At 39.1% G+C, this 67,953-nt stretch overlaps 1 protein-coding gene across 1 annotated transcript; it reads right to left on the bottom strand.

Annotated features, from left to right (window-relative positions):
* Positions 1-27,169: 27,169 nt before the first annotated feature.
* On the bottom strand, positions 27,170-48,142 carry LOC126237319 (uncharacterized). The gene is made up of 3 exons (XM_049947288.1): positions 48,000-48,142; positions 47,666-47,848; positions 27,170-29,079 (listed from the first exon to the last, which is right to left on the bottom strand). The coding sequence occupies exons 1-3, from the start codon at positions 48,064-48,066 to the stop codon at positions 28,859-28,861; spliced, it is 471 nt and encodes a 156-aa protein (XP_049803245.1). The 5' UTR covers positions 48,067-48,142; the 3' UTR covers positions 27,170-28,858.
* Positions 48,143-67,953: the final 19,811 nt, after the last annotated feature.

The raw sequence follows: 67,953 nt of genomic DNA on the forward strand, positions 1-67,953 counted from the left end.
ATTTACAATTTTTTAATTGCACAGTTAAAATTTTGTGTACTTGGTTTTGTTTGTTATCCTAAATAATTTTAGCTATACATAACATTATGTTATTCTTTTAGACTCAGGATATGTATGTTATTACTCCTTGAACATTTGAATACTATACTCGGAAGTGGTTTCTGAGATTTAGGGTAAAATGCAACAGAAAATGTAAAATTTCAGGAACAGCTTCTAAAGTTTCAAAAGACTGTAACTCACTTAAGCATATATTATTTTTTTATTTTTAGTTACTCAGAAGCACCCTGCACCATACTGTATATCATCCTCTTGATCTTTTTCCAAGCTTTTTCTTCCTTCTGGACTCCTTAGATGCTAACTGTGCTGTATACTCTGCTTTATCAATGCGAACCTTGTCCATCCGTTCAAGTTCTCTGATACAGTTTGCTCCATGATTAATTCCCATATGCTGTAGCACTTTCACCCTACCAATGTTGCCATCCTTAAAAGCAATAACAGCATCACTGCCCCCCCCCCCCCCCACTCTAGTGTCTCCATTCCAACGAAAACATTTTTTGGTAAACGAGTTCATATAAGAATTATTGAACGACTCATTGGGATTCTGCGTCTGACCATGCAGACACTTCTTCAGTAATTCAGAATTTGCCAGGTCTCTGTAAATAGGTTTTATGATATCCATGACGGCTGCTGGGATGGAATGTTTATGGCTGTATGAACTGTTTGAGTAATGGGTATTGTGGTTATTGCACCATGACTCGGGTCCAGGAGGGCAAAGGTGGTGTACTGGTTTTTCATCAGTTGACAGTCTGTGGAAGAAGGTAGCTCATACTGCCTTCTTCATTCAACAAATCCTAAATATTATTTTAATGGTCCTCTCATAATACTGCTGTAGTTCATCAATCATTTTGTCTATCAGCCTGCCTCTTAAGGTTTTACCATCAGAAAGTTTCTTGTCTCTCAAACTTTGTTTCAACTTCCTCAACCTGGTGCCCATCCTTTTCTGGATATGACATTTGTAACAAAGCAATCCACAGCCTTCTATGCAAAAAAATTACCGATTGTATTAGATCTTGAAGTAATGCATTTAGATTATATTTAAAAAATAAAATATATACCATGTGAGTTTATAAAACTCCCCTTAACAACATCTGGTTCTTTCAATTTATCCAGGTCTCATTTCATTTCTTTTCTACCGTTCTGCAATTTCTTCAGTTTTAATCTTCAGCTTACAAGTAATAAATTGTGAAGAGACTTAAACTACTTCTGGTGGAACAGTCAGGTGCACAGAATGCTCTTAGGGGCATTTGTGCATCGCTGTAATCTGTTCCCTGTAATTGTAAGTGTGCAATGCCCTGCTGGAAGTCTCTGAAATCACAACAGTTAAAAAAAATTGATTTAAGCGACACATAGGATCATCTATGTGTCAGTTAAAGTTAAGCTTACCGTAACTATCAATTCCTTTGAGAGGAGGGAGCCTAAGCTATATTAAAGCAGCCACACAGCAAAATAGGCTCATTTCATTTTATTGTAGACATGAATCCAGTTCACATGTCCGCTTTCTTATTGAAGTGATAATATTCCCCTAGTGTTCCATTGTCCAAGGTCGCTGATTGAACCAGTTGCAATTCTCAGCATAACTCGCAATATCAATTAAATTAACTACGTGATCCATTAATGTGGCCAATTCTCTGCTCAAGCTAGTGTTGAACAGGTGCTGGCTATCACACAAAACTCAATCACCACTTCCACCAAACCAAAACCACACGTTGCCACGAGGCTTCCGTGTTAATTGTCCAATGATCACAACTACTTGTGCAATGGGCTTTCTGAACTTTTTATGGAGTCACCTCCCTGGCTTCTGACATCGCAAATTGAAATCGGAAACGTGTGTTAAAAGTTCAGTGTAAATTACTCATAATTTATTAATGTATGGCATTGTGTGCATGCTAATGAAACAAGAAAATTAAGTCTTAAGTGCTGATTCTATGAAGATTGGTACCCAAAATATATGCTAAAAAATATTATCCATAAAATGCTTAAGTTATAGTGCAAAAGAAATGTGCATAAATAACGAGATATGTGTACAGTGTTGTTTCATGTCATGTATTCGTGTTTGTGTTATTCATCAAAATTTATTGTAATTTGCACCATTAATTGTATCATAGTTAAGTTATCAACTTATCTATGTACACCCATGTGGAAATAAACTAATTTTACTGTTCTGTTACCACGTGCTATTGCTCATGTCAGATATCACGTGTAAATTCTATGTAGCTTGATTGATTGCCCTTAACAGGAGCTGATCATCAGGATCTTGTTCGCAACAGTCAGATTAATATTAATGAAAACATGAAATTTATAAATGCCAGTGACACACATATAACTTAAGTTCTACAGTAACTGTTCCAGAATAAAGATTGTGTCATCAATAAATCTGTCCTTTCACTGTCTTTGTGTTGGTATACTTGTCTATTATTTGCTTTATCTGCCACCTATAGTTATGTAGTCCCGCAATATGAATATTCTGTCATCCACACAGTGCAGAACGGAAGCTGTTTCATGTTGAAGTGTGTCTTTGGGAGTAGTATATTTATTTATTTATTTATTTATATAATAGAGGGAAACATTCCACGTGGAAAAAATATATCTAAAAACAAAAATTATGTGACTTACCAAACGAAAGTGCTGGCAGGTCGATAGACACACAAACATACACACAAAATTCAAGCTTTCGCAACCAACGGTTGCTTCATCAGGAAAGAGGGAAGGAGAGGGAAAGACGAAAGGATGTGGGTTTTAAGCGAGAGGGTAAGGAGTCATTCCAAAACTTACCCTCTCCCTTAAAACCCACATCCTTTCGTCTTTCCCTCTCCTTCCCTCTTTCCTGATGAAGCAACCGTTGGTTGCGAAAGCTTGAATTTTGTGTGTATGTTTGTGTTTGTTTGTGTGTCTATCGACCTGCCAGCACTTTTGTTTGGTAAGTCACATCATCTTTGTTTTTAGATATATTTATTTATTTATGTTTTTCTCATTTGTTCGGTGTCTTCAAAAACACACATGAGTGTAATTCTGTGGTCCAATATGCAAAAATTGTTTAACAGTTTTTACTTGAAATCTTATCCTTCAAAGAGATTTAAATATATGCTTTGATTTTTGACTTTTGAGTTAGTTAATTTTAGATGATTATTTCAAAATTGGTTTTACTTTTACGTAACTCCCAACTGAGCAGTAAATCATCAAACGTAATGGACTGATTTATTTCCAAGAAAATTACTTGAAAATGAAAATATAACAGTATTATAATTAGCGTCGCCATATTTGTACTTTTCAGAGTATGGACTCAAATATTAAAATTATTGTAGACCCACACAACACTTGAAGAATGCTCGTCTTACCCCCATATTCAGGCTGTTGTAGTCGAATCCTGGCTCTTGGCATAGGCTGAAAAGTAAAATCTTAAAACTAATGTTGCTCTCCACTGCGGCTCAGTGCTGTAAAAAAATGTTGTTAAAATTGAACAACCTTTAATGTGATCTGCGCTTCCGCTATGATTTCGCTTTTTAGGTTGATGCATAATAGCATCCATTGAAGCAGCGACCGCTAAAATTGTGGAGTTGTGAACGTCTTAAGAAAAATTAATTTGGTGCAAGTAACAAGACAAGAGGGCTCACTGTACATCGAAGTAACTCACATACAGGGTGAAAAGTATTTGAACCGACAAACTCTGGGAGATTGTAGGGGACATCAAAACAAATATTTTTTCCTAATGTCATTTTTTCCTATCAGGAGTATTTAAATCGGTAGAGGAAGATTTCTCTGTCGGCAAATTGATTAAACCAACAAACACTTTTCCATTTTTTTTATGACCAAGAGACAACACTTTAACACAACCCAATTTCAATTACAGTAGATTTTCAAAAATGCCTCCATTGACACCTAAACAAAGGTTACACCATCGGATCGTGTTCTATGTGACACGGGCAAAAACCGCAGGAGTATCCTGAGTAGTTCCTGCGGCTGCTACTATCCGGGCAACCAGATCCTCTTCTGATGCAACAGGAGTTGCGTAAACAAGGTTGCGCATCTCTCCCCACAAAAAAAAGTCCAGAGGGGGGGACATATCTGTGGTTCGAGCAGGCCATGGTACAGGACCACCTCTGCCAATCCATGTTTCTGGGAACCGTCGGTCCAGGAATTGATGCACACGACAACTGAAATGTGCCGGCGTCCCTTCATGTTGGAACCTCATGCGTTGTCTTGTAGGGAGCGGGATGTCTTCCAGCAATTCTGGCAATGCTCTGGCGAGAAAATTGTAATAGTGCCTGCCATTTAATGGCCTAGGTAGCAGATACGGCCCAATTAAATAATCCCCAACAACACCGACTCACACATTAACGAAGAACGGCACTTGATGAGCGCTTGTAACTGTGGCATGTGGGTTATCCTCACCCTAAACATGCGAATTGTGCATGTTGAAGACTCCGTCACGCCCGAATGTTGCTTCATCGGTAAACAACACAGAGGATGGAAATGTAGGATGCATTTCATGCTGTTCCAGGTACCACTGCGAAAACTGTGCTCTGGGTGGATGATCAACTGGCTCCAGGTTGTGGACACGCTGTAAATGAAATGGTCGTAACAACTTCTCTCGAAGGACTGTTCTTACATTTGTCTGATTCGTCCCCATGTTACGTGTAATTGCACGAGTGCTGGTTGAAGGATCCCCCTCCACATGCTGCAAGACAGCTTCCTCAAATTGCAGCGTTCTTGCCGTGTGATGGCGTCCCTGTCCAGGTAATCTGCTAAATGACCCGGTCTCATGCAGATGTTTGTACACAACAGCAATGTTCATATGATGCGGGATACGGCGATTAGGATATTGTTGTTGATAAACCCGCTGTGCAGCTCGTCCGTTGTAGTGCGCTACGTAGTACGCACCAAGCATATCAGTGTACTCACTCCAGGTGTATCGCACCATTAGTAAACAGAGACAATGTACTACTACACTGGTGGAGAGCAGTTGCCTACAACTGAAGAGGATAATACGCCCTCTAACAACTGAAGATCGTAATACGGCCTCTAACAACTGAAGACCGTAATACGGCCTCCACCGGTTTAAATACTCATCATAGGAAAAAATGACATTAGGGAAAAATATTTGTTTTGATGTCCCCTACAACCTCCCAGAGTTTGTCGGTTTAAATACTTTTCACCCTTTATAAACTTTAACATACTATATTATCAAAGTTAACGGTACAAACGCTTATATTATATGTACTAGAAACAAGTGAAAAGAGAGGGGGAGAGTCAACAATCTAGGAGTGTTGTTCTCCCTTATTAATTGCATAGAAATTATTATGTTTAAGGAGTTCATTCGTTGATACTAAGATTAAATTTAATATTTGCTGTAAAACAGGAAAATTTTACACTGCCTATGCGGTTGGTGAAACACATAAGGTTCGTTTACATTCATTTCGTCGCGAGATAAACTTCTCAATGTTGCTGGAATGGCACAACGTCCCTGGAAATGTTCATGGCACCTAAATTTTATTTAATTGTTTGTCACTAATATTTCCTTCCGTGCATCCACAGCACTCACACACTTTGTAAAGCCGTTACTGTTCACACTTTAGCAACAGTTTCAACATCTTGTCAAGTTTACCATTTCTTTTGGATTTCACTTACATTTGTAGTCATTTAGACAAAACATGAAATGACACAGTATTTAAATAAGATAAACATTACATACACAGGTAGTGATATTACAGTGAATAAATCTTCTGTGGCTTGGTTTTGTGAAATAGTGTAACCATATTGCTGTACCTAGGTTGTAATCTTACTTTCGCTGTTGCAGCTCAAAATTGTGCTCACAGGCACTTATATATAGGATAGTCTTAAGATTTTGCAAATTCCCAGGGATTGTGGCTATTCACTCCCAATTTGGCAAGGCCTGAGGGAAACCCTGGGTGAAAACCTTGGCGGAGTGATAGACTAACCCATTTTCATTGTTATTGAACTGTTACATATTGCAAGATCTCGGTAATACAGTAGGGTGTGTTTGATTTTTGCAGTGATATTGGTGAATGGGAAGTAATGTATGACAAATTGTTCATTCATTATTAAGTGGTTCTTATCTTTCTTCGCCAAAAGTCAAGAGTTATGGTGTGTCTCAGTAAAACCAAGTCACCCAATTCATATGACATTACTTTCTTAATCTGTTTATTATGTTTTTTCCTTCTCCTTTCTGCGCACTTTGTTAAATTGCTGAAAACCTCAGCGATTATTTGGTCGTGCGTTTTATTTTGTGGCAGTAAAGTTGGCAATGATGACAGCCAACTATCAGTCCAATTTTTACCATATATGACTTCTGTTGTTGGCATCTATCCTGTCATAGTGTGTGGCAAGTTATTGTGTAGCTTCTCAAAAGCCGGAACATAGTCCACGCACTTTGCATGAAGATAAAGAATATAACTGTGCACAAACTGGTTTAATTCTTTAAATGCGTGCTCAGCCACACTACTCTCAAGATGAAAGTGAACTATCAAAGTATGCTTGATATTCTTCCATTTTACCCTCGTGAGTGAGACTATAGTGTGAGGTTTGCCACTTTTCACAAAGTAGTCTGTCTGTAGTTTTCGAATGAGGGGTGTAGCAGTTGAGGGTTTTACTGGATATAGTTTTAAGAATTTGGAAAAAGGATCATATACTGCAAAGATATATTTCACACCCCCTCTCGTGGTGGGCAACAGTCCTTGTATATCCTCTGAAATTAAACACAATGGTTTAGTAGGTACTGTTGGATGCAATTAACTTATAGTGGGCAGTTCGATTTGTTTCACCTTCTGACAAACTACACATGTTCTTACTATGCTCTGAACCACTTTCTTCACGTTACTAAAGTAACAGAGTCTTGCTAGAAGGGCTCTGCATGTTTCAATTCCTATGTGCCCCCATGACAGGTGTGTGTGCCATATTAAGTCTGTAATGCATATCCCTGGCACACATACACACCATAATTCATGATTAGTATCATTTCGGTAATATAATATTTCATTTTGCACACAATATTTGCTGCCTCCTCCACTTGTTTCAGAAGCCTGGAGTTCTTGTTTAACTTTTCCTAGCACAGGATCTTCATCCTGTAATCTTGGCAACTACATGCTTGCAGGAAGTATTGAAATCTTGTATTCAGACACCAGTTTTCCAGCATAGCTATTAATCTAAGCAACCCTTGTGGCAAACGTGGTAAAGGATCTGGGATTACATTGTCACTTCCCTTGACATACATTATTTGGAATTGGTACTCCTGGAGCACAAATACCCACCAAGTTAGTCTTATCAAGCATTAATTACACGTCAATAAAAAGCTTAGTGCTTTTAACAATCTTTCCATACACATAGTATCGAAACTTTTTCATTGCCACTGCGAGGGCTTCAGTTTCTGTAACAGTATAAGAGCATCCACAACTTGATAACACACAACTTGTAAACCCAATTATTTTTATCTCTTTTGCACCCTCCTTTTCATCAACCTGGATAGGAGAAGGTCCCAACCCTGCAGCGGATGAGTCTGTCACAAGGCAAAATTCCTGCGACATATCTGGATGTGCTAACAAATTAGCATTCAAAAGGGCTTGCGTAATATGTTCAAATGCAAGCTGACATTGGTCACTCAGGCCCATGGTGCATTTTTCTTCAGCAAACCAAGGAGTGCAGTGTCATTTAACAATTGATCTGGTATAAACCGCCAAAAAAAAGATACTAGGCCTAAAAATTCCTTCAATTGTTTTTTTGTTTTGGGACGATGAAAATTTTCTGTTGCCCCCATTTTCCCTGCATCCGACACGATACCTGTAGGTGAGATGACATGCACAAGAAATTTGATTCTTTCCCTACCAAATTTTGACTTGGTCAGGTTTGCTGTTATGCCTACTTTCGAAAATCGTTTTGAGTACTCAGGTTAGCGTATCAATGTGGCTTTCCCAATCGGGAGTAGCTATTAACAAGTAATCTACATATAGTGTTACACGGCCCAGTAGATTGGGTCTCAACACTGTGTCTAGTGCAGTTATAAAAACTCCTCTGCTGACAGTCAAGCCAAACGGCAAAACTTTGAATTGGTAGCTTCTCCCAGAAAATACAAAAGCAGCATATTTCTTTGATGACTCAGGAAGGGGGATCTGCCAGTAGGACCATCTCAAATCAGTAGATGTCAAATATTTGATCGCGAAAAATTTCTGTGTTTCTTCATCTAGGTTTTCTGGCCGTGTTCTCACAGGTACAATAATTTTATTGATGTCTTGTGCGTCAAGCACGGGACGTGTACTACCGTCTGCCTTTGCTACTGCAGCAAGCGGGCTGCTATACAGAGATAAGGATGGTTCAATTATCTCCCATTGCATCATTTTTCATATCTCTTCATTTCCGTCTCCTTTCTGGGGACCATGAGACAGTGTAGTTAGCATGGCAAAATATGCTATGAGACACTAGTTCTATGTTGTAGGTATATCCCATGTTAGTACCTGGCCTCTCTGAGAACACATTCTCATATTGTATTAGCAACTGAGTCAGTTCCTTTTGTTGTGCAGGAGACAAATATTCCAATTCCAACACTTGACTATTTATGAGTTCCCTTTTTTCTTCAGTTTCTCATTTATAAATTTGTTGTAATATTCTTTTGGTCCACATAAACCTGCACCTGAATGTATCAGCCCTTTGACTAATAGGAACGAGCTCTTTATGGTTTCATATACACCCTGAACTCAACTTGCACCTGGTGCCGTATCACTTGAGACTGTGCACCCATTGCGACTGTTGCTGGGTAACTTTTAACTGGTAAGACAGGTGTACTGTTATTTCGACTTAATGTGCTTGTGCAATTCTAGACTCAGGACGATCATCAATGCACCTGTGTCCACTGTCATCTGGATTTAAACGCCATAGATTTCTGCTTGTATTACGGCCTGCAAAACATCTTTATTGGTTTGTTGACACGCCTGAGGTACATTCATTAATTTGTCCTCAGTGCTAACTCCATTATAGTACCTCAGCAGTTTTAGACTTGTGTCTTGTGTGTGGAATGTGCCCTCACTATACCCTCTCACAGCCAACAATGGAGAGCAGATTGTGGATGCTTTTAGTTTGACTCGTCGGTTATAGGGGGTTGACAGTTGTCGGTCACTTCCACTATCCTCACGTTATGATTTGGATTATTATTATTATGATTGTTGGGCCAGCTGTTTTGCCTTTCCTGTGGTGTAGTTTAATAAGCCGTATTATTTGGATATTGTTGCTGGTTGCTCTAACCAGCTGCCATAATCGGAGGTTGGTTGGAATAGTGTACCCATTGTGGCACCATATTTGGTTGCCACTGTGCTGGTTATTCATTGTACTTGTGCCCTTGGTCACGGTTACTCTACCACTACGGGTTACCATGACCATTGTATCTTTTGTTCATGCGCCCATTGTGATGCCTTTTCCTACTTTGATTCATATACCAATTAATATCATTCAGCCCCCGATTTGGTTGTGCCTCCAGATTACTTGGCTCCAAAGGTCTTTCCCTGATGTCATTGCTGTTGTATTACAGTGTTAAAATGCCTTCCCACAGCTGTTTCTGTCTGTCTGGGCCTTTGTGCCAGTTTCCAGGTTACAAAAATTGACCACCTCAGTATGAAAATGGTACACACAAGAATTTGTTAACTTACATGGTTTGGACAAAAATCTGCCAGGTGGCTTTCCCTTTGATTCCTTTTCTGGAGAGCATATTCTCCTACTATTTTTCCGTGTCTCCCTTTTCCTATTGTCCAAATCTTTTATAGGCTAAGCGTTAAGACTGACTGTATCCGTGAATGTATGACCAGGTCTTTGAGCTGACAAGAGCAGATCCGATAAACTCAGCTAGAGGCCTTTCAAGCCAAGCAGAGGTTATAGATGTATGTTTGTCTCTAAAACGACAGCTATTTAGGATAAAACCTTTACAGAAATTATGGTAAGCTCACCTGAACTGCACAATGAATCCACAATCTTATTCTGCCTGAACCTATGCCTAAGAAAGAAACTTCTTCCCAATCATGTTACAGAAACAGACCTCCTGTGCCTTGTCTCTTTCAGTCACCTCCCACATACCCACCATCTGGCCACAAGAAGTACACTCCTAGTAATCAAGTACCACCTGAAGACTGTAGCAACTGAACCACATTCTCTTTGAGGGTTTCGACTACCTCTCGTCCTGCCCAGAAATGAGGAATGTCCTATATTCTATCCTTCCCACCCCACCCACAGTGCATTTCACTGTTCACCAATTCTATGCAATATCCTTGTCCATCCCTACTCCCAACCTATTTCTCATGGCTCATATCGCTGCAATGGGCCTAAATGCTATCTCCCACAACCACCACCTACTTCAGTCCTGCCACAGGCATTTTCTATTCCGTCAGAGGCAGGGCTGCCTGTGAAAGCAGTCCAGTGATCTACAATTCTATGTGGGCAGGACAACTAACAGGCTGTCTGTCTGCGAACTGCACAGGTGGGAACTCTCCCTGCAAAATATCCTATATTCCCACAAACCCCCTGGCCTTGTCCTTTACTAGTCCCTGTTGTTCACCTATCTATCTCCTGCTCTCACTCCAGCACTACTTAACCTTGTATTGCATCCACTAGTCTTTTTTTCCACTTCTGTATATGTACTTCTCTCCTTTTCTACTCCACTTGCTCCCCCTCTCCTCTAGCAGCCCTACCCTGTCCCCGTCATGTCCCTGCATGCTCCCACAGGCGGCACTACACCTACCTCCACCCCTGGCATGCTATCTGCCTCCCTGCCACATGCCTACACCTTACCCCACCACCCATGCCAGATTGTTTCTCCCATCATTTGCAGTCCACAGTCCAGCCACAGTGGCCAGAGATTGTGGTCGTGTGTATGTGAATGAGTGTGTGTTTTTTCTATTTCAGAAGAAGGCTTCTTAGCTGAAAGTGTACAGTTCAGCATTTCTTTAATTGTGCCCAGATGTGACTCGGCGTCTCCTGTATGTGGAGAGTAGCTATCTGTCCTTTTCATAATACTGTTGCAAATAAACTCCCATACTTGGATATATTCTGAGAAAAAGTATGGTGTGAAATATTGTCTCTGAATGGTTACTGGCTTAAGGGGCTCCGGAATGCCCTATACTTGCAATGTTAAAATAACGCTTATAAATTACATCTTTCCTCACAAAGTATTTGAGGTAGGAAGTTGAACTTTTTACAGATTAGTTATTGGAATATGGGCTACAACTTAACACAGGGATTTTACAAAATTTTAGTTCAGTTATTAAAGATGATTTTTTTTTAATTGTAATGAAAATTCACAACATTTTTTTGCAATTTTTTATTTATATATTCAAAAATATACAATTTTTTGGGAAAAGGCTGTGTTAAATTATGCAGAAGGTACTGTGTAACATTTACTGAAAGTTTGAAACAAATATGTTTGGAAGATCCTTAGAAAACATGTAATTAGTATGAGAAAATAAAAGTTTTGGGAATCGAGCGACAAAGATTGGATTAACTTTTTAGTGCATTCCAGGTCCATAGGATGGATTATCTTCATCCTCTGCAAACTCCTCCTCCAGCTTCCTCTTGTTCCTCCTCCTGTTTACTCTTGCTTGTATTTCTAGACTCTTTACAGCCCTGTCTGCAGCCAGAAGGCGTTCCTTGTCTAAAGCAAGCATCGCTCGTTGTTGTGTTCGTAGATTTTGCTACCATTTTCTTCAGTTGCAGTTACTGCAACACTGTTCCAAAAGGTGGTCATGTATGAACACTTATCACATTTCAGTTGTATTTCACTAGCAAGTCCTACGTGCTTTATTATGGAGAGTTCCAGACCAACTTCACTACAATGAATACATCTTACACAGTTTGAAAAAATTCCTTTGAAAACCGACATATCAAATATTTCATTCACATCTGATTCGCCCATAAAACATTCATAGTTTTCACTCATTGAACCAAGCTTCTTCTGTGAAGTATTTTCTTTCCCACTTTGACTGCTATGGGCAGGTGTACTTGAGAGGTTAGGTTCACTCACTTGGTTATCGTCTTTATTGTTTACAGTAATAACACATACCTTTGGCTTTCCAACATTTCTCCTTTTCTTAAAAGCCTTCAGAGGATTTCTAATAACTTTACTTTTACTGATTATTATACTTCAACAAAACAGAGACTCAAGAAACAGAATTAATTACGAATATTTTCGAGATAACGACAGAGTAAATAAACATGAAACAATCGACAATCACACCAGCGATATATATTGAACCATCACAGGTTAGCCACAACACATACTTTATCTCACATCACTAAAATGTACCTGATGAACACGGACGTTAATAATAACACCATTTGACAGCAGTTTAACAGCGCCACAGTGAGTCACGCCCATGTAGAACACATTTCAAAAAAAATTTAAAAATAGTTGTAGTCTTCGGAATTGAATAAATTATATATCTATTAAAAGGTAATAGTCTGCAGATTCAGAAAACGCAAAAAAGTAAAAATTGAACTTTTTATGATTTTGAGCCTTTCCGGAGCCCCTTAAGGAAGAGGAATGTAGCTTTATTGATTGGCGACTCCATAAAGTGCTTTGTGCACAGCGACCATATGATAAATGAAATTAGAACGAAGGTCAGCGTTGGCCGTAATTTTGATGATTTATTAACAGCAAAATCGATTTTCGATCACATAATGATCATCTTCAGTGCTTTAGCGTACAAATTAAAGCTCGTAGGCAGATCGTTTCATAGCTTCGGTTATTGCTAGTAACTAGACACCAGTGCCTACGAGCTTTAATTCGTATGCTAAAGCACTGAAGATGGTCAATATGTGATCGAAAATCGATTTTGCTGGGATTACTCTCTAACTGGCTATACAACATTGTCTGGCTACAAAAAATCTCAGATGATAATTAGTCACAGGACATGTGTCTGTTAAAGCCAATGTGAGGGATATTAAGCATTTAGCTCTAGAAGGAAAATGTGAAGCTGCTGCTATCCAATTCCTGGCTTACAAAGTGATTGTAATGTATAGAGACCGGATTATATGCATCATAAAGACCTTAAAATATAAGTGTTGAAATATGCAAGATCAAATAATAATAAAAAAAATAATAATTAAAAAAAAAATGCTGGCCACACGAAAAATCGGTACATTTAGAATGCTGATATCATTTTCTGAATACTTTCTGGTAGAGATTAGGAAGGGGGCCATTCTGGGATTATTTTCTAAAAATTTGCAAAATGGGGGTGCATACCATATTTCAAGAATTGTTCCTTTGCTATTGTTGTTGGTAACAAGCGGATGCGATGCGATTGAGTCGCAGCGAAACAATCGATATATACAGGACCAACTTAGTGATATATCGCTGCAGAGAGGCACACTCAAAAACTCCATAAAAACCAAACTCCATCCGAGCAGACCTTGGAAGGCCCAACGGGACCGATTGGCCGCTGTGTCATCCTCAGCCCACAGGCATCACTGGATGCGGATATGGAGGGCATGTGGCTCTTCCAGCCGTATGTCACTTAACGAGACCAGAGTTGCTACTTCTCAATCAAGTAGCTCCTCAGTTTGCCTCACAAGGGCCGAGGAGTGCACCCTGCTTGCCAACAGCGCTTGGCAGACTGGATGATCACCTATCCGAAGTGCTAGCCCAGCCCGACAGCGCTTAACTTCAGTGATCTGATGGGAACCGGTGTTACCACTGCGGCAAGGCCGTTGGCCAAAAACTCCGTAGTATTTTGTTTAAAAGACAACATTCAATGATGATTTTTTTTGGAACAGCATAAACTTTTAATTAATACTATTGGACCAAAGCATCATTTACAATTTTTTTTACATTTTTCCACTATTGTTACCATAAACGATCAAGTACTGTTCCAAATGTTCAGTAGTAAGATTGTGTCTTCGATCACTCAAAACATTTTTTATAAGCAGAAAAGGACCGTTCTACAACTAAGGTAACTGGGCAGTATTAGAATTTGGGTGCTATGTTTGCACTTTTTGTGGCTGGTAAAAGTTCCCCCATTCCATTAATAAAACTATCAATTTGGCACAAGGGTTCAAAGTCTGGGTTATTGTTTAAAATGTTTTCAAATTTATTTCAGTTTTTTTGGGAATACCGCCGGCAATGAGTAGTTCACTAAAATAATTTTATTCATTAACTGAATAGATTCATTCAACACCAAACCTTGAATTTCAAACTTTTTAATACATATGAATGCTAATCGCAGCAGTGTCTTTTTAAATCCTTTAAAACTTCCTTGCACTGGCAAACTGTCAAAGCCTCTGTTCTGTTGAAGTCATTTACTACCCCTGTAATGGCCTTGAAATGTTCATTGTTAAACAACACAGCTTCAACCCACATACCCCATAGAGTACCACTGGTTCGGGAGGTAAAGGCACTTTTGGTAGATTTTCTTTGTAGGTCTTGATGCAAGAAGGAGCCTTTAGAAATGCTTTCTTTGTGGATGAAATTGTTTACGTTCAAAAATGTGGAATGTACTTCTTCAGCAAGGCGGTGTACTCCATGAGCAAAGCACATCACGCAAATCGAATTGGGATAAAATTCTCAGAAGGCTTTTCTTGCTTTCATCATATAGGGAACAGCATCTGAAATAAACACAAACACCCTTTCATCTGCAGGAGATTCTGGAAATATTTTTCTAATACCCTCATACACAAATATGGTGGTCATAGAATGATTTTCTTTTCAAGTTCTTTGCAGACCGCTAAATAGGAAGAAGAAGGCTCTTCTTTTAAAGCACCAACAACAAAATTTGCAATCTAACAGCCACAAGTGTCTGTAGTTTTGTCACTTGAAATCCAGATAATGCTGTTCTTGAGTTGATTACATATTTCTTCCAGAACATTTACGTATATTGTTGGTATGTAATTTTTACGCAGTGTTTATTCATCTGGTATATTTTGATTTAAGAATATTTGCGCAGGAAGCCTTTGAGGATAGGGTTTGTATGTTTGTGAAGAGGAATATTGCTTGCAGTGAATGTTCACATAGATCCATGTTAAACCGACTTTTTTGGTTATCTTTGGGTAAACCCCCGCTGCTGCAACTTGACGCCAGAAGTTGTAGTTGTGGTCCTTTCATCTGCATCCCTGCGATATGAAGACTTGTATTGACATGCTGGCCTATTTGAAACTTTTTTTTTCTTCCACGAAATGTTTTTCTTGCAAAATCTACAATATAAAACAATTCCATCTATGTAAATGTTCTAGGTTGGTCAGCTATCCGTGAAACGACGTTTCTTTTTTCAGGCGGCATCGCGCACAACACATCACACACTACACGTCGTAAACACATTCAACGGTGTACAAGTAAATAGAAAGCTAAACTGAAACAATGGACATGTGACTAAAAGCTTGCATAGTTTAATTTAATTGTTGCCGACGCTTATACGGTATGATAGCGGGGGATTTAACTGGGAGTGTGGGTGCAGGAGCATTAACTCTCAATGTTCCTGTTCCTCTTCTGTAATGATTGTGCTAGGCAGTGGCCTCTTGGTTAGCGATTACATTCATTTCAAGGTTGCGGTCAATCTGTGAGCAATCAAAACTAGATCAAGCGAGAGACCGCCCGTCTAAATTTTTAAAATAGTGCAAACATAAATGGAAAATATGCATTATCACTAGTTTTTAGTTAAAATATGCAATAACCGGTGAAAATGTGCCAAATATGCAAATGCAAATAATCCGGTCTCTAATAATGTGTGTTTTTACTATTTCCCCAAAATTGGCTTTAAAAGTTTTTATTGAGTGCATGGATAATCCGTCACTATTGTTTCTTAGATATAAGATTAACAGAATCTTTATCATTAGTGATGTTAATTTAGATGTGATACCAAAAAATCTGAGACTAGACCAATTCTAGACACTCTAAGGTCACCAATTTTTACACCCTACTAGACAAAATGTCAGTTATTTCAAATACAGGCTTATTTGTAAGTACCTTTGAAGTTTCAACAGACAGCTGGACAAAAATTACAAGGCATACAGAAAAAAGCATTTCTCCAAGTTTTCTTCGTAATATACAATAAAAACTTCTTACACACTACAGTACACACCATTAATACATGCTGTCCTACTACAAACATCAAAATGTCATATTTAAATAAGAGCAGAAAAGGTGCATAACTAGGTGGTACACTGGTTATCTTTATAAACTAAAATACCTACAAGCTAGTCTATCTGTTACTGGAATTAAATTACAGAAGAGAAATAAGTAAAGCTACAAAACAGACCAATGATAACTTCATAGGTTAGTAAAGGAACAAGTGCAAGACAGCATGGAAGATTATCAGAGCAGATTTGTGGATCACTGCAAGAAAACTACCTATTCCCCTTAACCCAGACCATCATCTTAAGGTTTGTCAGTTCACGGAGGTGATCCGACCATCGTGACGTAGTAGACTTACAAGGGAGTGGTCCAATCTGACATGTTGAGACATGCCCTGAAACTTTTTTTTAATACAGGAAGAATACACTGAAAGAAAAACACTGTCAAAATTTTAGCTGCTAAGGCACACTACAAGTTTGTGTGTGTGTGTGTGTGTGTGTGTGTGTATTATGTAGAAAATTGCCAGTTCACCATGCAGCTGGAGAAATGTCCATGCCTACCAGAGCTGTAGCAGACTGGGCAGTCTCAACAAGGCAGGCACATATGTTTGATTGACGGCACATCCATAATCAGATAACATAATGGCGCGATTGTAACCTGTAAAATGAATTTCAGTTTTTGTTGATTGTTTCTCTGAAACTATTGTCCACAGTTACTCTTCACTTATATTTGCAACTCATTTAATAGCCATAATTATTACATGTATGTTTTGTTGTAGCATTATTTTTAATGCTTAATGTTAAACAGTGTGCAAACCCGGTTTTGCTTTGTAAAATCTGACTGGGAACTATAAATGAAAGAAAGAGTTACATGAAGGAATAAATATGCACCAAAATGAAAATTGCTGTGTAGAATCTATCCAAAAGACTTAACTGTACAGGTTGGCCACAAAGTTCCATTACCTCCTATTAATAACCAATGCAAACCCCTAAACTTAGAAAATAACATGAACAACAGTTATTTAGATAAGTGTTTTTGATATACGAACCATATAGAGCTTCTCATGAGAGACAGTACACTGTTTTTGAAGGAGATCTAAGAGACTGGGCCCTCCGAATCACAGTTGAGATGAATACTGCAGATTTCTAGTCTTCTTCAGACTGGTTAAGCAGATTCGAGAAATCATATAGTATGTTGTTGTTGTTGTGGTCTTCAGTCCTGAGACTGGTTTGATGCAGCTCTCCATGCTACTCTATCTTGTGCAAGCTTCTTCATCTCCCAGTACCTACTGCAACCTACATCCTTCTGAATCTGCTTAGTGTATTCATCTCTTGGTCTCCCTCTACGATTTTTACCCTCCACGCTGCCCTCCAGTGCTAAATTTGTGATCCCTTGATGCCTCAAAACATGTCCTACCAACTGATCCCTTCTTCTAGTCAAGATGTGCCACAAACTTCTCTTCTCCCCAATCCTATTCAATATCTCCTCATTAGTTACGTGATCTACCCACCTTATCTTCAGCATTCTTCTGTAGCACCACATTTCGAAAGCTTCTATTCTCTTCTTGTCCAAACTAGTTATCATCCATGTTTCACTTCCATACGAGGCTACACTCCATACAAATACTTTCAGAAACGACTTCCTGACACTTAAATCTATAATCGATGTTAACAAATTTCTCTTCTTCAGAAACGATTTCCTTGCTATTGCCAGTCTACATTTTATATCCTCTCTACTTCGACCATCATCAGTTATTTTACTCCCTAAATAGCAAAACTACTTTAAGTGTCTCATTTCCTAATCTAATTCCCTCAGCATCACCCGATTTAATTTGACTATATTCCATTATCCTCGTTTTGCTTTTGTTGATGTTCATCTTATATCCTCCTTTCAAGACACTGTCCATTCCGTTCAACTGCTCTTCCAAGTCCTTTGCTGTCTCTGACAGAATTACAATGTCATCGGCGAACCTCAAAGTTTTTACTTCTTCTCCATGAATTTTAATACCTACTAGGAATTTTTCTTTTGTTTCCTTTACTGCTTGCTCAATATACAGATTGAATAACATCGGGGAGAGGCTGCAACCCTGTCTCACTCCTTTCCCAACCACTGCTTCCCTTTCATGCCCCTCGACTCTTATAACTGCCATCAGGTTTTTGTACAAATTGTAAATAGCCTTTCGCTCCCTGTATTTTATCCCTGCCATCTTCAGAATTTGAAAGAGAGTATTCCAGTTAACATTGTCAAAAGCTTTCTCTAAGTCTACAAATGCTAGAAACATAGGTTTGCCTTTTCTTAATCTTTCTTCTAAGATAAGTCGTAAGGTTAGTATTGCCTCACGTGTTCCAACATTTCTACGGAATCCAAACTGATCTTCCCCGAGGTCCACTTCTACCAGTTTTTCCATTCGTCTGTAAAGAATTCGCGTTAGTATTTTGCAGCTGTGACTTATTAAACTGATAGTTCGGTAATTTTCACATCTGTCAACACCTGCTTTCTTTGGGATTGGAATTATTATATTCTTCTTGAAGTCTGAGGGTATTTCGCCTGTCTCATACATCTTGCTCACCAGATGGTAGAGTTTTGTCATGACTGGCTCTCCCAAGGCCATCAGTAGTTCTAATGGAATATTGTCTACTCCCGGGGCCTTGTTTCGACTCAGGTCTTTCAGTGCTCTGTCAAACTCTTCATGCAGTATCTTATCTCCCATTTCATCTTCATCTACATCCTCTTCCATTTCCATAATATTGTCCTCAAGTACATCGCCCTTGTATAAACCCTCTATATACTCCTTCCACCTTTCTGCCTTCCCTTCTTTGCTTAGAACTGGGTTGCCATCTGAGCTCTCCAAAGGTCTCTTTAATTTTCCTGTAGGCAGTATCTATCTTACCCCTAGTGAGACAAGCCTCTACATCCTTACATTTGTCCTCTAGCCATCCCTGCTTAGCCATTTTGCACTGCCTGTCGATCTCATTTTTGAGACGTTTGTATTCCTTTTTGCCTACTTCATTTACTGCATTTTTATATTTTCTCCTTTCATCAATTAAATTCAATATTTCTTCTGTTACCCAAGGATTTCTATTAGCCCTCGTCTTTTTACCTACTTGATCGTCTGCTGCCTTCACTACCTCATCCCTCAGAGCTACCCATTCTTCTTCTACTATATTTCTTTCCCCCATTCCTGTCAATTGTTCCCTTACGCTCTCCCTGAAACTCTGTACAACCTCTGGTTCTTTCAGTTTATCCAGGTCCCATCTCCTTAAATTCCCACATTTTTGCAGTTTCTTCAGTTTCAATCTGCAGTTCATAACCAATAGATTGTGGTCAGAATCCACATCTGCCCCTGGAAATGTCTTACAATTTGAAACCTGGTTCCTAAATCTCTGTCTTATCATTATATAATCTATCTGATACCTTTTAGTATCTCCAGGATTCTTCCAGGTATACAACCTTCTTTTATGATTCTTGAACCAAGTGTTAGCTATGATTAAGTTATGCTCTGTGCAAAATTCTACAAGGTGGCTTCCTCTTTCATTTCTTGCCCCCAATCCATATTCACCTACTATGTTTCCTTCTCTCCCTTTTCCTACTGACGAATTCCAGTCACTCATGACTATTAAATTTTCGTCTCCCTTCACTACCTGAATAATTTCTTTTATCTCGTCATACATTTCATCAATTTCTTCATCATCTGCAGAGCTAGTTGGCATATAAACTTGTACTACTGTAGTAGGCATGGGCTTTGTGTCTATCTTGGCCACAATAATGCGTTCACTATGCTGTTTGTAGTAGCTTACCTGCACTCCTATTTTTTTATTCATTATTAAACCTACTGCATTACCCCTATTTAATTTTGTATTTATAACCCTGTAATCACCTGACCAAAAGTCTTGTTCCTCCTGCCACCGAACTTCACTAATTGCCACTATATCTAACTTTAACCTATCCATTTCCCTTTTTAAATTTTCTAACCTACCTGCCTGATTAAGGGATCTGACATTCCATGCTCCGATCCGTAGAACGCCAGTTTTCTTTATCCTGATAACGACGTCCTCTTGAGTAGTCCCCGCCCGGAGATCCGAATGGGGGACTATTTTACCTCCGGAATATTTTACCCAAGAGGACGCCATCATCATTTAATCATACAGTAAAGCTGCATGTCCTCAGGAAAAATTACGGCTGTAGTTTCCCCTTGCTTTCAGCCGTTCGCAGTACCAGCACAGCAAGGCCGTTTTGGTTAATGTTACAAGGCCAGATTAGTCAATCATCCAGACTGTTGCCCCTGCAACTACTGAAAAGGCTGCTGTCCCTCTTCAGGAACCACATGTTTGTCTGGCCTCTCAACAGATACCCCTCCGTTGTGGTTGCACCTACGGTACGGCCATCTGTATCGCTGAGGCATGCAAGCCTCCCCACCAACGCCATGGTTCATGGGGGGGGGGAGGGGGGGGGGATCATATAGTATAGGAAGTTGTAAAACAATGAAGTTTACTTCAAGTAAAAGTGTAGTACTGTTGTAAGACATATAGAGTAACACAAGAATTCGCAATTCAAAAGCCTACAAAAGAATCTATGGTAGAGTAGTCAAAGAGGCAAAAATTATGTGGAATGACAATTTGATAAGAAACTCATCTTAAAAAATGAGATCCACGTGGAGAGATATTAACAAACTTGTAGTTCAGCGCCAGAGAAAAAGAATGTATCATTAACACCAGAAGGCTCAAAAGTCACAGACCCCAATTCAGTTGTGGAAAAATTCAATGAATACTTGACTTAACTAGCTGAAGACCTCATTCAAGTACACTGTCAAGGACCGGTCCCAAGTTTCTCCAGCAAGTCAGTGATCTTGACTGCTTCTATGTATGTTTATGAAACAAACCCCAATGAAATTATAAGTAAAATTAAATCATTAAGCAATAAAAGTCAAGTGGTCAAGTACCTGATTTCATATTAAAAGCATGTACTCACCACGTAGCAAATGCCTTGGCAAAAATTTTCAACCTCTCTTTAAAACTGGTGTATTTCCAGATTTCTTAAAATAGCAAAAGTTTCACCACTGCTAAAAAAAGGTTCTTCTAAAAAAAATATCAAACTACCGACCCATGTCACAGTTAAGTTCCTTCTCAAAAATTCTAGAAAAACTCTTCTTCATAAATAAATATGCACCTCTTACAGTACAACATGGTTTTAGAAAGTCTAAATGTACACAGACAGTGATTTTTGAATTCTTAGACTGCATTTTAAAATGTCTCGATCAACATAAATTAGCTGCAGGTATTTTTCTAGATCTATAAAAAGCCTTTGACGTCCTGAACCATAACATTCTGCTTGAAAAATTAGAAAGACAGGGAGTAAGACATGTAGCACATAGGTGGTTGTGTTCATACCTAAAAAAACTGCAGGCAGAAAGTATCACTTCACCATGAATTCAACAAAATGAATAAAACAAGAAACAACTCCTTTCTTTCTATCGAATTACCAATCAAATATGGTGTACCATAGGGCTCAATCTTAGTTCCACTACTCTTCTTGATTTATGTGGACGACTTAGTTGAATATATGAGTCCCACAAAAACTATCCTGTTTGCCGATGACACCAGCATATTGCTCACTGGATCCAGTCCAGAAACTTTGCAGTCCACAGCAGAAAGTTCTATGAAAAGGCTTTCTGAGTGATTCACAAAAAACAAACTCATTATAAATACTGAAAAAACTGTGGTTGTCAATTTTCATTTAATCCCTCCAACTAATCAAATGCCTCTTCAAGCAAAATTAAAAAATGATCCCCTAGAAAATGTGTCAAAAAATTTTTGGGTCTGTGGGTTCAGCAAGACAAAGTGGGACACACATATAAATAACTTGTCTAGAAAACTATCATCTGTGTGCTATGGCCCAAGAATTTTAAAGGCTACAACAAGCAGAACAACAGTACTGCAGGCATACTATGCACAGTTCCACACACTAGTCCGATATGGGATCGTTCTCTGGGGATACTCAACTCACAGTATAATGGTTATTAGAATGCAAAAAAAGAGTTCTAAGAATAATTTGTGTCATTAAAAAGATGAAGTCCTGTAAATCCCATTTTACTGAGTTTGGTGTTCTAAATTTTCCAAGTTTATTCATTTATGAGACTATCTTGTTCACTAAGAACTACCTCCTGAAAACAGGCAAACTGCTACAGGACAAAAATGTACACAACCATAGAACCAGAGGGAAATCAAATATTCATAAAAATATCACAGAACAACCAACTATCAAAGGAGCATAATTAACAGTGATGTAGTCAAATAGAGCAGATGCCATTAATACATAGCTGACGTGACTACTGATAAAGAATTTTTTTCTTTGTGACAAGTATTTTTTTAGGAAATTCTCTTTTTTTGACTTTGGAAAGTATTTAAAAAAAATAGTTGAACAATAAAATATCGGAAAGCTCCATGTCATTTGAAGTTCAGGAGAGCAGAATTCTTAAATTTCAGTCATTTGTGCATTGTTTGCATCAACACATTTTATTAATAGCTTTAAGTATGCTCGATATGCAGCACAATAAGCATAGCAAAGGCCAACTATTTCTCACTCCACACTGTTCAGTCTAAATAAGACCAATAATTGCTATGATGTGCCTGAAAATGTGAATTTTTCTTTTATCAGGTGTGCGTGGTGTAAGGAAAATATTTTTTCGTTTCCATAATTCCAGTGACACAGAACTTAATCGTAACGACTATGGGGAATAAACAACGAACTGTTTCATTGTTACTATAATATACATTATGCATAAGAATAATAACTGTGCTACAGAAATTGTTATAAAATGGTGTATGTGTAAGAAATATTTCATTTCAATAAATTAAGCTATGATTGAGAGACGTCATATGTAATGCGACATTAAACACTGCCTTGATTTATTTTCCTCATCTAGTCGTCTTTGTAAGACTTACATGTGCAGGAGTTTAGCCGTTAATATGCATTATCTCTTATTTAAAACATTAATGATATGTCACATATGATTTAGGTGCATCAATTTCACTTCTATTGCTTCAGATATTAGAACTGTATGATGCTACACTCTCTTGTCATGGCCGATCATGTACTAGGCAGGAAGGGCTGTACAAACCGTCGTCATACACTTCTTGATGCAACAAAAATGAGTAACTTAACAGTTTTTAAAAAATATTTGCTGTGCATCTTAGCAGCTAAAATTTTGACTGTGTTTCTTTTGTTGCATTCTATGGTTACGGAAAAAAAAAAACTAATTATGTGTCTAGTAAACTGAAACAATATTACATGACCAAAACGAGCATTTGATGTGAATCAATAAGTTGTGTAGTTTCATTTAAAATAAACTGAATATGTTTGTGTTGCATCCCAAACGGATTTCATTTTTAAGTCTACCTTGTTTCACCAACTCGATAGATTAGTCAATGGTGGATGAAATCTCAGATATGTTTCATGAGTGTCAAGGCTAAAAAACAATCAGGACTTGTTACCTAGCGAAGAATAGTTGGGGTACTCTTTGAAACACATGGGTGTGCCTATTCTCTTGCAAGTAGAGTACATTTTTCGGCTAGATGATTTCCCTAGAATTACTGTTGTTGAGAGAATATTCAATTACAATCAGATGTGGTTGCTCATGTTACCCAACATAACACAGACCATCACTCCAGTAGTTTGCCTGCTATGAAACTAGATTACACAATGGGGGAGATGGCATTCATTTATCTAGCACCACATGGGTTCTCAATCACTATTGTAGTCCAACCTCAAATCAAGAATGACATTTCTTTTGTGAATTCACAGATAGCTTACTGTACTGAAAAACTAATTTCTTCCACTAGAATCTTGGCTACTCTCCACGGTTTGACTACACAAAAGAATAAAAACACACCCATAGCACGACAAATGTTCGTAAACTGTCTAAAAAATAAAATAAATAATAACTTCCGACCATCTGTAGCAGTATTCTATGCACATGAAGCAAATGTCATCTCTTGTAGACATCTAATTGTATGATTCACTGATTTATGACTCATCCAATTCTTTTCAGCCTATGTCTTCCACATATAACACTGCAGTAGTATTATTCAGCATAGGGACTGAAATTTCATTGTATGACACCTCACATTCTCAACAGTCATCCATTCATTGACTAGATTCAGAGGAATAGTTGTAAGATGTGATTAGCATCAATAAGGTGTAGTAATTTTTCATGCATAACATCCACGTCTTCTCTAGAACCTTTTGTACATGCACTTAACACAGCTTTACAGAGGATGCTGTTCACCTCTTGCAAACAGTTACCACTTTACAACATAACTGACGAATATGGGAATATGCTTAAAATAAAGAAAACATTTTCAAGAAAGTTAAGGCATTTGAAAGATAATGAGATAACAGTAAATCATAAGTACTGTTGTGTTAACACTCAACACAGATCCAAAACCAAATACTGTTCTTACATTTAAGTGCGAATGTAACATATGTGTCAGGACCATGGCTGAAACCTGGCCTGCCATCTTTCCACAAGCACTTTGAACGCTGAGACTTTCCCACTACTACAAAGAAACAGTTTTGAATGGTTACTTCTGATAGACAAAAAATGTGTTTATTGCAATAATATGCAAGTGTCACATAATTAACTTATTTCATGAAACTTCCTGGCAGATTAAAACTGTGTGCCGGACCGAGACTTGAACTCAGGACCTTTGCCTTTCACGGGCAAGTGCTCTACCAACTGAGCTACCCAAGCACGACTCACGCTCCATCCTCACAGCTTTACTTCTGGGAACTTATTTCATGTTTCAGACATATGTAAAATACCCCAAGGTTGGCAAAGTGTGCCACAAACTTTTGCCTGCATTCATTTGCAATAGTGGTGGCAGAACCCGAGTGTGAATGTTCAGCGTATAGGAGTGAAGTTTCATAGCAGCACCAGCATATATAACTCTTACTAAATAATCTTGTATGCCTGAGGAAAACAATGGTGTGTGTTTCTTATGAGGAAGTACACTTGATATTGTTGTTGTTGTGGTCTTCAGTCCTGAGACTGGTTTGATGCAGCTCTCCATGCTACTCTATCCTGTGCAAGCTTCTTCATCTCCCAGTACCTACTGCAACCTACATCCTTCTGAATCTGCTTAGTGTATTCATCTCTTGGTCTCCCTCTTAAGATTTTTGCCCTCCAATGCTAAATTTGTGATCCCTTGATGACTCAGAACATGTCCTACCAATCGATCCCTTCTTCCCCAATTCTATTCAATACCTCCTCATTAGTTATGTGATCTACCCATCTAATCTTCAGCATTCTTCTGTAGCACCATATTTTGAAAGCTTCTATTCTCTTCTTGTCCAAACTATTTATCGTCCCATGTTTCACTTCCATACATGGCTACCCTCCATACAAATACTTTCAGAAACTACTTCCTGACACTTAAATCTACACTCAATGTCTTCAGAAACGCTTTCCTTGCCATTGCCAGTGTACATTTTATATCCTCTCTACTTCCACCATCATCAGTTATTTTGCTCCCCAAATAGCAAAACTCCTTTACTACTTTAAGTGTCTCATTTCCTAATCTAATTCCCTCAGCAACACCCGTCTTAATTCGACAACATTCCATTATCCTTGTTTTGCTTTTGTTGATGTTCATCTTATATCCTCCTTTCAAGACACTGTCCATTCCGTTCAACTGCTCTTCCAAGTCCTTTGCTGTCTGTGACAGAATTACAATGTCATGGGCGAACCTCAAAGTTTTTATTTCTTCTCCATGGATTTTAATACCTAGTCCGAATTTTTCTTTTGTTTCCTTTACTGCTTGTTCAATATACAGATTGAATAACATTGGGGAGAGGCTACAACCCTGTCTCACTCCTTTCCCAACCGCTGCTTCCCTTTCATGTCCCTCGACTCTTATAACTGCCATCTGATTTCTGTACAAATTGTAAATAGCCTTTCGCTCCCTGTATTTTACCCCTGCCACCTTCAGAATTTGAAAGAGAGTATTCCAGCCAACATTGTCAAAAGCTTTCTCTAAGTCTACAAATGCTAGACACTTAGGTTTGCCTTTCCTTAATCTTTCTTCTAAGATAACTTGATATTACAATATGCAAAATGAGAGCAATACAACAAGAATGGCAGAAAGGGATATTTTAGGGCTTGCTCAGGTTTTGTTATCACAAAACAAAGTATGTGTTTGGAAAATATTTATTTTCTCATAGAAAAAATATATAAAAATATGTGTAAAACACTTAACTGCTAATATTGATACAAACTGTAAGAAGTATTCATTCTTTTATAAAGAAAATACTTTTTTTTCACAATGTCGACAGATGTACCTTAATGAACGGACGGAAAAATGTAATATTAGTTTCATATAGAACCACTTTCCTGTACAGATCTACCTTCATGAACGGACGGAAGAATGTAATATTAGTTTCACATAGTAACCACTTTCCTATACAGTCATTAATTTTATGTCAACTCTTACACATAAAAAAAAGATCATTTAAAGTATCTTAGCAAATAAGGGCATCAGATTGTTTGAGCGGGAAAGCAGTTCTCATCAACATGCCACAAACTAGTGATTGTCTAATGTAAATTTATAAAAACACTTTAAGGAATGAATCTAGAAAAATTGAAATTATGTTAAATTATAATAAAATTAATGTTTACTGCATTAGATGAGTTATGCAGAATATAAGTAGTGAAAGAAAATAAAAATTCCATCTAACATGATAAACTTCATATTTTGACATAATCTTAAAATAAGTTTAAATGAAATGTAATTTTATATCTTGTCAGAGAATTCCAAAATACTGAAACATATGATTCACATGCAAATAAACCTACAACATAAAAACAATGGTACAAGCATGTTTTGCAATGCCAAATATAATACTTATTTTCAAATTTTTATTAATTTGTGCAGCTGCACAGTGACTGAGGTAAAAACCAGGCCAGTTGTTGTTACTTAACAAGCTTGACATGCATCCACCTCTTTTGAGTCTGTTGTACACAAGGTCACAATATTACATAGTGATTGGCATCAAATAATCCTTCACAAAGCAAAGTAGCTGAGTAAGGCTTTTTTTTTTTATCTGATGTCCTCTATACTCATTTTAATAATGTGCATTTTGCCAGAGTGCGTTTTTGGAGTGAGAAACTGTCAATGAATATAACTAATAATCTTACATCTGGGAAACTAATGCATTTAAGTATGAAGTTTGAGCAGAAAGATCAATGCTACATGTCATAGCATATTCAGTAACAGTATTGTCAAATCATCTTTTGACTGAAATGGCATCCCAATTTTAGTATTCAATTTATTCATGGGCATTACAGTATATTTTCATGTACCACGTAATTTTATCACTTGCTGTATTAGAGTTAGATCTACAATTTCAGTACCAAAAAATATTTATGTTTTCTTTACAAAAACCACATTTTTAATTTTTTTTTTCAGATATGATTTTTAGTTTACTACAGTGCAACCAAGTGAAGTGGGTGCCTGGTGATGAAGGCAGTACACTGGCAAGTTGTGCTTCATACGAGAGACTGAAAGCTATACGAATACTCAGCAATAAATGTAAAGGAATAATGTCTCATAGATAGAATTCTCTTTCACAGGACAAGAAAGTAAATGTACAAGACAGAAAGACATTCAGTTTTAACAGTTCAGCACTACCGACTGTACTAGCACATGGAAAAAATATTTTGAGAACTTCCCCGTGTTACACCAGGCACATCATTCACTTGGATAGGTTACACGGGTAGTCCATTATAGCCCCTTGTATTTTGTAAGACACATGACACAAACAAAGCAGCTGCCTTAAGGAAATAACAATGTGTTTGACACCTAAACAACATGGTATTCACACTCAATATAAAAAAAGTCTGCTAACTTATGACATGCCTCTGGCAGTGGCAACTGCAAATAACAGTGACATCATGGGCTGAAATGACAAGTATAATCATCAGTCTCTGGAATGTGAAAAAATATGTCTGTAAAGTCTGAATCATACGACTACTACTCATTTATGGGGAAATGAGTAGTCAGTGAGGTATACCATGATTATAGCTGGACAATCATCAGCAGGCCCAACTACAAATTAACTAATATATGCTAGGAAGTGGACGGATAGGCAGTGGCTAACCAGAACAACTAATAGTCATTTTCAGGTATTTCATAAGAGAAACTTATCTCATTTGTCAATGAACGGTTAAAAATTATATGACCACCATTAAATATTTTCATAACACAGGGGTGAAATGATTACACAGCACAAAATTTAAGATGGAGCAATTGAATACAAATGTATGAACATTAAAACCTTCAGGTAACACATTAGTTTCTAGAACCTAAATACATATTGAATTGTTTATTGACTAAATCATCTGGTCCCCTGCCTAAGAGAATGAGTAACTTCATATCATCTACAAACATAATTCTGTCTTCAGCTGCCCTAAAATATAAATACAAAATACAGCTTGTTAGTGCTGTGTCACCCATAAAACTTACACAAAAAATATATTTACAAACTTTACAACAATTTGCAATGGTTCTACTACATCAACTGTGCATGAAAGCTTTCTAGGATGCCACTTTCCATATTACCAATACAGTTGACTGGAACCAAAAATGCTGATAAAATACTGGCAAATGTGTAACAGGCTACTTGCTGATTCTGAGATTCAACTCTCAATAACAAGACCCTGTCCACATATTTAAATGTGAGGTACATGGAAAAGCTTCACTGAAGCCACATGTAAGTCAACAAAGCAACAGTGGATAAGATCATAAGCAATGGCTTTGATATTTTTGATGATGGTGCCAAATTGCATCCATCCTCAGAGCAGTAACATTCTTCCCAGTACACACCATTGTCATAGACACCCCAGTTGCATACTCCAGTCACTCCATAAGTTGCCACAGACGCACACTGACGGATAACCTGACGCCATCGCCCATCCCCTGAAAATGCACATGAAAGTTTCATATACTATGTGTTTTACATGTGGTTCACTCATGACGGAAATAGTGCTCATTAACAATACAAAACACACACAAAGATAAAAATAGAATGTAAATAAATACAAAAAGACATGTGAGAGACTTGAATTGCAGACTATGTTGTGTTCTAAATACTAAGAGTTTTGGAACAATGGCAAGATTCTGTTATACAGAAGCAGCAGCAAATGACTAAAGTTCTGAAACATGTTATGTACTTTTAAATTTCTTAATAAATACTTAGCAGTTGTACCTTTAACATAAACCTGAACCTGATTGGAAAATACAGAAGTGTCAATAACATATTTGCCCATATTTTTGATAGTTGTTTAGGTCTACTCGCCTCATAATTCAGAGCTGCACATACAAAACTGAAGTGGCAAACGTCTGAAGGTAGACAGAAAGTATCCTGTGAATGCCTGCTTAGAAAGTTTGAAGAACCAGCAATTAAAGGCACAAACTGCAAACAATTGTAGATTGTGGCCAATGGTGGAATAAGTTACGAAGGATTATAGATTAGCATCATTTTCGTGTTGAGTTAACTTTGAGAAAGGAGTTGCAAAGTATGTAAAAGCTGGACACAAAGTGAAAAATATAGAAACAAATAGTTTTTGTGTTGATTGAAATGTAGAAGCATGTGCTTATGAGTTGTTACTGCAGAATACTTATATGATAATTGTAACTGTCTACAGATCGCAAGGAAACTTTAGATATCTATGAGGAATCTAGATGCATTATTGAGCTACATGTCAGGCAAGAATAAACAGTTAGTAACTTGTGGGGACTTCAATGTGGATTTCTTAAAAGATATGGATAGGAAAAATGAACAGAATTACTATTTGAGTGTTTCAATTTAATTTCAGTAATCACTTATGTGCGGCAAAAAAGCAGATCACGGATAGACCACATTTTTATAGACAATGCTCAGGCTGAAACAATTAGTGTGTACCCAACTGCTAACGGGCTACCTTATAATGATGTACAATTAATGGAAATAAACAATATGGGACCTTTCAACTTGGGAGGCCGGTTCATACAAAGCAGTGAGGCTTATTAATATGAACAGAATACAATGTTTTAAGAGTAAGCTAAGAGGGTTGATATGGGATAAGGTATACGTAGGAAGAGATGCTAATGTCAAAATCTATTCCACAGTCAATTTGTGTCAATGGCACATTGTCAAATAGGAGAGAGGACAGCCAGTGTAGACGATTCAGTAATAATTAAACTAAATGACTATGTTATCACTAATAATTGACAAACTGAATAATTCAGACAATGTAGGAATTATAGAAAATTTTAGTGACTCGAGTAAAATCACACAGGGAATCCCACAGCGTTCAATTCTGGGTCCACCTCCATGTGAACGACCTACCACTTAACATTCAACAAGCAAAATTTGTACTTTTTGTACACAATACTAGTGTTATAATAAATTCCACTAGAGAGAAAACACTAGAAGAGTTAGTAAACTATGTTTTTCAAAGAATTATTAAATGGTTATCTGAGAAGGCAATTCATTGTGTTATAACTGTAAGGTCTCCCTAAACAGTACTGCCCGCATTACACAGCAGAGGCATTGACAAATGGAACTGACTCTGTATGGAATGCGTACACTTTTATTTTTGCAGAATGAGATTTTCACACTGCAGCGGAGTGTGCCCTGATATGAAACTTCCTGGCAGATTAAAACTGTGTGCCCGACCGAGACTCAAACTCGGGACCTTTGCCTTTCGCGGGCAAGTGCTCTACCATTCTACCATCTGAGCTACCAAAGCACGACTCACGCCCGGTACTCACAGCTTTACTTCCGCCAGTATCTCGTCTCCTACCTTCCAAACTTTACAGAAGCTCTCTTGCGAACCTTGCAGAACTAGCACTCCTGAAAGAAAGAATACGGCGGAGACATGGCTTAGCCACAGCCTGGGGGATGTTTCCAGAATGAGATTATCAATCTGCAGCTGAGTGTGTGCTGATATGAAACTTCCTGGCAGATTAAAACTGTGTGCCCAACCGAGACTCGAACTCAGGACCTTTGCCTTTCGCGGGCAAGTGCTCTACCATCTGAGCTACCGAAGCACGACTCATGCCCGGTACTCACAGCTTTACTTCTGCCAGTATCTCGTCTCCTACCTTCCAAACTTTACAGAAGCTCTCCTGCGAACCTTGCAGAACTAGCACTCCTCGGGCACACAGTTTTAATCAGCGCACACTCCGCTGCAGAGTCAAAATCTCATTCTGGAAACATCCCCCAGGCTGTGGCTAAGCCATGTCTCCGCAGTATCCTTTCTTTCAGGAGTGCTAGTTCTGCAAGGTTCGCAGGAGAGCTGTAAAGATTTTAAGGTAGGAGATGAGATACTGGCAGAAGTAAAGCTGTGAGTACCGGGCATGAGTCGTGCGTTGGTAGCTCAGATGGTAGAGCACTTGCCCGCGAAAGGCAAAGGTCCCGAGTTCGAGTCTCGGTTGCGCACACAATTTTAATCTGCCAGGAAGTTTCAAATCAGCGCACACTCCGCTGCAGAGTCAAAAGCTCATTCTGGAAACATCCCCCAGGCTGTGGCTAAGCCATGTCTCCGCAGTATCCTTTCTTTCAGGAGTGCTCGCGCACACAATTTTAATCTGCCAGGAAGTTTCAAATCAGCGCACACTCCGCTGCAGAGTCAAAAGCTCATTCTGGAAACATCCCCCAGGCTGTGGCTAAGCCATGTCTCCGCAGTATCCTTTCTTTCAGGAGTGCTAGTTCTGCAAGGTTCGCAGGAGAGCTTCTAAGTTTGGAAGGTAGGAGACAAGATACTGGCAGAAGTAAAGTTGTGAGTACCGGGCGTGAGTCGTGCTTCGGTAGCTCAGATGGTAGAGCACTTGCCCGCGAAAGGCAAAGGTCCCGATTTCGAGTTTCAGTCGGGCACACAGTTTTAATCTGCCAGGAAGGTTAGGTTAGGTTAGGTCCGCAGTATCCTTTCTTTCAGGAGAGCCAGATCTGCAAGGTTCGCAGGAGAGCTTCTGTAAAGTTTGGAAGGTAGGAGACAAGATACTGGCAGAAGTAAAGCTGTGAGTACCGGGCGCGAGTCGTACTTTGGCAGCTCAGATGGTAGAGCACTTGCCTGCGAAAGGCAAAGGTCCCGAGTTCGAGTCTCGGCCGGGCACACAGTTTTAATCTGCCAGGAAGTTTCATATCAGCGTACACTCCGCTGCAGAGTGAAAATCTCATTCTGGAAACATCCCCCAGGCTGTGGCTAAGCCATGTCTCCGCAGTATCCTTTCTTTCAGGAGTGCTTGTTCTACAAGGTTCGCAGGAGAGCTTCTGTAAAGTTTGGAAGGTAGGAGACGAGATACTGGCAGAAGTAAAGCTGTGAGTACCGGGCGTGAGTCGTGCTTCGGTAGCTCAGATGGTAGAGCACTTGCCCGCGAAAGGCAAAGGTCCTGATTTCAAGTCTCGGTCGGGCACACAGTTTTAATCTGCCAGGAAGTTTCAGTTACTTTTGATTATGTTACTCTTTATTCACTCAAGCCCTGCAGAAGACTCCACAAAACATTCATGTGAAACACCAATAAATGCTACCAATACCTCACAATATTAAGGTTTTAGTGGAATAGCACTATTGGAAATAATGATTCAGAAAAGACAAGATGAAGAGCTGTAAGCCTAAAGTAGTCAAAAATCATCCAAAGTAACACCAACTCACTGGAAAATCCAACAAGAGAGACTGAAGTCCAAAATCAGCAGGAGCCCACTTTCAGCATCAAATAACTAAAATGTAGCAATTGCCTTAAAAGAACTCAACATAGGGGTAACCTCAATGAAAACAGAAAAGCAATCGGGGAGAATGACATCTGTGTGAAACATAAAACACTTTGGTCCTGAAGCGTACAATGGAGTCTGGGCTTTGTCAACCAATACCTCAAAATATGCAAGATTCCAGGGTCATTCCATGTCAAGTCATCCAGGCCATGACACCCATTATCCAGTTGTGAACTTAGATCTTGTGTACTGCTTTGGTATCTAGTATCATGAACTTTTGCCAATATTTATTGCTTTATATACATTCTGTTGGTAGCAATTGCTGAAAGTTCGATGCAATGCGTTACTTCAAAGCAAATTGTAAAAATTTGAAAATTAGCTGCAGTTTTTAAACAAAAAATAATATACTAAGATGGTATCTGTTCTTTCGGACATGTCCGAAAGAACAGATACCATCGGTGACCATGCAGCTCGTTAGAATGAAATTACAATGAAATGAACACCCTTAGCTGCTTACAGGCATTGACATACGTCAACGGGGACAGATGAAAATGTGTGCCCCGACCGGGACTCTAACCCGGGATCTCCTGCTTACATGGCAGACGCTCTATCCATCTGAACCGCATGATCACCGATCATATCTGTTCTTTCGGACATGTCCGAAAGAACAGATACCATCTTAATATATACATATAGTTAAGGCTCACTGGCCACTTGACCATCTTCTTCTTCTGTCCGAATGCACAAACAGTGCCCGAACTCTTATGGGAATCGGCAACGCGCCGCGAGTAATGAGTATAATGGGCGGGGGCACTATGAATGTAGTGTGGGACAATACATTGAGAATGTGGGTTTCGCCAGAGATAAATCCCTGCAGTCGCGCTATCCTCTGTGTCCTCGGTGGCTCAGATGGATAGAGCGTCTGCCATGTAAGCAGGAGATCCTGGGTTTGAGTCCCGGTCGGGGCATACATTTTCATCTGTCCCCGTTGACGTATGTCAATGCCTGTAAGCAGCTAAGGGTGTTCATTTCATTGTAAAAAATAGTAGGCTGACTGTTTTTTCCCTGAATATCCTTTCGGACATGTAGTTTCTGAAAACATGTTAGCATTGTCCAACTAAATTTTTGTAAATTTTAGATAATTTTATTGTTAAATTAGAATAAATTTTTGGACAATTGCCCCCCCCCCCTCCCCAATCATCTCTGGAAAACACTGAAAAAATTAGAGAGTGCTCTACAAATAATAAAGTTTCATCACACAAAAAAATCAGTTTTGAGAAATGAACGACACTGGGGAAAAAAATTATATTACTACCCAAGAGGCTTTAACAACATACGTACACATAACAATATTCAAATTGAACAAAAATTGCAATATATGAAACAAAATTACACATTATAAAATATGTGGAAACTTGTACATTACATGACATATGAACACTTTCTTTCTTCTGCCATAACCATTTTGTCAAAAGCCAATGTTGTCAACACTGCACAAAATTCTGGTACCAATCTACATTCAAGTTTATTCGGAACTACACTTGTGACTAGACATTTTGATGCTTAGAATTTTTTTTATTATTATTATTTTTATGAGAACCACTTTTCTTCCACCAACTTTAAGGACTCTTTGCTCAGAGATTAAGTATGGCCTGTTGCTGTGGTGATATCAACTTCACATGGAATATGAGAGAAAGAAACAACGCAAACATCATTAGCAGGCCAATAAAAGATGGGGATGGTCCATGAGAATGCATTAACCTTACTGTAACATCTCCTCCTTCCCAAATATCAAGAAGAGTCATATCCATACGCAACATAGCAGTTGGGCTGCACAGTGCATTCCGGCATTAGCGGCAGAAGTGCATCTGAGAAACATGCACAATACTAAAACCCGTATCACAGCTCAGACTCTTTTTTTTTTTTCTCCAATCTTGGTTGGTGATATTGGTACAATGTGATGAATGGATCGTGTTCCACAAATTGTTTTTGCACTTGTGAAGCGCTGGGAGAGATAATGTCTGACTTGCACAATTTCATCTTTTGAAACAAAGAGAATTGAAATGCCTTGCAGGTTCTCATGACAGAATTCAAGTACCTGTGAAGCTGTAAGTATTTGATCTTTATTAACTCTTTGCAAACTTGTTTTTGTTACAAGTCTTGTAACAGTGCCACCAATACCATCACAGGGAGATTTGTTATGGCTGGTAGCAATAATGGACCAGCTGCACTTTATGTTGAAGTCGTGTTCATGGTAGCAGATATTTCTGAAATTCTTACAATTTTTTTTATATTGTGTAGAACAACCATCAGTGAAATATTAAACAAATGCAAGATGAATTTCTGGAAATTCACATATACAAAAATTCAGTACAGTCTTCAGTCTGGTACACCAAGGCAACATCATGTTCTACATCATCAGAAACAATACAAATGCTTTTTGCATGCAACAGTTTGTCCTTTTTGTAATATATATGGACAGTATGAAGAGTGCAGCTGCTATTGTTTCAATGGTACTCCTGTAATTCATCTTGAACAACAAAATTGAGATTTTTACTGAACTCCATTAAAATTAACACTAATCTTTCAGCAAGTGTTTCCAACTTCATTTTGTGTTTCCCTCTTCATTTTCAGATAATCAGATTTTGATTGAGAAATAAAAGAGTGTGGAGTAAGTTTTTCAATTTTCTTAATTAGTGTGTCACGCAATTCTGATAGAGAAGTGATTTGAACACTTAAAGTCATTCTATCAGTTGCTACCCATTGACTGTACTGACCCATCTCATCAGGATCATAGTCTTCTATTTCATTTTCTAAGTGGGTTGCAGCAATGAACTGATGGGGCATTTTTCATACAGACGAAGCATACAACCTCAGTTATTTATATCACATGTTATTATTTTAATTAGATCTTGGTATGTTTCTTTAATAGAAATGGAATTTAGAATCAATTTAATATTCTGGTGGTAAATGCACACACATACGGTATGTGTTCCTGATGAACCTGCAAGTATACACTGTTATCGATAAAATACCCTTCTCCATTAAAAGAGCTCTCGCTTAACATACCAGATATTCAGAAACCGGAAATTTGGAACTGACTTTCTGTCGAGAACAAGTTGGCGGCACAGGAGTGCGTAACTGAATTTTTTCACAATTATTTGCATATTCAATTTCCTGTTTGATTTTGTCCATGAGTTCATCAAGATGTTTTGCCTTTGCTTCCAGTTCTGCTAAATCACTGTCAGGGATAGTGCTTGCATCAGCAGCCAGCTCAACTTGATATGTATGTGAAATTTTAGTTGCAGAGCCCCAGCTGCTGATTCCAATTTTCGTTTGGCTGCTGCATACCGACCAACTGAATGCAGCTTTGCATGAGATACTCATAAGCTAGTCAAGCTAGTATTAAGCACAGATTTTTCAGGTGTCTGCACCTTCACATTACTGTCATTTATATAGTCTGGTGATGAGTCATCACTTGCTTGTTTTTCATTAATAAGTTTGATACAGGTTGAGCACATTTTCTCCCCAAGGGTAATGCTAAAGCCTCTCATTTTGAAGGTCTTTGCCTTTTTCAAAACTAATCATGCAATCCAGATGAAACAGATGGTTTATGGTGCTTGAAGGGATCACAGCAAATTTTCTTACATAGAGAGAATCTGCGCAGGTACCTGTCTTTGTGTTTAACACACACACACATGAAACACTTAAATCACAGTATGAATGACTCTTGCTTCGCCATAATAAAAGTTCTTGTTCTTCACTGGTAAGTTCATTCACACAAGTCAGGCCATTATCACATATATCTTGCAGGTGCTGTCCAAGAAAACACCGCCTACTTGTACTTTCCATATTGCTTCAGTCATAGAACCAATATTTGTCGTAAATAATTCAAAAGATGATTGGCGTAACCTAAAAAGTAATTAAATAATGAAAAATCATTCTATCCCATTGTTTCATAACAAAAGTAGTTCACATTATTCTTGTAACATTAAGGGACTTAACTTTTGTTTTGGAATGAATAGTTAAAAACTGCAACAATTGCATTTTTAACCAACAACTGACTCTGGGTACAACTTGGTACAAGAGCTCAGAACTGCATGCTCAGTGAACACATAACTCAAAACAAAGGAACTGGATGATGCAATACATGTAGTGGCAATAAAACAGTGTTCTCAGAAATGATTTGTTCCTAAGGAAATCCAGTATAGCCAAATTTTTTAGTGGTGACATGGTAGTCATGAATTAGGAACTCCAATATTTCTTTTACAATAACATTGTTTTTCACACTTCCCATTATTTCTACAAAATTATTCTTTTATATGTCTTAAAACAAAGATGATGTGACTCACCAAACGAAAGCACTGGCAGGTCGATAGACACACAAACAAACACAAACATACACACAAAATTCTAGCTTTTGCAACCAACGGTTGCTTCGTCAGGAAAGAGGGAAGGAGAGGGAAAGATGAAAGGATATGGGTTTTAAGGAAGAGGGTAAGGAGTCATTCCAATCCCGGGAGTGGAAAGACTTACCTTACCCTACCCAATGAAATCCCCAAACCACCTTCCCTACCCTCTGGCTCCTACCCTTGTAATCGGCCCCGGTGTAAAACCTGTCCCATGCACCCTCCCACCACCACCTACTCCAGTCCTGTAACCCAGAAGGTGTACACGATCAAAGGCAGAGCCACGTGTGAAAGCACCCACGTGATTTACCAACTGACCTGCCTACATTGTGACGCATTCTATGTGGGAATGACCAGCAACAAACTGACCATTCGCATGAATGGACACAGGCAGACAGTGTTTGTTGGTAATGAGGATCACCCTGTGGCTAAACATGCCTTGGTGCACGGCCAGCACATCTTGGCACAGTGTTACACCGTCCAGGTTATCTGGATACTTCCCACTAACACCAACCTATCCGAACTCCGGAGATGGGAACTTGCTCTTCAATATATCCTCTCTTCCCGTTACCCACCAGGCCTCAATCTCCTAATTTCAAGTTGCCGCCACTCATACCTCACCTGTCATTCAACAACATCTTTGCCTCTGCACTTCCACCTCGACTGACATCTCTGCCCAAACTCTTTGTCTTTGAATATGTCTGCTTGTGTCTGTATATGTGTGGATGGATATGTGTGTGTGTGCAAGTGTATACCCGTCCTTTTTTCCCCCAAGGTAAGTCTTTCCGCTCCCGGGATTGGAATGACTCCTTACCGTCTCCCTTAAAACCCACATCCTTTCGTCTTTCCCTTTCCTTCCCTCTTTCCTGACGAAGCAACCGTTGGTTGTGAAAGCTAGAATTTTGTGTGCATGTTTGTGTTTGTTTGTGTGTCTATGGACCTGCCAGCACTTTCGTTTGGTGAGTCACATCATCTTTGTTTTTAGATATATTTTTCCCACGTGGAATGTTTCCCTCTATTATATAAATTATTCTTTTAGTGTGACATAATGGAGTATTTATAATAATATTGTAAATTTTTCAAAGGTATCTATGAGGGGGCAATACCTTCAAAAAATCATGATATCCATGCATGGATTTTGTTTAAAAGATTTACAATATTTTCTGAGTTGCAGATGATGGATATTCATTATAAGAAGCACAACTATAAAAATATAAACCTTCTTCTTTAACTAAAACAAAACAAAAAAATTCAAGCTTCCACCGCAAAAACTGTGGGAACTATGGCATTTTTAAATTATAAAGGAGCTTGTCTATGAAAGACTGGATTCCTGAATCTACACAACTTCTTTTTATCATAAGTGAAAAGTAATTGACCTGCAACATTTACATTTTGCAAATGTGAACATATCTAGGTAAACTTCCACTACCCAAAATTTCGAAGATTTGCATGATGATGGGTGTCATTTCTTAAAATTTCTGGATGATTCTACATAGAATGGCCCCCAAAGACGTGGAGAAAAGCAAAGATAGCGCAATATTAAAGCCTGGGAAAGACCCACATCCCCAGAAGTACTATCATCCAGTATTGCTCTTACAGCTTCTATACAAACTGCATCAATGACTCATACTGAACTGCTCATTAGGCATCATTGTACCAAAACTCACCCTCCAAAACTCTGCAGACCAGGAAAATGAAATGTTCAAGACATTCTCCAGAATGTTTAATAGGAAAAGTGAGTGGAAAGTTGTCCTGCACATGTTGACTCCTGAACAAAAACAACGATGCATGCTGTGGCTTAATTGACATGCAAAACAGACAATTCTTTGCTGGAAAAAATTGTCATGGATGGCATGATTTGGTGTTATCAGTATGAACCTAACATAAAACAACAAAGTGCAGATTTTTACATGAAGGGTTAACTCTGAAGACAAATGACATCCAAGCCAATGTGAAACAACAGAAACTCCAGGATGCAATAATGACCATATTATGGAAAGGATAGATTGCTACTCAGCATGTAGCAGAGATGCCGAGTTGCAAACAGACACAACAAAAAGTCTGCTAAACATGTAAGTTTTTGGCAGAATGCATTCTTCCGAAATAAACCACACACATTCATGCAAATGCAGTTCACACACACAACTACCTCCGGCAACTGGGGCCAGACTATGAGCAACTGCGCGTGATGGGAGAGGCAATCTGGGTGATAGGGGTAAGGAAGAGGCAGGGGTGGGGAGGGGGATGGTCAAGTGCTGTTTGTGGGAGCATAATACAGGGATGAGGTGGAGGGAAAGTATGGCAGCTAGGTGCAGTTCGGAGATAGATGGCGGGAGCAGTGGAAAAGGAGGGATGTAAGAAGATTGTGGGTGTGCTTGTGGAACAGAAGGCTGTGGAGTTGGAACACAGAAGGGGATAGCTAAAAATGGAAATGATCGCATGGCATCAGTGGCCAGGAGTTCCCAGGCGGGAAGTTCAGCCACCAAGTGCAAGTCTTATTGAGTGCGACGCCACACTGGGCGACTTGGCATCGACAATGGGGATGAAATGTTGATGAGAACATTACAACACCCAGTCCCTGAGGGAAGAAAATCTCCCACCCCCGCCGGGAATCGAACCTGGGCCCCCGTGCGTGGCCCAATGCACTGACCATTCAGCTAATGAGGCCGACAGGGTATAGGTGAAGAACAATGACTAATGAACGTCGAGACCAGGCCAGTTACGGGAACATAGGACATATTGCAGGGACAGTTCCCACTAATACACTTCAGAAGAGCTGGTGTTGGTAGGAAGGACCTAGTTGGCACAAGCTGCAAAGCAGTCATTAAAATTAAGAATGCTGTGTTGGGTGGTGCACTCAGCAACTGGATTGTCCAGCTGTTTCTTCTCCACTGTTCGTCGGTGACCATTCATGTGGACAGACAGCTTGTTAGTTGTCAAGCCCATGTAGAATGAAGCACAGTGGTTGCAGCTTAACTTGCAGATCAGATGACTGTTTTCACAGGTAGCCCTGCCTTTGACAGGACAAGTGATGCTTGTGACTGGACTGGAGTAGGTGGTGGTGGGAGGATGTATGGCACAGTTATTGCATCTAGGTCTATTACAGGGATATGGGCCATGAGGCAAAGGGTTGGGAGTAAAGGTTGTGTAGGGATAGGTGAGGATATTGTGTAGGTTCAGTGAACGGTGGAATACCACTGTGGAAGAGGTGGGGAGGATAGTGGGTAGAGCATTCCTCATTTCAGGGCATGACGAGAGGTAGTAGAAACATTGGCAAAAAACGTGATTCAGTTGCTCAAGTCCTAGGTGGTACTAAATCATGAGAGGAATGCTCCTCTGTGGCCCGACAGTGGGACTTTGGAAGGTGGTGGGTGACCTGTGAGATAAGGCATGTAAGATCTGTTTCTGTACAATGTTAGAAGGTTAATTATGGTCTGTGAAGGCCTCAGTAAGACCCTTGGTATATTTCAAGAGGGATTGCTTATCACTAAAGACGAAATAGCCATGGGTGGCTAGGCTGTTTGGCAGGGATTTCTTGGTATGGAATGGGTGGCAGCTGTAGAAGTGGAGGTATTGGTGGTGGTTGGTAGGTTTGATATGGACAGTGGTACTGATGTAGCCATCTTTGAGGTGGAGATCGAGGAAGGTGGCTTGTGGTTGAGGAAGACCAGGTGAAGCGAAAATGGGAGAAAGTGTTGAGGTTCTGGAGGAATGTAGATAGGGTGTCCTCAGCCTCAATCCAGATTATAAGATGTATGAATCTTAACCAGGTAAGGGGTTTGGTGTTCTGGATGGTTAGGAAGGATTCCTCTACATGGCCCATGAATAGGTTGGCATAGGATGGTGCCATGCGGGTGACTATTGCCGGTACCTGGATTTGTTTCTAGGTGATGCCTTCAAAGGAGAATAATTGTGGGTGAGGTTGTAATGTCATGCTGACCAGGAAGCAGGTGGTAGGTTTGGAATCCACAAGGCATTGGGAAAGGTAATGTTCAATAGTGGTTAAGCCATGGGCATTAGGGATGTTAATGCAAACGGAGGTGGCATCAATAGCGATGAGCAGGGCACCATTTGATAAAGCAATAGTAACTGTGGAGAGTTGGTGGAGAAGATGATTGATATCTTTCATATAGGAGGGTAGGTTGCAAGTGATAGGCTGAAGGTGTCGGTTTACTAGAGCAGAGATTCTCCAGTGGGCACACAGTAACCCCCCTAAAATGGGACATCCTGGGTGGATGGGTTTATGTACTTTAAGAAGCACGCAGAAAGTATGAGTGCAGGGAGTGGTAGGGATGAGAAGACAGACAGTCTTTGGGGAGAGGATCTGGGATGGACCTAAGGATTTGATGAGAGACAAGAAACCTACTGGATTTCTGGAATGGGGTCACTATGGCAGAGTTTGTGGGTGGACAAATCTGACTGCTAGAGGAGTCCTCCTGTCAAGTAATACCTGTGGTTCAAAACAGCAGTGATGGGTCCTCTGTCAGTAGGTAGGATAAGCTCAGGATCAGATTTTAGTGGTGAATTGTACTTCTTTCAGCAGATGTAAGGTTAGCTCGCATGTTGATGGGTTTGGAGAATGATGGTGAGGCATGGTTCAAGGTTAAGAAATTCTGGAAAGTTAACACAGGTGATTTGGGGGCAGTGGGAGTGGATCACAGTTGTAAGGAAGAGTGAACTGAGGCAGGCAGGGTTCAACATTGGTCTTACGTTGCATCTGATTGGTAGGGTTGGTGGTGAAAAAGTGTTTCCACTGTAGGAACCACGAGAAGGAGTGGAGGTCATTGTGGAAGGAGGGCTTGCTGATGATAAGGCCATTTGTTGGGATTCGATGAGCCAAGCAACAATGCAGGAACAGTATGTGGGACTGGTCTCTGGCCAGGAATAAGGAAACTTTTATGTATTTGCACAGATGGAAGGAACAAGGATCCATGGTGGAGGATAAAAACATGTAAAATACGCAAATAATGTAGAAATATAAGTGACACACAAGTTGACACTATCTAAAAGGATGTTTCTCACAGTTTCAAATGGTTGTGTGAACTTCTTGTGCATTGTACTCAAGTGGAGAAAGAATATGCAGAACACCTGAAGCATTAAAATCGCTATCTTAACTTTTCCCTATTTTTTATTAATACAGCCTTGAAACTTTTTGAGCTGACAGTATATATCACACAGTGAATTACAGGTCACTCTGTGACACAGTTAAAGATTACCAACATGTAAAAATCATTGCCTCACTGCACAGAATATTCTATGCTGTTTAGCAACTGGTAATGGCATAAAACTGTGCTGCCCAGGATAATGTCCAGGACCCAACCTATTCAACCTTTATACCAATGACCAAACAACACTAAATTACACAAGTAATTTCTGCATGTGTACGATCTGGTGATCAAAGCTCAAGAAATGAGTTTTGGGAAGGTAGAACAAAACACAGAATACACTATGCACTACATCAGAATACTACCGATATGCTGCTCAACAGATTATAAAAAAGTGACTGGATTTACGGCCCAACTCCCGAATAGCAGGTCACGAACACACTGAGAAGCTTATGCATACCTTCAATGAATGCCAGTGTTCCTTATTTCGAGATTCCTGTGGATTTGGAAGACTTAAATCTTGCAAGAGACTCTTGGGTAAAGAACTAATGGGGACTTCAAATGACAAACCTACACTACAGGAGATACACAGTGGCAAGAACTTGAGAAGGAAGAATGTGCACAACACCAGTGAAGGTAAACCAGATCAAGCTGGGTGTTATATTGGGCACTATAGATTAATATGCTGACACATGTGATCGTGGTGAATATCAGGATATGGACTGTCTCCTGATTTGCTGTAACTGTTCTAGTAATGTACACTACATTATCAAAAGTATCCGGACACCCCCAAAAACATATGTTTTTCATATTAGGTGAATTGTGCTACCACCTACTGCCAGATACTCCATATCAGCAACATTAGTAGTCATTAGGCAACGTGAGAGTGCACAATGGGGTGCTCCGCGGAACTCACGGACTTCCAACGTGGTCAGGTGATTGGGTGTCACTGCACAGTCTGTATGTGAGGTTTCCACACTCCTAAACATCCCTTGGTCCACTGTTTCCAATGTGATAGTGAAGTGGTAACATGAAGGGTCACATATGGCACAAAAGCATACAGGCCGACATTGTCTGTTGACTGACAGAGACTGCCGACAGTTGAAGAGGGTCGTAATGTGTAATAGGAAGACATCTATTCAGATTATCACACAGGAATTCGAAAATGCATCAGGATCCGCTGCAAGTATTACGACAGTTATGCGGGAGATGAGAAAACTTTGATTTCATGGTCGAGTGGCTGCTCATAAGCCACATATCATGCTGGTAAATGCCAAATGACACCCTGCTTGGTGTAAGGAGCATAAACATTGGAAGACTGAACAGTGGAAAAACATTGTGTGGAGTGACGGATCACGGTACACAATGTGGCGATCCAATGGAAGGGTATGGGTATGACGAATGGCTGGTGAACATCATCTGCCAGTGTGTGTAGTGCCAACAGTAAAATTTGGAGGCAGTGGTGTTATGGTATGGTCGTGTTTTTCATGAGGGGCCTTGCACCCCTTGCTGTTTTGCATAGCACTATCAAAGCATAGGCCTACATTGATGTTTTAAGCACCTTCTTGCTTCCCACTGTTGAAGAGCAATTTGGGGATGGCGATTGCACCTTTCAACATGATCGATTACCTGTTCGTAATGCACGGCCTGTGGCGGAGTGGTTACATGGCAATAACATCCCTGTAATGGACTGGCCTGCACAGAATCCTGACCTGAATCCTGCAGAATACCTTTGGGATGTTTTGGAAGGCCCACTTCATGCCACGCCTCACTGACCAATATCAATACCTCTCCTCAGTGCAGCACTTTGTGAAGAACAGTCTGCCATTCCCCAAGAAATCTTCCAGCACCTGATTGAATGTATGCCTGGGAGAGTGGAAGCTGTCATCAAGGCTAAGAGTGGGCCAACACCATACTGAATTCCAGCATTACTGATGGAGGGCACCACGAACTATTAAGTCATTTTCAGCCAGTTGTCTGGATACTTTTGATAACATAGTGTATCAACAATGAATTATGACAGGAAAGCAAGGAAGAACTGGTCAAAGACCAATTTTGGGCTGAAAAATTTTTATCTCTGGGCATGAAAAAGTAAAAAGGAAAGTAAATAAGGGGATAGCTGTAAAAGCATTCACAAATAAGTGACAGTCTAAAGCATTACTAAAAAAATTGTAAGGCTCATATAATACTCTGCACACAGCTGATTGATAACAGAAACAGACTGCAGTGAAATCCAAAGAAATATAACTGATTAGCCTATATACGGCATACTGCATGGTGAATTTCCAGCAGTAGACAAGAATGCTGAGGAATGTATTGAGTCTGCACATGAATGTTTGGGCAAGAACAGGATTATATCTGTAGTTGGATTGGTCTATTGGTTTCTATTCAGATCCAAAAGTACTGCCCATGTCACAATAGACTGGATGAACTATAATCATCCTGAAACAGATAGGGAAAGTTACAAATTCATAAATGTTAGCTGCACAAAAGGTATGTAGTTAACCGCTGTTCACTGACTGCCACATACTATTCTTCCATTGGCTGCCTCCCAGAGGCACACTGCTGCCGAATGGAAGCTCTAGAAAAATACGTACTTAACACAATAATTAAAGAAGGTAATTATTGGTTTCACTATATACAGGATGAACCTAAAGTTATGCAATCCTAAATTTAAAAACAATACTGTAGATGGAATCTAAAACTGAGCTTTTTACTGATGGGAATGTCTGTTTTGGCAATGGATGACCTTGTGAGAGACACAGCACACATGACAGCCAAACAGGTTCCCGCCCTTTTGATGTCAGTGCTGAGTTAGCTGTGTGCAAACAATCATATGTTTTGCCTAGGCTGAACATGTGTTCATTCTTGAAAGTTACTTCAAATTACAATCTTTCTCAAAATGCCTGAAAGACCTTAGGGTATCTTTTAATGAAACAAGGGTGCCTAACAGATTAACAATTTCATGTATGATCACTAAGGAACACTGGGAGATTGAAGGAATTGGAACGTTCTCGCTGACCTTCAGTGTTAAGTGGGGCCTGACTGGAGGATATCCGCACATTGTACGTTCACCAAGAAAGTCGACATGAAAGCTGTGTCAGCAAACTAGAATGACCATCAACAAGAAGCACGAGTACAATGAGGATACAGAAGGGAATTACCTGTGTTCTTTTCAAAAGGAATCCATTCTAGTGTTTACATGAATCAATTTATAGAAACAATGGAAAAACCAACTCAGGATGGTTAGATGAGGAGTCAATCCCCACTCCCAAATGTGAGTACACAGACTAAAATGGAGCTGCATACAACAGAAACACTGCTCCCACTTTTAAAAAAGACACTATATCTAGCAAAAATCTGAATCTTCCTGGCAGATTAAAACTGTGTGCCGGACCGAGACTTGAACGGCATGAGCCGTGCTTGGGTAGCTCAGATGGTAGGACACTTGTTCGTGAAAGGCAAAGGCCCCAAGTTCCAGTCTCAGTCCAGCACACAGTTTTAATCCACCAAGAAGTTTCATATTAGTGCACACTCCACTGCACCGTGAAAATCTCATTCTAGAAATACCCCCCAGGCTGTGGCTAAGCCATGTCTCCGCAATATCCTTTCTTCGAGGATTCCTAGTTCTGCAAGGTTCATAGGAGAGCTTCTGTGAAGTTTGGAAGATAGGAGACACGGTACTGGTGGAAGTAAAGCTGTGAGGACGGGGTGTGAGTCATGCTGGGGATGCTCAGATGGTAGAACACTTGCCCATGAAAGGCAATGATCCCGAGTTCGAGTCTCGGTCCAGCACACAGTTGTAATGTGCCAGGAAGTTTCATATCAGCGCACCTACATTGTAGAGTGGAAATCTCATTCCAGCATAAATCTGCTTACGTACTCAAGGTAAAAACTACAAATGCAGCAGCCTAGGTATCAATGTCACTGAGATTGCAGAGATGATAACATACTAACAAACCATCTGTGAGTTAGCTGTAAAGCAACCTTAACATATCTGATAGTTAAAAGAGCACGCTGTCACACTTTTTACACTTCTTAGCAGGTGACGGCTGTAGATACTTCACCACAACTAACTAAGCAGCATTTACTTGGGTTGGTTACCACTGGATAAGCATTACAACTCAAGTTCAACAACTATGAAGCAGGATCATGAAGGTGGGGGTGTGGTGTGCAAAGCATTCAAGTTTGGGCTGATAAATAAGAATGTACGAAATCTTATGAAGACAACAACCTAATGTCCAGTGTGATAAACATGTTCTACAAAGCATGTGAACAGCATCTCTCCCATGCTCACATCAGACTCCAAGAGTGAAATTTATGTTGGGGTTAGGCTTACACCAGGCAACTAAATATTACAAATCATTAAACATGGGTAGTTAACACCTACTACTGCCTTCACACAGTGCTAAGAAATGGTCTTTCCATTAACACTACATTTAGCTCATAATATTTTCTCATGCCATATAACAAGAAATTAATTGCCCCAAAAACAAGTAGGCCTACTGAATCTAGTACTAGAATGGTCTTAATCTAATGACAATGAAAGTAAACAAATAGGCCTAACGATAAACTGAGGCGTTTGATACCACTTCGTCAACTAACCTAGACCTTGATACAAATCAGTCTGTCGCCACAACATACATTCCAAAAAATAGCATGTAAATAAATTAAATACCAGTATTATCAGTGTACTGTTCAATGATAGATACAAAACATTATTTTTTTCTAATATAAGATATGGTGTTCTTTCTGATTTCCAAACGAAATTTAGCAGAACTACTAATGATGAGGTTCAACAACTGTGACAATATTTGCAAGAAGACAATGATATGGGTTTAAATTGTCGAAAAATCATACTATTCACTGAACTGCACTATTTAACAGGCAACTTTCATGTCCGGACTAATCTGCCAGAGCTTGGTCAAACTGTTAATCAGTGGGTGAAACGGTACGGGCAGGACAAAAATATGTTATTAAAGAATGCTCGCAAGTATCTGTCAGGCGAAATGAGAATGAAACGTATTACTTTCAGAAAAGTTTTGATTCCTAAATGACAGTTATTTTTAAACAATTCGAAACATAATCAGACTGTGAACTGAGATGGATATGCCACACATGGATTTTATTTTTTATACAAGATTCCTATTCCATTGTAAATCATAAGTTTATCTGTATACGCGATATTCAAGAAATTGAATATTTGTGATTTGTAGTTTTGAAATCAAGCGAGAAAACAAATGCTTAATAGTGTGGTGCAAATTTTAACAGACAATATCAACGTGCAGTGTACTTACATATGAAGCCTTTGGGCCCCTGCTGAGTTTTCTTGACACAAAATGTTCCAAGAACATGAGATTCATCGCTGCCGCAATCAACTGCGATATGACGACTCTTGTCAAATTTTTTGTATGCTCCACAGTTATCTTCTCCTTTCGGATCCTCGGCTGATGAACATTGGTAACATCGTATAGCTTCGCCTGAAATGTACGTATGTATTTAAAATTGACCCATTCATAAAATAAACGATCAGTGTAATGAGAGGGGTGATTGATCTGTGAAGTGATTATCAACGAAGTATTAATAATCCTAACGAAAATTCACATATTGAATTATCTCTTTATCTCTAACCTGCTGGTACCAACAACACCAATACGATAAACATAAGCCAAAAACAATGCGTAATGTTTGACAACATTGTATTCACATACAAACTAACAGCCAACACCCACCAGCCCACCACCCACTTGTTGACGCATAGATAACATGCGCACTTACATACAGCAGCGTGCTTTATCTTTGCCTTGTGAACTATCGCCAGCTTGCGCAAGTGATTCTGCCATATAGCTGTTTTTGTGTCTCCGTTGATCTGCGTAGAATAGAAATATTCATTGAGTGAGAATTCAGATGAACAGGATAGAATTTTAGCCGTTTACATACATAGATGTCGACAGTTACGAGATTATGGTGGGGAAGAAGTTTGTACTTAAACGCTCTGAAGATTTTAAATGCCACTAACTTCGCTAGTACAGGCACATCCCGTTCAGAAGTGCCATTTATTAAGCATATGCGTCTCATTGCCATCTTCATAGTTTGAATTTGATATCTGCAATGACCTTGGCTTAAAGCTTTTAAGAAATGAATGCAAGGTAATTTTATTTGCCTGCTACAAGCGTCGAAGGTTTATTCACACTGACCGTCGTATGAAGGTACGACTTAACCAGTTTAAGCGAAGAGAAGCTACGCTCCACACTACAAGCAGATACTGGTAATGTAGCGAGAATCTTCCTAAGAATTTTTATATAAGGGAAAAATTCATTTGTCTCTCGATGTACCTCTGCTGCTGTTTGGGGGAGGGATGTTCCCTGTCTTTCCTGAGCTCCTTCCTAAGAGTTGTTGAAGAGTGCTCTGCTCTCAGAAAGCGACTCCTCAACTGTTTCAATACAAAATCGATGAAAGGAAAGAATTAATTCAATCTGGAACAAAACATGACATGACATTATTCTCTATCTCGAAAGAACAGAAAAGAAAGAAATTTTGCAACAAGCAAAAAGTGTGTGTATGTATTTAAGGTTTATTTTGCTTGTAGTATTCCCTAGCATCAAGTGCTTCCATATTTGAGGGATGAGCAGAACGTTTGGCGAGTCTGGGTGCCTGCAATGGGATGTCTAAAGGTTCTACAATATGACACGTCTCTTGGAAAATTTCTTCATATGTCATTTCTCTGTATCGTTCCAGTGTTCTTATTACACTGTCTACCATCTCATACCAGAGGTTGAATTCTAGTGCAACAGCCTGAAGTTACCGTGAAAGCGAAATTGTAATCTCAAACACGGTGGCGGTTACCATCAAAGTTAAGACAAAGTCATATCGCTGAATAGAAGCCAGAAGACTTGCACTTTCCGATGACAGAGAAGTTCTGTCCATTTCTTCAAGGAACTGTATGACAGAGTCAGAGTTATTTGAATTGAATGAGTGCATCATGCCTTTCACGCCAGTGTGTACTACCAAGACATTGTAACTTAACCCTTTTCGCCTCTGGGTGTTTCTCAAGGATAGCTCGCTTGATATGTTCCAACCTTTTTGCTGACTCACACACAAAATTAGTAACACTACTTACAACTCCCAACAATTGCGAATACTAGGCAAGCTGCAGTCCCTCAAGATAGATAGGTTTAGTTCATGTGCTGCACAATGTATACAAGTCGCTAGCGGTTTGAGCTGCTTTATTCGGGATTGTACACCACTGGACTTTCCAGACATGTTGGCACCTCCATCATAACCTTGACCTCTCAAAATCTTAACTTGTAGGACGACTTGTTTTAATTCTTGAACGATTTGATCGCTTAATGCAGCACCAGTTCTGTCAGTTGCAGACAGAAAGCTTATGATTTCTTCATGTATTGTGCTTTTTTGTAAATTCAGATACCTGATACATAAACTGAGTTGTTCTGTACCACTGGCATCCGTTGTTTAGTCGCCGAGGACAGCATATTTTGCTTCTCTGACTTTGTCGAATACTTTTTTCATAAAGACAGAATGACGTCAGTCAATCAGCTGGTTCTGAGTTGTTTTGTTCAGATATGTAGCATTTTTTGGCGCTGTCTATAAATGGTTTTGGAGAGATGAATCACATGACTCAACGTGAAATTTTAAAAGTGCTCGAAATTTTCCTTGGCTGATTTCATCACTCAGTGTACTATCACTCGGTGGCCTCTTAACAGTATATTTTCTCAACCACATAATATGATTGTCTTTGCTATAGGAATCAGCCGCTCTCTGTTTGATTTAATCATTTTCAGTTTCATATGAACTTTTGAAATGTGTGCAAAGTGGATGAGTGATAAAAGATCTTAGAGCCAGAGAATGCTTGCCCCCACTATCTGGACCAGAAAATAGTACGTACACAAGACAAACAATATGCACTGTTCTGTTGTTGGCTACAACCTAGCCAAGAGTATTCCTTTAGCCAACTGGAGCAGGACTTTCTTTCTTGTCCACCCTATGTCTGCTCAGGATATTCATAATTATGAGGTTGTTCTGAAGACTCCGTCAGATATTCATAATTTTCCTCGTCATGGAGTACTTTTCCTCCCACATTAGAAATATCAAAAGGGTTTTCAGTGCAAGTAGTTGATGTACTAGTCACTCCCACTGACACTGGTTCCGTTTCTGTAACAATAGCAAACAAAAACCACAACTTGTACATGAATCAGAGACTCATACATAAGCAAATCAACAACTTACCAACAACTAAAATAACTCTTCAGAGCTGTATTACATGGTTATTTAAAAAGGCCAATCATCATTTCAGGGTTTAAAATAAAACTCATTAAGATGAAGCTTTTCTTTTATTATGGTACAAACTTGAAATCAGATATCCCTGTAAAAGTTACATACAAACTAATCTACTCGACAAAAATGTATGAAACAGATAATTTTTCGCGATTTTGAAGTTGGTCCCACAGTAAAAATTGTTCTTATTGATGAGTACTTTAAGCCATTAAAATATTATTTACCGATTTTACGTAAATAACGCGGTATAAAAGTATGGAATTCGCGGCAACACTGGTATGTGGGCGAAGAAAGCTAGTTTAAAAAGAATTCAAAACCAAACAAACAAGATGATTGATATTACATTACATCATTTATGCTAAATATTACTTCACGCTGTCCCTTGTAGGGCAGGTATAGAGGATCGAGCGTTCGGAGAATTTTTGTTGCCAACAGTGAAATGAGATTTCCTGCTTAAAGAACTTATTTAAAACCACTACATTTTTTATCTTCCCTTTAACAAAACCGTTAGATTGCTATTTTTTAAGCACTGAGTATGTAGAGTAACCAAAAGTATGAGACAATTCAATTTATCCCTTTTTTAAAGATAGAACAAAATTATGGAATGTGGCACAGCAAACTTATCTAAGAGAAAATGAAGAGCTCAGGGTTATCAACGTCTTTGTCAACATCAGAGGCAGAGGTAGTAGCGGAGAAAGTATGTTCAGATGCTTTACATGTCGTTAACAGTTCCTATCAGGTCACATGAAATTGAATGAAACCGCAAACAGCTGTTAACTGATTGTGTGTTAATACGATCGGTTTCACTGCGTTAAAGCACATTTTCAGGTGTAAGTGGTGTAACATAAATTAGCACATGGCGACGCCCTTAACGTCCGTAGTCAGATAATTCAATCCCATGAAGAGGGGAAATGCTCAACGAATAAAAATCGGCGAAACATTGGGACGAATAGTGCAGGGGATGCGGCAACTGTAGTCAGTAGTCGTAAAGCACTAGTGGATTCTCTGTCTATGAACGTTGGGACTAGCTCCATGTGCTAATTTATGTGACACCACTTCATCTGAATATGCTGCTTTAACGCAGCGAAACCGGTGGGGTCAATAAACCATCAATTAAAAGCTGTCTGCGGTTTCAATCAGTTTCAAGTCACCAAGAATTTACATGGCTGTAACTGCCGATGTTACAAAGTTGCAAGTTCCTACCTGCGTCAGCACTTGTGTTGGCAGTTCATTATTGTGGCAACATTGTTTCTTCCTTCCGATTCCTGCTCGAATCGACAAACGCGAATTCATTATTTCTGATTTCATTTTATTTATCGCTTTAGTTTTAGTAATGTTCATCTGGCTAAAAAGTCTTTCCACTTCCACATTCGACCATGGTAACATTAGTCGTGGCAGCACAAAAGTTGTCAATTCGTGAAATGGGTTGATGTAAATTTCATCTCTGTGTTGAAACACTTCACACCAGAAATTAACAGCATCTGTTTTGACCATTTGACAAGAGTGAATTTTGTCACTGAAAATCAGTTGTTGTTAGTGTGCTATAATCAATATTACATGATTCAAGGAGAGGACTCAATGACTCTTTAACGACACAAAGAACTTTGGACACTGGAAGAAGTGAAATTCTCCTCAACATTTCATTGGTGTCTGAAAGTCGTTGCAAGAACTGAATTATTAATTGGTACACAAACTAGATGCATTTGAGACATAGGACATATTCTTGTTCTGAGTATAATTAAGATTTTCTCAATTCATTAATCTTATTTTCGAAATATTATGCTACATATGTTTTGGGATTTAAGTCGTTTTCAAAGTCTAAATTTAATATTCTTTGCATAGGATATGTAGGGACAAAATCTGTTTTTATTAACAATTCTGTTTGCATTATTTAATAGGTCCTCTGTGTTTGGTTCAAAATGTTATTAACTAGATGTAAATTTGAAAGAATTGTCTTGGAAAATATTTAAATACATCTAACTGGGGTCATCAGAAAACACTGAATAAACCATTTCTGCAGTGTAACAGTTGTCTTTGATTCACTTTATTTCAGTGTGCATTCTAAGGTCTAACTGCTGGTCTGTAGTTCCTGTTATCACAGGCTCTATGGACAACCATCGTGTATCACATGTGTCTGGAGTTTTAAGGCATCTTGCTCCTTTGAAACTCTGATAAACATCATTATTCAACAGTTGGTGAGTTGAAGAGTGCAAAAACCAAATTATGTTTCAATAACTAATAAGTCCAGGTTTCCTGGAGCGTCTCACTTGCGGCAGAAGTAGCTAGTTGAACTGAACAGCTTACACATTTTATAACAATCAAATCCAGAATTACATTTTTCAAAATTTGATTGACACCAATGTAAACACCTACAATTACATTTGTATTGTCTGTGCCAAGACAGAGATCGGCTAATTTCAAAAACATTGAAATGATTGCATTGGTTCCAGCACTGAAATATATTACTGTTATTCCTAAAAATTTGCTCACACTAATATCTGTTGATTCATTAATTATAATAATATACATGCTGTCACCGATATCTTGCCACAAATTTTCCACAAAATACCGCCTTATTACATGTTTTGTAGTTGCACTACATTTTGTTGTACATGTTTTAAGTTTTCTGGCAATTTTACTGTTTGTGAATTTGCTCTTGCACAAATTAGTTAAGTGATGACATAACATGATCAGACAATGGGTGGAAACAAATAATGCAAGGGAACCCTCAGCTTGATTCACTTCTGAATACTCTTTCACGGTTTTGAAAGGTATTTTTCTTTGTTGGCAATGGTGCCGCCACTATCTTGTGTCTTTTTTACGTCACTGTGGCTTATTCTGCCGGTAGAACACGCTAACAAAACATTATGGCAAAATTTACACTATGCTCTTGTGCCATCACCTTGAATTCTTTCTAGCCAGCCTGCAAATTTACTATCATGTAGCGATTCTGCACGAAATTTTTGGGTATACTGTCCCTTTACTTTACATATGCTTAGCAATAAAACAGCAGCAAGTGATTTTTGAAGCACCACATTGCCACTAGCAATACAGATATGCGCTGTGAATTCAACTGCAGATTTATTAATACTAGAGTGCATAACAAAATGTGTGCATAACAATACAGCCACAAAACAACATGGAAATGAAGATAAAATACCGTGTATTATAAATGTTTAGGTGATATAAATTTAAGAGCTACTAGACGTTAGCAAATTAAATAGTGTTGTTTGCTGTATATAGAATGGATAAAGTGATTTTAAAAAATAATTTTACTATAAACAACCCAAATCGTTTGAAAATCGACCATAATTCACGCCAGCCATTAGATGCAAATTCTGCACACTAGGCAGGTACTCAAAACCATCAAATTTAGTGGGAAAAATTACTAACTTCGCAATACTGATCCAGAGACAATTGCACAGCCACCCACACCACAACAACTGAAAGATCAAACAACTCAACCCAATGAAAAGTCACAAACTCTACTAATCGTGTTTGTGTGAATTTCATGCAATTACATGCAAAATAACCAGAAAGATGTACCTGCTGAACGTTGAGTCGACAATGATACGTCACCGATATTATTTCCAGGTCTTACTGGTTCACTTTCGCTTGATTCTACCTTTTCTTTCTTCCTTTTCCGTGAAAAAAAAAACAACGAAGACCTCCTTGTCTAAGTTTCGATGTCATTTTTCTGAAAATCTGACAAATACAAACAAAATCAGGCCTTGATTAAATTAAAAACAACTTGAACAGTGCATTCTATTGTGTCTGATTCGACAAACAATACAACAATGCCCTATGTGTACAGCAGCGCAGCGCGCGCTGTCGCAAACCGACCACTCGTATTGGGCGGGTGGGTGGTGGTGGCAGTGATGTGCTTACGAATGACAAAAATTTTTAATATTGTTAAACAACTTGCTAGTTTAAATAAGCCTTAAGAACGAAACTCAACAATACAAGTTTGGAAATATACATAGTTTACTTGGTGACTGAATGGAAATTTAACATTGTGTTTCTGTCTGGTATCATCTTCATGATTGTTCAAAATATTTTGAAGCTGTCAGGACGGCAATCTACAATACAATGTTTGAAATGTTGTTATTCCAAGAATGTTGTCAGCTTCTACCTAACCTTACCATATTTTCCCCATTAAAATACCGAGGCCCCTGAAAAGCTGTGATAAACTAATCAGCAGTTTCTTAAATGCTGTAACACGTGTGGGCCTCAGCATATAAAACCCAACTCTACTTAAATTTCTTGTATAAATTACAGGGAAGTATCAAGTCATGGCTCCATTACTGTAATTAACATGAAAGCTCTGTGGTGCTCAATATCTGAGCTTTGATTTAAAGACACCCGTTTAACAAAACGTGTTAATACTGGGAATGTTTTACATTTTAAACACATGTTTATATGAAAAGAACACAAGCAGAATATCTAATGATGTGTGAAATAAATTCACAACAGTTTAAAAATGTTATTTATTTATTTACTTAGTTACTGTTTTTGGCGAAAAAAGAAGAAGAAACCAACTTTCGTTTGTCTCATTTATTGTGCACAGTATCGAAGTTGCCACTCTGTGCAATCGAATAGTACTTGGCATTGCAAATTTTATATTAAATTTCTTGACTAAGCTTTTTTTCTTCGAGGAAAGTTATTTTTATTTTATGTTGGAACAAAAGGTGCATTTGTGTGTAGACATAACACAAGAGTTCACACAAATGATAACACACCACATCAACTGCCAACAAGACTACTTAAACTTTGAAGTCTGTCTTCTCTGCCCACAGAAACCGATAAAATGTTGTAAGAATAAGTGGGATAAGAGTCGATCCAGCGCACCTCACTGCAAGAAATTGCAAAAATTATTTGATTTTTAAATTAGAAAGACAGTCTCAAGAATATTCAGAACATATTTGCGTCGCAGCTAAAATTCCTGCGAGGCGGGAAACAAAGCCAAAAAAGGGACTCTCCCGTTTTCTTTACAAGACGAATTCCAGGTGGCAGGTTGGCTTTTACTGTGCACTGACAACAGAGAAACAGGCGACAATGAAATTAAATTATTCTGCATTGTCGTTCTTTCACAGCACAGTACTGTCCAGTAATCCAAGTTGGTCAGTTCATCGCTTCGCGTTTAAAGGAAAAATCTTTGTGTTCGTGTGCTGTATTTAAAGTAAAAAGCTTTATGCTCATGTGTGGTGTAGTACGATTTGAACTGGATACAGTCCTTCTTTCTTTCCTTTTACAATTCTATCCTTTTGTTTTGTCTGTTGGTTGACAATTTTACAGGTGCCTTGAGATGAATAACAGTGAAAAAACCAAACGTGCAATATTAAGTGGGGTGGCATTAAATTATCGAAGGAAAGGCGAAAACGAGAAGCCAATGTTCTAAAAACACTTGGCAGGATAGATAATTTTTCACAGAAAATACTGCTGGTTATAGTAGTACATGTGATATTTCTAGCACAGCAGCTGTTGTAAAAGAAGTAAATATATACGAAACAGAAGTTAAAAATGAAGAAAAGCTAATTGTTCCTGATTTCGAGTTTCACGAAAAACTGTGTCGAGTCGGACATTACAAAAGGAAATAACCTTGTTAGTGATGACCCTGCAGAATGGTGTGTCAATGAATCAACAATCGACATCCTCTTACAACGTGGCATTAATCAAAATTGTAACGGTGATTTTTCTAATTCAAGAAGATCAATAGGCGGTAAAACCAGATATATGAATAAAAATATATTTTACCGTAAACTTTTAAATAGCGAATCAACTCTGCATGATTTTCTAGTATACTCTTATACCATCAGTGCTGTTTTTAGTGCACCATGTAAATTGTTTGGATTGTTACTAATGGTACTGCAGACTGGAAAAATATTTCTAATTTTTATCTCATCATGAGAATTCACTTGAAAACAAAAATTCTGAGTTATCACTCTTAACAAGAAAAAAGTCACTTGGAACAATAGATAACCATTTCGAGTAATATGCTGAGACAGAAGAAATCTACTAGCGCAGTGTTTTGAAAGGGTATTTACAATAGTGAAGAAGCTAACAAGTCTTGGACATCCCCTATGTGGACACGTTGAAAGGTTCCATTCACTATCTGCTAGATAAAACAAAATAGGCCTTTCTAATATTGCAGCAATTTTAACACACACCAAATAAATGAAACTGTTTTGACGCAAATGGTCATTTTTATAACACGACAGTATATAATTCATGAAGTGCCTACTACAGGCAAAAAGCTTTCTGTTAGGAAATAGTATCACATTTCATTCACATGCTATAGTTTCTCAAGTATGAGATCGAAAAGTAGTAGTAACAAAGATTCATATAAATTTGGAATCGTCATATTCTTCCATAAATTGTGTGATGTCCTCGTTCCTTCTCCTTCCTCATTCTAACAAACAATCTTGTCATCACTAATTCTCTAACTATTCCTGCCATTGTCAAAACTTATTTCAAATCATTTTCTTGGATACACCGAGAAGATAATACGTAATCTTTCTTGTCTGTTATTCTTGCTAGTCATTTATTTCCACTCTGGTAGTCCGAATCTACGCATTTCACTAGTAATTTTAACTAACACTGATCATTCACAAACCCAATCAACCACATAATCAGACAGCGATTGGCATTCATCCGTTCGGCTTTATTCCGATCAGCTCGTATAGCCCCGTCACCCTTTGTCTGCGGAAAGTTTATTTCTAGATGCGACAAGGATTCACCTGACAGACACATCACGTACACTATGCATGCATCCAAAAATCAACTTATGATTCATTCAGAAATCGACTTAAAATGTGTTCAAAAATGTTCAGAAACCAACAGGGATGCGTTTCAAAATAATATGAATAATCGATAGACCAACGTGCGCTGGATGCTAGGCGCTTTGTGAAACAAGTTTTTTTTCCCTCAGGAATATGAATTTGGCGGCCCCTTTTCCCGATAACACCTAGCTACTTGTTGCGGCTGCTTGCACTGCCAACAGCCACATTCCTGTAACCAGAAGCGGGAGAATCTACTAAAACGAGACTCAACTGCGCATGCGCATGAGCCGTCTCATAACTGCTGAAACAAATGTAATGTAAACAGTTGTGACTTCACGCTCATAGGAAGCATGTTGTTCTCAAGAAGCATTGCAGAATCCTCCTAAAGCCTTTGAGACATTTTGCTGTTGGCAGACGCTTGCATGAGCACTGTGTGTCGTTGTATATGGCGCATTCCCTTTACAATTTAAGTTATTTTCGTTTTTTTCTCTCGCTCATGTTTCATTGTTGAAGTGTTATTCTGGAGTAGCGGGATACAGTAATATCCTTTGTTAGAGTAATGGTTCTTACCAGTCAAAACTACCAAAATTTAACTGAAAACTAAAACAATGAAAAATTTCCGGAATTCAAAAAAATTCCCGGGTTTTTCCCCGATCGTATACACCCTGTTATAAATACAGCCTTCAGACTACCCATCATAGACATGACAAAGCCTTACTTTCAAAATTCCAACCGCCATCCTATACCTGCCGTGGAGAAACATTGTACTTGACAGTTTGCATTACATCAAGTTAGGTTGACACACTGGAACAATGATATTGCAACTGTATACGTAATAGCCGATAAGGTTTTCCATTGCATCTCGTAAATGTAAGCTATTGAGTAATAACATGTACATAAGAATTCATTTTTGAGTTACTACAACAACAACAACTGCATAGTACTGTCGATACAAGTATAACTAAATACACACTTTTGATAATGGCACAAAGAAATATAGAAAATTAGCCTTTGATGATGACTGATATCTTGAAAACAATGCTGTATGTAGTTTACAAAATACATAACAACTGAGGTTGTAACTTCTCACTCTACATTTTATAATGGGCACTGATGCAATAAATAGCTGACATTCATGGTTTTTCTCTCGCCAGTTTATGGCAACACTGGCACAATTCCATCCAGCTTCCCACTGTCACTGCTGTCAGAATCAGCACCAAAACTGCCTTCTTTGTTGCCATCACCAACACAAATTATTAACTTTTCGTGATTACTGATGATACCTTTCATTGTATGTGTTGCTCGAATAAATTTTTCAACATGCTCGACCTTTTTCCTCCATGAGGCAGCATTCATAGTCGCAAGAGCTTCATGCGACAGCCATTCGACCTATGTTATTGTAAAGGACTTGTTTGTATTCCTTATGTACATCTTCACATCACTCCAAACTAACTCACTGGCATCGAAATGACAGTGATATGGTGGCAAACTTATTACAATACGATGCTGATTCTTAATGATTTCATCTACTACAAATGTAGGTGTCATAGGCTTACGTATTACCTTTAACAAGTGAATAGAAAAGAAATCTCATCATGCATTAGAAGTAACGTTTCACACCTATAACTACTGCACCATAAGTTCTCTGCAATCATTTGTGCTTGAGGCTTTGTTCTATATCACTGAGTTGTCCATTACAACTGCTGTAGGGACAGGAAACTGTTATAAAAGATTACTGAACCATTCAGCAATTCATATGTGGACCATGTTTTTACAGTAATCACCTGTGTCTTTGTACCAAGAGGCTGTAAGTGCAATGGGGACAAAAATCACTGAAAGAGCCTGCAAGGACCACAATTAATCTAGCTACTCTTCTCATCCACTGATGACCACTACTGCTAGGAGTGTCACTGGACCAGCATTTACTTACAACTTCCCCAGCATTAACCCATATTTCATCTAGCCATATTATGAAATGAATGTTGTTGCCCACAATTTCGAGTAACAAAAGGACATGAGCCATTACATTATGCATCTTTTCTCACAGGATTTTGCATCCTTCTAGCATTTTGTAATGGAAATCCATACTTTTCAGCAAAATTTTTAGTGTTGTTTTTCCACCCCTGAAAAGTTCAATTTCCCTTAATGACATTAGCAACCTTGCTACATTAGGATACTCTTTCATGCTGCAGTAAACATAAAAAAATGCTTGTGAATTGTGTTAGTCTGAAAAGGAGCAAGTTGGTGACAGGACGGGACTGCTTCTGCTTCTTCCCAGGGGTCTCTACATATATGTTATTTGATCCAGGATGGCTCAGAATCATGGCTGATGTCTCAATCTTTAAACTTTTGCAGTAACATTCCCTTACTAACTACTGTTCTTGATGTAACTCCAAGCACTTTTGATGTTAATTTAACGATGTTATCGCCAGGAATTGATGATTGTGCACTTTCTTCTGCTCATAAAACTCATGAGTTCTCTGTACTAACTCCACACTGCCTGGCTGTTTTTCAGCACATCCCAATGCAAAGGATTACTAGGTGAATGAAGTATTTTCAGTGGGATTTTCCAAGTACCAGAACTTGTAAAATCACAGCAAACACAAAGCGCAGTACAACACAGGTACACAGTAGAAACCGTTCACAATGCACATTATTATGTTCACACGAAACAAAGCTGGCAATTCAGGAGCTTTGATATCACATCACGAACGGCAGTTGTTACTGCACTGTGATTGGTTTGCACCTCATAGCTCTCAATATTCACTTGTTACACTGCTAACTTGAAATGCATGTATCAGGTGCAAAGTTTCACTGACCTATTTATAATACAAGTGAAAGAAAAAACATTTTTTACGACTTTCTATCTTGGATGGCTATAAGGTTAAAATTAGAGGAATATTTGTGTATACAGAGGGGTGCCAGTAATCTTTCTTCCTGCTCATCAACTGGAAATGGAACAGGTAAGGAGGAGATGGTGGAATGATTCTGATGTGTTCGGGTTGTTTGGGTAGAACGACTGGCACACGTCATATTAGGTTTTGGTGCTCGGAGGTGGATGGAGGAACTCCGACAGTGCAAACAAATTAGTGGCACACAAATATACACTTTATTGAGCTGCAACACTTTACATAAGTTGTATAGCAACACATTGAATTTGCTTGTTGGCAGATACAACTAAGCAGTGGCCTATCAAGGTGTGCATTACTGAATACAATGTCAACAAGATTATGTCTGTCCTGGTGACAACACTGTCAATCATTGTTGTAAACAGTTGTCCCTATGTGAAGGCTACAGGTGACTCTACTTGTAGTCTGCGTCACACAAGCTGATCTTCACTACAAACTACAGCTACTAACTGCAACACTGAAACTCTGTACTGGAACTGTTGTATGCCAATGCCCAACATGGACTGTTGCTGACTGTGGTTGCCATTTATCACAATGCAGAAGTCCATGTCACTGACAGCAGTGCGGAGGTTGCTGATTGAGCCACGCTAACGGCTGATGGCAAATTTCAAAGTGCTGCCCATGGTGCCTGTTGGAAACTGTCTCAGCATGGCAGCTCCAGTTGCGTCCATTGGCGAGGACACAGCAGATTCTATTACACCATGTATTGTGTGCTACCATGATACAGTGTATTGTGGAGCATAGACAAATGCAAAACATGAGTATATCATTAGCTACAGATCATCAGATTTTATTTGCACTTGAGTGCAGCATTTGCATATTAAATAAAGAGATTAGAAATTTCAGCTAAAAGAATGTAATAGATTGTCCCATTTTGACAAACTGCAGTATTTTGGACTATTGCAGCAAATACTTTATAAACAAAATAAAACTCCCAGGGTCATAACCTGGACTTTATTCATGTTTGCAAAGAGACTAACAGAAATGGCAGGTAGACTTTGAGGGAGTGCTGTGCTTTGTGCAGGTCATTTACAGGCAAACGCCAGGCTGTTGGTGGCACAGTTGAATGTGCAATGGAGTCAGTTTGCAGCATATCCCAGCAGTGGCATGTACATGTGTGTCTATCAGCAGCAGCCAGAAATAGATGTCCAATGTTAATGGGAGCGATACTCACAAGCTAAGACAGCAAGGTCATCATTAATGTCCCAACTCTGGTATCTCGAGCTGTTATTCTGCTATTAAGGCTCAGTGGGAAGTGTCTTCTTTGCTGTCTCAAAATCAAGGTATGCAGAGATCTCCATAGATATGTCCATGCATCCGACCGGCCAGCTTATGATGTCCTTCTGTCTAGTTAAATTATTTTGTAATTTTTCTTAACTGTTGTGTACTGCCCACAATTCCCACAGTAGAAAGAATACAGACAACTGCCAAGTAACTTATTTCTAGAAGGCATTCCTTCACTTGGCAAGTTGCATCTTGTCCTTTAAGTACAGACATACAGTGTCCATTTGTCATCTCTGCCCCCAAAAAGCACCTTTAAATCTACAAACATCTGTTTTCACTCCAGTTTGTGGTATGGGTTGGCAACCAGTCCACTTCTTGTATGGAAGTACAACAGAGACTGACGGAATGCTCTATGGCTTTACTCAGGTCCAAACTGCAAAGGCATTTCCCAGCTTCATTACTAGATGGCTACTGTGTCTGGACAGCAGCATGAAAAATTTCTTGCATGTAAGTTGTTATGATCTCTCCATGACACACACATACTTCACTATTTGGACTACTACTTTCTCTCAAAGTTATTAAAGCTTGCATTTAAGATAACCATAACATTTGACATTTCCTGCTATATTTGTTCAGTTCTAAAAAAAATTACTAATTACCAACACAATCATACAAAGGTTGAGCATTATAACACCTTTCCAAAATCTTATATGTGATCAACAGTACCAGGACATCTGGCTGAAAATTACTTACAAGTTCATGGCGCCCTATGTCAGTAATGCTGGAATTCAATATGGTGTTGGCCCACCCTTAGCCTTGATGACAGCTTCCACTCTCACAGGCATACATTTAATCAGGTGCTGGAAAGTTTCTTGGGGAATGGCAGCCCATTCTTCACAAAGTGCTGCACTGAGGAGAGGTATTGATACCGGTAGGTGAGGCGCGGCATTAAGTCAGTGTTCCAAAACATCCCAAAGGTATTCTTAGGATTCAGGTCAGGACTCTGTGCAGGCAAGTCCATTATAGGGATGTTATTGTCATGTAACCACTCCGCCACAGGCCGTACATCACGAACAGGTACTCGATCATGTTGAAAGGTGCAATCGCCATCCCCAAATTGCTCTTTAACAGTGGGAAGCAAGAAGGTGCTTAAAACATCAATGTAGGCCTATGCTGTGATAGTGCCATGCAAAACAGCAAGGGGTGCAAGCCCCCTCATGAAAAACATGACCACACCATAACACCACTGCCTCCAAATTTTACTGTTGGCACTACACATGCTGGCAGACGACGTTCACCGGGCATTCACCATATCCATACCCTTCCATCGGATCGCCATATTGTGTACCATGTTTCGTCACTCCACACAACGTTTTTCCACTGTTCAATCGTCCAATGTTTACGCTCCCTACACCAAGCGAGGCATCGCTTGGCATTTACCGGCGTGATGTGTGGCTTATGAGCAGCCGCTTGACCATGAAATCCATGATTTCTCACCTCCCGCCTAACTATTATAATACTTGAAGTGGATCCTAATGCAGTTTGGAATTCCTGTGTAATGGTTTGGATAGATGTCTGTCTGTTACACATTACAACCCTCTTCCAATGTCGGCAGTCTCTATCAGTCACCAGACGAAGTCGGGCCTATATGCTTTTGTGCTGTACATGTCCCTTCACATTTCCCCTTCACTATCACATTGGAAACAGTGGACCTAGGGATGTTTAGGAATGTGGAAATCTCGCACGCAGACATATGACACCCAGTTACCTGACCACATTCAAAGTCCTGAGTTCTGCAGAGCGCCCCTTCTGCTCTCTCACAATGTCTACTGACTACTGAGGTCGCTGATATGGAGTACCTGGCAGTAGGTTGCAGCACAATGCACCTAATATGAAAAACGTATGTTTCTGAGGGTGTCTGGATACTTTTGATCACATAGGTCCATGAACCATGGACCTTGCCGTTGGTGGGGAGGCTTGCGGGCCTCAGCTATACAGATAGCCATACCGTAGGTGCAACCACAACGGAGGGGTATCTGTTGAGAAGACAGACAAACGTGTGGATCCTGAAGGGGGGCAGCAGCCTTTGCAGTAGTTGCAGGGCCAACAGCCTGGATGATTTATTGATCTGGCCTTGTAACACTAACCAAAATGGCCTTGCTGTGCTGGTACTGCGAACGGTTGAAAGCAAGGGGAAACTATCATAATTTTTCCCGAGGGCATGCAGCTTTACTGCATGGTTAAATGATGATGGCGTCCTCGTGGGTAAAATATTCCAGAGGTAAAATAGTCCCCCATTCGGATCTCCGGGCGGGGACTACACAAGAGGACGTCGTTATCAGGAGAAAGAAAACTGGCGTTCTAGGGATCGGAGCATGGAATGTCAGATCCCTTAATCGGGCAGGTAGGTTAGAAAATTTAAAAAGGGAAATGGATAGGTTAAAGTTAGATATAGTGGGAATTACTGAAGTTTAGTGGTGGGAGGAACAAGACTTTCAGTCAGGAGAATACAGGGTTATAAATACAAAATCAAATAGGGGTAATGCAGGAGTGCGGATAAGCTACTATAAACAGCATAGTGAACGCATTATTGTGGCCAAGATAGACATGAAACCCACGCCTACTATAGTAGTACAAGTTTATATGCCAACTAGCTCTGCAGATGACGAAGAAATTGAAGAAATGTATGATGAAATAAAAGAAATTATTCAAATAGTGAAGGGAGACGAAAATTTAATAGTCATGGGTGGCTGGAATTCGGTAGTAGGAAAAGGGAGAGAAGGAAACTTAGTAGGTGACTATGGATTGAGTGTAAGAAATGAAAGAGGAAGCTGCCTGGTAGAATTTTGCACAGAGCACAACTTAATCATAGCTAACACTTGGTTCAAGAATCATAAAAGAAGGTTGGCTGGTTCAAATGGCTCTGAGCACTATGGGACTTAACATCTGAGGTCATCAGTCCCCTAGAACTTAGAACTGCTTAAACCTAACTAACCTAAGGACATCACATACATCCATGCCCGAAGCAGGATTCGAACCTGCGACCGTAGCGGTCGCGCGGTTCCAGATTTAAGCGCCTAGAACCGCATGGCCACCGAGGCTGGCAAAGAAGGTTGCATAGATGGTAGAAGCCTGGAGATACTGACAGGTTTCAGATAGATTATATAATGGTAAGACAGAGATTCAGGAACCAGGTTCTAAATTGTAAGACATTTCCAGGGGCAGATGTGGACTCTGACCACAATCTATTGGTTATGAACTGTAGATTAAAACTGAAGAAACTGCAAAAAGGTGGGACTTTAAGGAGATGGGACTTGGATAAACTGACTAAACCAGAGGCTGTACAGAGATTCAGGAAGAGCATAAGGGAACAATTGACAGGAATGGGGGAAAGAAATACAGTAGAAGAAGAATGGGTAGCTTTGAGGGATGAAATAGTGAGGGCAGCAGAGGATCAAGTAGGTAAAAAGAAGAGGGCTAGTAGAAATCCTTGGGTAACAGAAGAAATATTGAATTTAATTGATGAAATGAGAAAATATAAAAATGCAGTAAATGAAGCAGGCAAAAAGGAATACAAATGTCTCAAAAATGAGATCGACAGTAAGTGCAAAATGGTTAAACAGGCATGGCTAGAGGACAAATGTAAGGATGTAGAGGCTGATCTCAGGGGGGGGGGGGGGGGGGTTAAGATAGATACCGCCTACAGGAAAATTAAAGAGACCTTTGGAGAAAAGAGAACCACTTGTATGAATATCAAGAGCTCAGATGGAAACCCAGTTCTAAGCAAAGAAGAGAAAGCAGAAAGGTGGAAGGAGTATATAGAGGGTCTGTACAAGGGTGATGTACTTGAGGACAATATTATGGAAATGGAAGAGGATGTAGATGAAGATGAAATGCGAGATATGATTCTGCGTGAAGAGTTTGACAGAGCACTGAGATACCTGAGTCGAAACAAGGCCCCGGGAGTAGACAACATTCCATTGGAACTACTGACGGCCTTGGGAGAGCCAGTCCTGACAAAACTCTACCATATGGAGAGCAAGATGAATGAGACAGGTGAAATACCCTCAGACTTCAAGAAGAATGTAATAATTCCAATCCCAAAGAAAGCAGGTGTTGACAGATGTGAAAATTACCGAACTATCAGTTTAATAAGTCACTGCTGCAAAATACTAACGCGAATTCTTTACAGAGGAATGGAAAAACTAGTAGAAGGTGACCTCGGGGAAGATCAGTTTGGATTCCATAAAAATATTGGAACACGTGAGGCAATACTGACCCTATGACTTATCTTAGAAGCTAGATTAAGAAAAGGCAAACCTACGTTTCTAGCGTTTGTAGACCTAAAGAAAGCTTTTGACAATGTTGACTAGAATACTCTTTCAAATTCTGATGGTGGCAGGAGTAAAATACAGGGATGGAAAGGCTATTTACAATTTGTACAGAAACCAGATGGCAGTTATAAGAGTCGAGGGACATGAAAGGGATGCAGTGGTTGGGAAGGGAGTGATACAGGGTTGTAGCCTCTCCCTGATGTTATTCAATTTGTAAATTGAGCAAGCAGTGAAGGAAACTAAAGAAAAATTCAGAGTTGGAATTAAAATCCATGGAGAAGAAATAAAATCTTTGAGGTTCGCCGATGACATTGTAATTCTGTCAGAGACAGCAAAGGAGTTGGAAGAGCAGTTGAACGGAATGGATAGTGTCTTGAAGGGAGGATATAAGACGAACAACAACAAAAGCAAAACGAGGATAATGGAATGTAGTCGAATTAAGTCGGGTGATGCTGAGGGAATTAGATTAGGAAATGAGACACTTAAAGTAGTAAAGGAGTTTTGCTATTTGGGGAGCAAAATAACTGATGATGGTTGAAGTAGAGAGGATATAAAATGTACACTGGCAATGGCAAGGAAAGCCTTTCTGAAGAAGAGAAGTTTGTTAACATCGAGTATAGATTTAAGTGTCAGGAAGTCGTTTCTGAAAGTATTTGTATGGAGTGTAGCCATGTATGGAAGTGAAACATGGACGATAAATAGTTTGGACAAGAAGAGAATAGAAGCTTTCGAAATATGGTGCTACAGAAGAATGCTGAAGATTAGATGGGTAGATCACATAACTAAAGAGGAGGTATTGAATAGGATTGGGGAGAAGAGAAGTTTGTGGCACAACTTGACTAGAAGAAGGGATCGGTTGGTAGGACATGTTCTGAGGCATCAAAGGATCACCAATTTAGTATTGGAGGACAAGGTGGAGGGTAAAAATCGTAGAGGGAGACCAAGAGATGAATACACCAAGCAGATTCAGAAGGATGTAGGTTGCAGTAGGTACTGGGAGATGATGAAGCTTGCACAGGATAGAGTAGCATAGAGAGTTGCATCAAACCAGTCTCAGGACTGAAGACCACAACAACAACAGTAGTGATATATAATAGGGCAACTTATCTACATATATACTCTGAAAAACCACTGTGAGGTGCATGGCAGAGGGTATGTCCTCTTGCACCAGTTATTTGGTTGCTTCGCGTTCCATTCACATATGGAGCACGGAAAGAATGTCTCTGTGCATGGTGTGATTATTCTAGGCTTATCCTCATGATCCTTATGTGAATATGTAGGGGATTGAAGCATATTCCTAGAGTCATCATTTAAAGCTGGTTCTAAAAACTTTGTTAACAGAATTTCGCAGGATAGTTTACGTGTATCTTCAAGAGTCTTCCAGTTCATTTCCTTCAGTATCTTTGTGACACTCTCCCACGGTTCAAACAAATCTGTGCCCATTTGTGCTGCACTTCACTACGTATATTCAATATTCCATGTTAGTCCTATTTGGTATGTGCCTCACACACTTAAGCAAAATTCTAGACACCGTGATAACAATAGTATATCAGCAATGCTTGTCTTGTTGTTCTCGTGTTCATGAAACATCATTCTATGATATGTGATGTAGTATGCATTTGATCACAATTCAGTGAAATGTACTGCAGAAGATTTGATGATGGCAACATAGTTTGCTGAAACCGATCATCACTATACATGGTGTACAATGGCAATCTTGGCTGTTTGAAATTGTACTTCAGTTTCTACATTAATCTAGATCACCCCCTAACTTGATAGTGTCAAGCATATACAATTTTTAAAATATGTTCAAAGTGAAAACAAAAATACTATAATTTCTGTAGCCCGAAATCATAGTTTGTATCAAAATTACAGAAAATATTTTTCATATGTTCTGGTGACAAGTTCACATCAGATGTTCATACACACACAGAATACATATCACCATACAAGAGAGATGAAAATAAATATAGAAATCCACAGAAAATCAAATGTAAGAAAATAATTATTCACTCTCATAAGTAAACACAACTAATGTGGATAT

Source organism: Schistocerca nitens, chromosome 2, assembly GCF_023898315.1.
Source record: "Schistocerca nitens isolate TAMUIC-IGC-003100 chromosome 2, iqSchNite1.1, whole genome shotgun sequence".
In the NCBI taxonomy this organism is placed as follows: domain Eukaryota; kingdom Metazoa; phylum Arthropoda; class Insecta; order Orthoptera; family Acrididae; genus Schistocerca; species Schistocerca nitens.

Bases quoted from the DNA above. Each gene is read 5' to 3' on its own strand.
- LOC126237319 (XM_049947288.1), bottom strand. From the start codon at position 48,066: ATGTTGTCAAACATTACGCATTGTTTTTGGCTTATGTTTATCGTATTG. The intron at 47,849-47,999 runs GTTAGAGATAAA...CGTACATTTCAG, and splicing joins GGTGTTGTTGGTACCAGCAG to GCGAAGCTATACGATGTTAC. The intron at 29,080-47,665 runs GTAAGTACACTG...GTGCATTTTCAG, and splicing joins GGGGCCCAAAGGCTTCATAT to GGGATGGGCGATGGCGTCAG.